The sequence below is a fragment of the Bactrocera neohumeralis genome, chromosome 4 (assembly GCF_024586455.1).
Source record: "Bactrocera neohumeralis isolate Rockhampton chromosome 4, APGP_CSIRO_Bneo_wtdbg2-racon-allhic-juicebox.fasta_v2, whole genome shotgun sequence".
NCBI lineage: Eukaryota > Metazoa > Arthropoda > Insecta > Diptera > Tephritidae > Bactrocera > Bactrocera neohumeralis.
The window spans coordinates 32,094,056-32,166,144 of record NC_065921.1 but is presented as its reverse complement, the minus strand read 5'-3'; the positions used below and the strand labels follow the sequence as shown (position 1 = coordinate 32,166,144).

Here is a 72,089-nt window from a genome sequence, read left to right as displayed (position 1 = left end):
CTTTATACCACATATATTGGCAAATATGTGAGTTATTTTAATGAAATTGAGAGAGTTTGTTATTCTTATAACACTGTATATTTGTGTTTAGAATAACTAACAGGCCTTATGTACCTGCCCTTAACTACAAGAAGGAACTGAGCTAACTAGAGGACAAGCTCCACCTAGACTTGATCTGGGTTCTTGGCCACAGGAACATTTTCGGCAACGAAAAAGCAGACGAGTTTGCAAAGGCAGGAGCTTTTCTAAACGAATACGAGACAGAGTTAACACCAAGCCCGCTAGGATCGATCAGGAGAGAGCTCAATATACAATTTCAACAACTAGCAAATAAGAGATATACAACAAAATGCAATATAACTAAATAGATATGGCCAAAATATGACAAGACAAGAACTAACGACTTATTAAATTGGTTCAGGATAAGAATCTTCAGACTAACTGCTAGCATAACAGGGCATTGGCCATTTGAAGAACATGCGTCCAAAATGGGTATGCCCTACAATAACATCTGACGAGGCTGCGAACTAGTAGGAAATAAAGAAACAATTTTCCACTTTCTCTGGAAATGCCCAGCCCTATCACAGATCCGACACAGAAAACTTAGATTCCATCAAGCATCAAACTTGATCTTAGCTCTTCCTTACTTGTTTTAACATGATTTTGTAAAAAAAATCATGCTGACATTTTGTTTTGGTATAAGGTTTGTTCCCAAAGTTCATTTGTTATCTTCTTGATATTGTCGAATATAATTTTTTTGGACGACCGTTAGTCTTTTGTTGGGCTAAATAGTTACATTGTTAATTTTTTTTTGATGTTCACATTTGTGTAACTTAAGAGATATTTTTGAATACTCCTGAAACTATATTCCTCCCATTGTAGGTTTATACAATGATTCCTCCTTAATGTTGGACTCAAGCGTATCAAAACAACGTAGTAAGCAACTTCAGCAAGCCTATAATTTGTAGGTAGTATATTTGAAGACATCAAAAAAATTGCTTATAATATATAAAGAAAAGAAAATTGAATATAATAATTCCTAGCGGCAGTTTCACGACGTCATGTGCGAGAACTACAAATTATGTCTACAGCCTGCAGAGAAGATCTCGAATAGACCATTTACACGCCTACTTTTGGACTGTTGGCAACGAGAATATGACAAACGCCCTTATCGGAATTTCCGCTTCAATCTTCTTGAATTTGAAGAACGCTTGCGTCGAAAATTCCATTCAGTGTATGATTTTTTGGTAATTGTTAGCTTTCTAAAAAAGAGAGCCCTCTGCACAGTGCGACTTACAGGAATTCATTTGCTACCTTATGAACACGATGTACTGCAGAGTTTTATCGAAAGCCTCGTAACGGTTCGTCACATTGAATTGCGTCTAATGCAGTTACCGACAAGATTTTTTGAGCTGTTGGGAGATAGAGCTGTACATATGAATGTCAGAGAACTAATTTTAGAAGGTTTGTTAAGACAAAGTCTTTATGATGTTTTTACATACATTTTACATATACTATATATATACGAAAAAAAGGTACAATTTTGACTGATCCAGATATAGAGGCTCTTCATAAATTCATTATTGAATCGAAAATTCTTCGACATTTGAACGTTTCCAATTGCAGTGTCACCCAATATAACTTTCCTTTACTAGCTGATGCCATTCATAAGTCCAATTCTATGCGAAGTTTCGTATGTAATCGGCTAATCGGCAAACGAATTACTTTGGACACATTTAAGATTGCACATATAGTATCCTCATTAATCTGGCAGAACAAGTTGAATGAACTGGAAATGCAAAATTGTGAATTTCAATCTCGCGATATGGAAGTAATAAGCGAGTACTTGGAAACGTCAAAGAGCTCAATGCAAAAACTAAATTTCGCTTACAATTGCATTGGATGTGATGGAACTGAATATATTTTTCGTGCCATAGTCCTTAGCAATACTTTAACCCATTTAAATATTGGTGGTAATAAGTTGGGAACTAATGGAGGTCGGACGGTGGCTAAGTATCTTAGCTCTTGTTATTTGCTTATCTATCTTAACATTACATGGAATCAAATTTCTTCGGATGCTATGAATTTAATTTTAACAACAATTAAAAAACCTATTAAACTACATAGGATTGAAATTATTGGAAATCAATTTGATGGCAAATCCGCTAGCATTTTACGGCGCCTGCTCGATGCGGGTGTTTTACCTCAAGAGGGAATCGATGTAGTACCTGTTTATGACGATAGTATAGCTGACTATCGTGTCACGCGATACGATTAAACATTGCGTATACATACTTACCATATACAAATGTGTGTGCATAAATTAAACATTTAACTGATATAAAAACATACTGAGCGAAATTGTAGTATAATAAATGTGTTTTGATTTTTTTACTAGATTTCTTAATCAGCACATTGGCTGGCCGATTATCGGTTTTGCAATGCATTTTTCGCCATATGTTGGTTAGACTAATTCGAAGAGGTACAAACGATAATATTGATCAGACTACATATCGTCACCTCAAATGCAAAATAACGTATTATACAAAAATTCAAAATTGAGTTTTTTACTGATTACGATTCACCACATCATATTACATATGTATGTGTCGCAAATTTTAAGCTTCTGCGATCAAAAATACCCAAGCTATATTAAAAAACGTATCATCAAGTCTTGATTTCGTTAAACAAAATAACGTATCATCACTCAAGTATGTAAATATCACAAAGTGTTTCTTTTATATCGAAGTTTGCATTCATTTATTGTTTATGTTTATTTTTAGTGATTAAGTTCAATGTACTTTGGTTAGTTTAGGCTACATCGTTGATCGAACGTGGACTACTATATACATATATGTAGTGATTAATAACTCCTGTGTTCGAACTTATAAATTCCAAAACGCTTCCCGACAGCCAAGAAGGATGTCTGAAGGTGTTGAGTTGTTTCCAGCTAATCTTTTTCCTTACAGCTTCTGCAGATGCCGTCTGGTAAGATTCCCAGCCTTTCTGCGTGGAAGCCAATAGGGCAATGGCGTGTTACAAGCCCCAAAAATAGGGAAAGGCTGCCTTACTGAGGGCAAAGAGATCACTAGCTCTCATGCGAACGATCTTGGGACAAAAGACTTTTTCAACAGCGTGTGTAAAAAGATTAGCAGTAAAAGATTAGGATACGGTGCCTCGGGGCCTAGGGTGCCTCTTCTTGCTAGCTCATGTTTTCTGCGATTCCGCTGTGGTCTGGCACTCATATCATTCTTATCACAAAGGCACTCGATGCTATTGATAGCGAGGTTAGGTCCTGGATCAGCTCTGAATTCTCTCATTGTTAATGAATTCAAGGCTGGAATCGCCGCTCTGCTATCTGAGTCGATGGTCACTCCTCTGAAGGAGGCTGCACTCCGGAGTAGTAAATCTACTGCTACCTTAATGGCTCCAATCTCGGCCTGGAAGACACTGCAATACCTAGGAAGTTGGAGAAACTGGAGTTGATAGAGAGCTCCTGACAATAGACCCCTCCACCTTTGACCCATTCGTGAAGAAGCTCACTGTCCCTTTTCTCCAACGGCTTCTTCCCACCCACAACTCCCTCGGTAAATGGGTAGAGAAGGAGCCGTCAGAGTTCTGTTTAGCGACTCCATGTTCCAAGTGATTAGACCCGTGCTTTTTTAGGAATTCAGCAGCCTATTCTTTTGCAAAGTTTAACAATAACTAAGAAGAAATGGCAACATCTGCAGGACCTAGAAGCTTTAATTCCAGTAGACTGTTATTACTTTTATGATAATATACCTTTTGAATAATTAGTTATTTAATAAATAATAATTAAACATTATCCTCATTTTTTAGCTTGAAATCTTTAAATTTTTCTAGTACTTATGTACATATTAATAATAAAAATAACATGAAATATCAAAAACTTGCAACTGTTTTTATTTAAAATTAAAAAAAATTATTAATATTCAAATTTTTAATTTTTATACAAATTTAGATTGATCATACGTTATTTTGTTTCAGAATTGAAAATTCAAAATAACGTCAGACACCTACTATAAAATTTGCTTAATTTTTTCATTATTTTTTTTCTAAAATATACTTATAGGTTCATGCTAATTCAGATTTGAAAATTTTGTTTCAATATCTCAAGTGGTTTTCTTTTTATACGGTTTTTTGCTTCTCCTGTAAACCTACGAAAAGTGATGTTAGGTTATTTTGCATTTCAGGTGACGATATACAGTTGAACTTCCCTAACTCGAATTACCCACAAAAAAAATTCGGTTAGAGAGAATTCGAGTTATGGAAATTTTCATTTAAATATTAAATTTTTCAAAAAGCTGATACTAGGGCTCTTAAAAATATTCAAATAGCCTGAAACCGATTATTATTATACATTAGAATAACTGATTTATAACTGTTTGTATGAATATTAATACTACATATTCGAATAGTCGTAACATTACGACTGCTCTGCTACGAGTGTTTGAATAAATGAAAATTGTTTGAAATCTAAGCAAACTTTAATTTTTGCTGCAAAGTGTCTATAAACTTATATACGTACGCAGAAAAAATTTGTAGAAGTTGAACGCTTACTACTCGATTTAAGGAATTTAGGCGGTCAAAAATAGTGGATCTGAGCTCAATAATATTCTCATGTAAATATCCACATGGCATAATTTTCTCGATGTAATCGAAAATGCTTATTTCTTGCCTCGGCCGCCACCTTCGACAACTATCCTATTGGCAATAATGCATTTTCAATAATTTCGGCGCCATGTATTAATATTTTATAATACGCATACTCATCTTTTGGTGTCTATTTTATGTCCACTTGAGATAGTTTCCAATATAACTTTTAATCTATAGATGTGATTAATGTCAACTTTTATTATATCAGCAGCGGGTTTTAAAAATATCTCCTAATTGTACTGCCATCAATAGTATTACCGAAATTAGATTTCGGCATGTCTACCAACAATCCAGTTTCTATGCGGAATCTTTCTTGAATATTTCTTTTTGTTTGTGCTTTTATGTACCTCTTTTTCTTCTTTCGATCACTTTTGTCTATACTTTTTTACGGGTAACTTGTATGCAAGATGTAAAATGCTTTCGAAAAATCGAATACTGGCGTGCAGTACACATAGTCCAAATTCGAAAGCTTTGGAACTGGTCTGTAAATTCTGAGTCTGATTATTAAAATCTTTACATGTGGCTCCACAAATACAACACATGCTTGTTGATTTGGTATCAGTTTCAGCATTGCACACTTTGGCATCGACCATTGTCATTTTAAATACAAGGTCTGTCGCAAAAGAAACAGGACTGTTAAAAAAAAAAACAACAAAAAATTAATATTTTTCAAAAGTTATATTTTTTTATTTAAAGTAGTTTCCTTGTGCTTCGATACAGCGTTTAGCCCGGTCAATTAGCATTTCAAATGAGTGTTTAAGGTCATTTTTCGGAATGCTCTTGAGAATATCGGTCGTCGCCTTTGGATAGCTGAAATGTCCTGAAACTAGTGTCCTTTCATGGGCAAATGAAGTTTTCCAAATAGGTAAAAATCACAGGGTGCCAGATCAGCTGAGTAGGGTGAGTGATTAATGGTTAATATGGAGTTTTTTTTCAACAAGCGTCGACCGATGACACGGCGCATTATCGTGCAACAGGCGCCAGGACCCTGCCTCACGGTATTGTGGTCGAGCACGACGAATGCGTGACAAAAGACGCTTCATAACACCAAGGTAAAACACAGCATTAATCATTTGGCCAGGTGGGACGAACTCTCGGTGTACAATACCCTCGGAATCGTAAAAACAAATCAGCATTGTCTTTATTTTTGACTTCTGAAGACGACCGACCTTCTTGGAATCGCTTAAACCACTCATGCACATTACTACGGGATAGGCCCTGATCACCATAAACTTTTTTCATCATTTGAAATGTTTCAGTTAACGTTTTCCCAAGTTTAAAACAAAATTTAATATTTGCTCTTTGCATTTTACGACCGATGACCAAAAGCTGCTGTCACTTTTTGATCGATAACATCGATTTTAGTTATCCAATTGTCTTAAAATTTTTACGAAATGTCAACAAGAGATCAAACTTTTTATTTCATATACCCACCAAGAGGTGGCGCCACCAGAAACAGTTATATTTAAAAAGTTCTGTTTCTTTTGCGACAGACCTTGTATATGTAGGTATTCAAAGAAAAATTTGTTCTCATCTTCAACATAACTTATTTCCTGTAGGGTTTTGCCATATAATTTTTTTTCCTTCCTTTCCACAACTTATTCTAAGAGGAACAAACGAGCTTAGAAATATATTGGAGTCTGTGTCTGCGGCATCTTCCAAACTTAACTTATAGTTAGCCTGTTGCGATCCGTCGCAACCCTATTTACAAATTATTTTAAGGAATTCCTTCATTATCGTTAAGCGAACTGGGGATTCCTTCATTCGCTATAGAGAAGCGCGTAATTGTGTTATCAATTAGGCTTTGTAAACTGCTTTCCGCACAGGTGCTTATGATCTAAATACAATCCTTGGGTGGGTAACACTGTTTATTTGCCTTGATTAACAGATCATAGCACGGTTAAAGTGATTTATTTGTGTTTTTAATGATTTCATATTGTCGCTTTTTTTTAAATCGGCTTCAACAAACACTGATAGGGATTGTAGTGATGTAAAACAAAAAACTTCTGTTCGATTTAATTTTGCTATTTTGAAAGCTCTTCTGTATTTCCCTGCACGTGTTTGAGAATTTTTAATGTCTCGAAGTATTTTCGAAGCGTTTCTTTTTCTTTGACCCTGTAGTATGGTGTATGCTGCGTGAACTATTCCGCCCTCTTCTTGGAGGATGAAGTCATGTGTATAAGTTGGAGGATGGAGTCATGTGTAGAAGTTCACGCAAGTGATTCTCTGATCCCATCACTAAAAATATATCTAATTTTTTCCGTTCTTCTGCGTTTGGTGCTTTCACTACAATTGCTGATGGTCGACCCCGCTCGATTTCCAACATTTGTCGGAAGTTCCATCGTTCCGTCTAACCAACACTCATTCGTTTTAGGGACACAGCTTTTTTTCTGTGTGGATGTTTTGAAATACCAAAATGTTTATTTCAAATTTTTTATATTATATGGTGTGTCATCATAACAGGCCAAAAGGTAGTTTTCAAAATAATCTAGTTTTTCATCCAAATTAGGCAAATTTTGCTGTTGTATTTTATCGTAAAGATAATGTCGGGTCACTATTTTTACGCTAGAAGTACTTAAAGCCAAAAAATAAGCAATTGATAAAATTTTAAAGAAATGTTTTATCTTATTTCTTTAAGACTCTCAATCTTAAAAAACCTTTAAGTCGCACATCCGCAGCTAAAGATCAAGTTTCGAAGTGCGGGCGCAAGCACACAGCATGTTTAGTGGGTGGAGGTGGTAAATGTTTATTACTGGGCTATTTCTCTTTCTATTGTAGGTACTATTTCTTGATAACCTTTTATTAAAAAAATGGACTTTTGGCCCGTTAATTTTGAAAAATCGTCCTACACTCGTGGCCACGCAAAGCTTACCACTATACTTTCTTGAATATTTGTTATGTCTTTTTGGTTCATTCGGGATTTTCTTAAATTCGTTTTTTGTTAAGTATTTAGTAAGCGGAAGTAAACTAAATTATAATGGGTTGTCAAAAAAGTCTTGCGGTATTTTTATTGAATTTTAGTTTTTTTTATTGAAATTGAAATGAATTTTTGATGACTCATGCCCAGCTCTTGACCGATGCTTAACTATTCTCTTTCGATTAAGCGATTTTATCACAATTTTTTTCGAAGGCCTTCCGTGACGTTTAAACCATCGTTGTGCGGTGGAAATGGAAACTGTAATAAACTGCACAAATTTTATTGGCGGCTTGAGATGCATTTTTGCCTTTATCGTAGTAAAAAATATGCTTTTCCTTTATTTTGCTCCAAGTTTGCGACGCTATAACTCACGAACGACTTAAAAGAAACGACAATGAATCAAACACGTGTTAGCGCATGAAATGAGCTTTCCAAAAAGGTATAACATGACCCGATGCGACGAATGAAACTAGAACTACACGGTTTCAGCGCCAACTAGCGAAAATACCGGAAGACTTTTTTGACAAACAATATTATCTAATTGTAATTATAATCTTTAATTTGTTACGTTTAATGAGCAAAACATAAATACCACGACTAAACTTCGTGTTTCATTAAAAAAAAAGATTAAATAAAGTATTAGTTTCAATTATAAAGTAAATGAAATTAAATTAAAACAATAAAAATATATCAGTTTTTCAGCTCATTTTGTAAAGCTCACTAACTTTCAAATGATTTGTCTATAGCTGAATGTGTTTTGTTTTTAATTTTTAATATTTTTGATAAATAACATGTCATTAACTTATTTCTAAATAAAAAATTTCTATACCGCAAAAAGTGCCGCTATAAAGTGTTGCCAAATATGACAACATTTGAAAATTTTGAGTGGCAAGCTTTGCGTGGCACGAGTGTATGGGCGACGACTTACGACTCTCCGGATACTGCCACAGTTTTATTTATTTAATTCTCATAAAGTCTTATGCTTATGTACATAAAACATGTATTCTAAAATTTTTGGCTGAAAATATATTGATTGCTTGTTTGTTTCAGTGAAAAGAGATTCTTAACTGATTAACGATTCATAGTTATCGTCAGTTGTATTAATACTATTCTTATTTGAATAAGAATTTAAAATTGCAGGGATTGCGTTACGACATTTTTAGATGGCGGTTGAATAATTCCTTCATTAGAATGTTCATCGCTTTCCATGGCGCTGGAAGTCATATTCATGGGGTCTGAAATATTCGGTACAACGATAGCATCTGTTATAAATCCGGCTGAGCAATTATAGTTAATAACATTTGAAGGCAACTTCTACAAACTTCGACTTCTACAAAGTGCGATTTTCCCGAAAGATGCGACTTAGAGAATCACGAGCTAATTTAAAAGTTCGAGTTATGGAAGTTTAACTGTAATACAGTATATAATATAACCATCTTTTTGTAGCTGTGTACATATGTATATAAAACCATGATATTGATATCCTCAACACCCGCGCCTTTAGTTCTGCTTTCTCCAGACTGGACAAGGAAGCAAAGCAAAGGGGTCTGGCAGTGAACGAGGGCAAGACGAAATATCTCCGGATATCAAACAAACAGTCGTCGCACTCGCGTCTTGGCTCTCACGTCACTGTTGACTCTCATAACTTTGAAGTTGTAGATAGTTTCGTATATTTAGGAACCAACATAAACACCACCAACAATGTCAGCCAGGAAATCCAACGCAGGATTGCTCTTGCCAACAGGTGCTACTTCGGACTCAGTAGGCAATTGAGAAGTAAAGTCCTCTCTCGACGAACAAAAATCCAAACTCTATAAGTCACTCATAATTCCCGTCCTGCTATATGGTGCAGAGTCTTGGGCGATGACAACAACCGATGAGTCGACGTTGCGAGTTTCGAGAGAAAGCAGTTATGCGAAAGATTTATGATCCTTCGCGCGTTGGAGAAGGACCACTACGGCGAATATCCAATTGGCGATGGAAAAGAACAAACGATGAGCTGTTGATATATCGGCTATAATCGACGACATTGACATAAAGAGTTCAGAAGTAATGAAACCACATGCGGCTACGCTGCAATACATGTGTGTGCGAATGGACGAAACTGTTTATGCTGTGTGGAAAGATATTCGACGAAGTGCATTGCCTGGGTAATCTTATCAATAGGTTATCGTATGTATACATCTTAACCTCAGTAAATGTATTTGTATTATTGTAGAAGGACCTGGCTACAGCTTGGAATATCCAATTGGCGTGTGTTGTACGTAGCGAAAAGAAGAAAATGATGTGGCGTTCTATATTAACTCGATATAATCGCGTTAGCGGTGTATACGCCAATAAAGAAGAAGAAGTATGGACTTTGCACACCACATGGGGTTGTTTTTAACTATACAATGCAATACATGTGTGTGCGTGTGTTATCGCATTGTTTATGCTGTGTGGTTTAAGATTACTTTTAAGTGCATTGCCTGAATGTACATACATATATCTTATCAATAGCTATTTAGTCCAGTCATTATAGTAAGTTCACCTAGGGTATACCTATGTACCATATGTAGGTTTTGAGACAATTTAAGGTGTCAATATACACTAGAGACATATTATATCAAAGTGTTACCTAATTTAAGTATGACTGTTATGTTGTAAAATGCACATTTTTATGTGTTGATTTATGTACATATGTATGTACGTATGTTCAATACCATTTTCCAAATAGATATTTAATATTACATGGACTTTCACCTAACGTAATATTATAATGGTAAAATGGTACCCTTTGACACCAACGCTCATGTTCATTTTTGAACATTTATGTTAGGTACATACAGGGGGCTAAGGGAAGTATTTGTTCGATTCAACCGATACCATTTTAAAAGAAGGATCATAACTGAATTTCTATTATGTAGGGTTTTCAAGGTAAAAAAAATACTTTTTTTGTGAATTTATTTCTCAAATCTGGATTGAGTAATTTTATTCGGACCTTTTGTACATTATAGAGCACACTTTTGACAATGTAAGGTAATTTTTTCATGCAGAAATATTGAGGCATAAGCCGGTAACAGTGCTTTCCCCAGAACGTCTTGAGAAAAAAAGAATTTGCGGTGTTCACTATAACTCGGCCGGAAATTATCTGAAAATAAAAAAATAAAGAAAAACTTCCCCCCAACGTTCTCTGATAATTTTTTTTTTGCATTCAAAAATTTTGGCGGCCATCTAAAGTGTAAACTGTTATTTTCCACTAAAAATTCCTCCATTTTGTGGGTAGAAAACACCCTTAATGAAAAAAAAAAATTATTTAATAAACGTTGGGGGGCGGTATTTTTTTGTATGTGTTAAAAATGTGTTCAAAGTTTGAAATGAATCGATCAAGTAGTTTTGAAATGACAGTGAACACGGACTTTGAAAAAGTAGTTTTGAGAAAAACGCGTCTAAAGTTTATGCACTTCTATCCCCACCGCCCTCAGCTGTTAGAGTTAGAGCGTTAAAGGCCAGGAGACTAATAAGATGATAACTCTAAGAATATTACTTCTATCGACCTAAAATTTTAGGGACATAAGATAAGACAAAAAAAAAATCGATTTTTCAAAAGTGAAAGTGTGAAAGTAAATAAAGATATTAAAGTGAAATTTGGCACAAAGGATCGCATTAAGAAGGGGCATATTTGGACGTAATTTTTTTGGAAAAGTGGGCTTGGTCCCGCCCCCTACTAAGTTTTTTGTACATATCTCGGAAATTACTATAGCTATGTCAACCAAACTCTATAGAGTCGTTTCCTTCAGGTATTTGCATATACAGTTCAAAAATGGAAGAAATCGGATAATAACCACGCCCATCTCCCATACAAAGGTTATGTTGAAAATCACTAAAAGTGCGTTAACCGACTAACAAAAACGTCAGAAACACTAAATTTTACGGAAGAAATGGCAAAAGGAAGCTGCACCCAGGCTTTTTTAAAAATTGAAAATGGAATTCGGGATATAATATTTCCTTAACACCCTGATGACATGTATGAAATATGGATGAAATCGGTTCACAACCACGCCTTCTTCCAATATAACGCTATTTTAAATTCCATCTGATGCCTTCTCTGTATAATATAAAACTTTACACAAATACCGCATTTGAAAAATATGTAAATGACGGATAATGAAATCTCGATTATCACTTTATCATGCGAGAGTATAAAATGTTCGGTGACACCCGAACTTAGCCCTTCCTTACTTGTTTTTTACTGAGATTGATATGTTGATTTGTTTTATTTTTAACAGGAAAAATATAAATGAGTGAATCTTTATTTCTTATTTAATATGTATATACACCGACTGTTCTGTGTGAGTCCAAGTGGAAATGATTTTGTAGTTCCGTCGCCATTTGTAAACTCGTATTACCATAAGATTTTCTAAAAGGAACCTGTATTTACGTATGGAATTTTGATTTTATTGCAGAAAAATAAATGATTAAAATTAAAAACACGTGCAAAAATAAGATAAAAACGTATAAAAGATGAACAGAAGAGGTGTACAAAAAAATTAATTTTTCACTCAAACATATACAAAAAAACTTCCAGAAATTAGAATCACTTTAAAAACAATATAATTCTAATATGTGAGCGTCGACTGTATTGTATATTTAAGCGTGTGATATATATGGATATATATTCATGCATCGAAGTCAAGCTCCCAAACTTTGTTTTCTACCTTGATTTCATAAAAATACTGCTGCGCTCGAAAGCTTTGCGCAGCTTATGTGTTACGAAAGTTTTCCGCTTGAATCAAAATTTTAGTATATCAACGAATAAATTAGTATATGTTTGTATGCAATATATAAATGTGCGAACAAGTAATACACAATAAATAACTTTAATCAGAGGAAATATCTTTGTGAGAAACTGCCAATTTTCCCTGATTTTAAAGTTTTTCTATTTATCATAAAATAATTTTATAAATATGTATATGAAAGATAATAACACAGCCCCATTTTAGTAGCGTTTAATAATACTCTAACCATAGCTACCACTCTATATGATACATTATAAGGAGAGTGGGTTCGAATTTGGGTTTGAAAATTGTATTTACAAAAACGTCTTTAGGATATAGCTAAACTAATAAGTCTGGCAACTTAGGTCGAATATGAGAGTTGTTTTCTAGAGCCGAGAGAAAAGCGTTTGCATACTTGCTGACCAGCTGTTAAGAAAGAGCGTAGAGAATTTTGGATGCAAACTCCGAGAAGGACGATGGTGTTATGCTGGCGTATAACGTTTACCATTATAGCATAGCAAGCAAGCAGTTACTACTCGGCCGTGCAACGTTTAAGATGCCAAATTGTTCCCAACACCGCAATTGTCTCACATAACAAAAACAACTACTGGAAATTTTTGAACTTGACAGTAAATAACGTTGCAATAAATGTACATTATATATAATCAAATAATTACGTTTTTTATTGTATTATGTAAAAACCAAAGACAAGTGTTATTTACTCGAGCAACTGAATAATTTCAGAGTGGTTAATAAGGTAAAGGAGTAACAAAAAATCAATCAATTGCTACTTGTGTACAAAACGGGAGCACGTATAATTGAACGCAGAGTGAAACGAAACTTCACTTAACTAATGTTCAAGAGCTCTATTATTATGTAGAAAAGGAAGAGACCTTCAAATATCATACAATCCGACAGTGAAATTGACAACACATAAAACCGCACATACGAAAAGGGCAACTCGCAAAGCACAGACGCCCTTCCAAGTAACACAGAACACTCGTGGGAGTCAGGCACTTGAAATTCGTTATTTGTGATTCGCATTTACACAATCACTTCTCGCCCGTCTACATACCACCGCCACCTTGCTTCAAGCCATCAACACATCCACTCTCAAAAACAGCAATACACAAACCCGACCGATTGTGACATCTGTTTCGTTGTCGTAGGTTGGCGAATAAGTGAAACACTAAAACAAACAAATAAGCTATACCCTCAACGTAATGAGAGGGAAATTAACACACCATATTTGGTACTATTCCCACTGAAAAGCCTCCACGTGCATCATTAAAACAGAGTAACCTAGAATATTGCCACATAAAAATATATACAAAATTAGGCTAACTAAACTGAAACAACTTAGTTTCAATACATAAATGTTAGTAAGAGTTAACAACTACATAAATTGTGGATTTTACTGTTTATTCCTCGCTTCCTCAAAGATTTGGAGGTCAAATTTATGTTCATCACTGCAGTATATTCCAATTCTAGTTAAATATATTGGAAATCATCCCGGTTCAATTCTCGCTAAAGATCATAAACAGAATGAGTGACAGTCGCCGCAATACTGCAACAGAATTCAGTTACATTCTCCAAAGACAGGTAAGACGATCAATATATCAATACTATGGTATTATGATTAGGATCAATACTTACAAGGAAAACATTTGACGATTTTGAGTTTGTAATATAAACTGGAACACGGATGTATATAGAACAATGTTTTGTTATGTATGTTAGAACAATGTTACTTTTCCCCCACTGTAATTTCCCGCTTTAATATGCGAACCGGTTTATTTTGCGGTTCGATGTATCACCATGTGGAGCGTGGTGGCTATTTCTATGCTACTAAGTGTTGTGAAGACGATGTTAAGTCCCATCCCATACCAACATGACTTTATTAGAAGCATACCTGGCATTGCCTTGTCTATATTTCAATACTCATTATATTTTCCATACCTTTCAGCAGGAAAGACCTTAGACCTAAGCTCACATGATTTGGTCAGCGAAAAATTATCCTTTTCCGCTTTCGATTACTTGTGCAATTCTCTTCTTACATGCGGGTATGTCAAAATTAGACCAGCTCTTATCAACCTTACTGCGAAGAGCAAAATGGAAAAAATCAAAAATCTTTGTCTTTCCAAGGATATTCGTTGAAGCAATCACCAAGAGGCAAAAATGTGCTACATACGGATTTTTGAATATCTTTCATTTTGCCCCAACCAGTAAGGAGGAGCTCGAACTATGGATGTATACATAGTATGTATAGGTATAGGTCTATAAACAAGAACGACGTGATGTTAAACTTTGGTAAAAAATAGAACCCACGTTTTTCTGTTATGCAGATAATGTTTAGCTATTAACGATTTCATCCAAATGACCACCACGGCTCCGTTTACACATACTGTAAACTGTTAGATTACGCCAATTTTCGATGGCCGGTGCAGATTTTCGATTATAGTGGGCTGAATGTTGTCTTCGAGCTTCACGAGCTTTGCTGGTTGATTATCGTAAACCTATGTGTTAACATACCCCATAGAAAATGATCTAGAGGCGGCTCATCGTCTTGCTGGAAATGGAGATTGTTCTCGGCGATTTCATTAAATTTCGAAAAAAAAGTCGGTCAAAATTCTGTTATAACGCCAATAGCGAGCACAAAACGGTCAATTTTGGGGGATCATAAGGATTTGACTCACCCCAACAGCGACAAATTTGTTTGGTGACGAAGCCATGAAGTCAGAAATGGACTAAATGGGCCTTATATGATGAGATGATTTTTCGATGATAGTGGATTTGTGTACTAATCTTGGACAATGTTCAAGCGTTGTAGCAAAGCGGAACGTAACATGATGAAAAGGCAAACTGAACACACTGACAAAATTTTACGTAAATCCCTAGCAAGACATCACGACATCCCTATTGGTAGACACCGTATGGCTATTTCCATGCTAATAATGTTATTAAAAAATAGATACAATATTACCACTAGTCCCTATATACCTACCTATTAGTCATATTGCCGATTGGAAAAATTTCGAGTTTTTCATTGATCGTAATAACGCATTGAAATGTAAAATTTATCTAAATTTTCCAAGGATAAAAACTAAATACAAAGAACTTTTTGTGGTTTCATTTCTCAAATATATTTTTAAGATCTAGATTAGTGTAATTTTTATTTTTAATCATCAGATCAAAATAATTTTTGTGGATTTCTAGCAAATAAAGTGTGTGATGCATTCGCGTTATGGAAGAATAGTTCTCTCTGCTTCTAATTCAAATCGAATGCTTAAATAAATGTATGAGTACATTCTCAAAGAATGAATTATCTAATAACATCTCGTGAAACCCAATTGCAAGCCAAGCCAATCCATAATTGTTTAATTTCATTGTTAAAAAAACCTCGCTCGAAAGAGTTCTGCCTTTTAGACGGCACATACATACTAAGTATTGTATATCAACAAAGCAACAAATAATTTAATCTTTCCTAATCATTAACGCTACACTTTTAGGGCCATAATATGATGAGGATGACAAATTACTTATTGTGAATAGACGATTTAATTTGGTACTGGGCATTCATGGTGGTATTCTGTAGTTAAAAAAATGTATTTAAACAAGTAAGGAAGTGCGAAGTTCCGGTAATGTGCAGTTACATTTCATACTCTTACAACTTGTAAGGATTAGAGCCAGGGAGTACCTTCAGGTACATACATAAGGCTTGTGATCTAAGGCGAGTTTTTACTCATTTTAAGAAAGACGCACAGTTATAAAAAAAAAACGCTCTCTCAATTTTATTAAGGTAGCTCACATATCGGTCGATTTTATATCTCACACATTGACTGATATTTTCGGTACAAAATCAACTATAAGAACTGCAAAATTAATACGCATTAAGCAACGCTAATGCGCATTGAAATTTTATGGTGACGGACGGCAGACTTGTGCATTTAGACAGCTGATTGTGAAATTTGTTTATTTATTTGAAAAAAAAGGTGAAATGAAAATGAATAAGAGAAATTATTAATGGTATTTTTTGATATTCTTGGAAAATCAATATAAATTTAATGAAAAAAGACCTTTGTTATTAACTACGTTCAAAGATAATAGAGTGAAATTAAAAGCAATAATTGATTGTAATGCGGAAAAAGTGCGCGAAAAAGTTAAGAATATTGGCAAAATGGATAGCAAACTGCGAGTTGTTTATTTTCTGCCATCTAAATATATTAAAATTTGTTTTTGTTAATATTCTTGCACATAATTTAATTAGCTATATACAACTGCTTACATTTGATGCTACAAACGCAAAGAAGGCGGCAGACTTCAAACGACATCTGTCAAAAAATAGCAAAAATCGGCCATTTTTGAGCAATGTTGTTTACTCAAATTTAGTAAATTCAGCTAAATGCACGAAATTCGTGTACATTACAAACTTGCATTAACATGGGTCAATGCATATTAGCGCTGTCGTCAGTCAGGGCTATAACCCAAGAAAGTGTACTGTTGATAAATCGCAATTTTACAATATTTATTGTTTTTTTTTATATGTACATATGTAACTATATCGGGTTAAGGGATTATCTGACCGATAGTTTAAGTAAGATACGAGTATGTTCAGTCATAGTTTAGTCGAAAAACAAATTTTAGATTCCTTTAGATTTTAGTCGTAGACTTGCAAACATTTATAAATAATAAATTAATGAGAAAACGAAAGAATAATTTATTTTCCCAATTAGTAAGGGCTTACATGAGCAAACGGCATCTATTGAAATCGGCCTTAAATCTTAGCGGCGTACCAGAAACAAATTTCAAGTGAGGTTTCTGTCAGTTAGTGCTACAACATGTAGTTTTTTATTGTTTAATGTAATGCACTACGTCAATTATTTATTAAATTATATTTTCAACTGAACAAAATTTTTCGCAAATGCAGAAAGTGCTAATGAAAGATATCCAGTATTATTTGCTGTGAAGCTATGATGTTCCAAATATCTTTGCTCGAAACATCAGGACTTCTATAGATATTGAGAAGAGCAAGGTTGTTCAAGCTGTCTTCGACCTTTCACTGGGAGCAGCTGATACTGGTAGAGTTGCAGCGATCTGCAGATATCGATACACAGTTGGGTAGAACTGCATACTTAACTTGTACAATGGTCGAGGGCCAAGGGCCAATGGTCGAAGCTCGAGACTCGCGACTCGCGACGTTAGCGTAGGAACGAAAGGAAAGCAAAGAAGGTAAGATAGCGTTCATAACATTCGTTATCTCACCATTCGAATGACGATCCGAAGTAAGAACAGCGATCTCACTGTAGTACAATCAAAGTACGGTTCGAGTCAAAAAGAGATCGTTAATTACTTTATTCTTTGGTTACATGGCTTAGCTACAGTTGCCTATCAGCGCAAGCACGCACGGCAATTCGTTCGACACGAGTCAGAAATTTGATGCGAGACACGCTTTTTAATATACATATGTACATATGTACGTACACACGAGTTGCACGATTTTTCGATTATCCTTAGTGACGCTGAAGGGCTCTGAGCACGACCACGAATTTCTCCCTTCCCTCATATATGCAATATCAGCGAAAGCGATTCATCGCTAATGTAGAATAACTGCGACTGAAATGAAACTAAAATAGAAACTTTTCATTATTGTATAATCTATGTATGTATACGTAAATATTCAAATATTTCTTGCACAGATAATGAAACTTCAACTATACTTAAATATTTTAAGCTCGATATTAGCGAAAAAGAATATTGTTTGGGGTAAAATAATTAAGAATTGTTACAACAACTCTCACTTTGAGTACGTCTCTGTTAAATCTGCTAAAAATGCATAAATAATATAAATATATATAATATAAATTCAATCTCATTTAATTCGGTATGACAATCAACCTCTAATTTTCTACACTTTATGTCAGATTATTAAAATGGTTTCTCATTTTATACATAATGTCTGTTTTTTAGGGAAGCGATGTTTCGGGAAGTGAAACTCATGCGTTTGATGACATCAATAATCTCATGGAGGTAAATATATAAATCAATGCACTTTAAGTTAATGGGTGTGCCAAAATTATGGCAGAATTTCACTGCGTAAAATAATGAACAGGTATTCAAATTGATATATAAATTTATTTGAAACCATGTATTTGCTAAAACGATATTCATTTATCGTCTGAAAAATATAAAAATAATTGTGTACAGTAAATATGTATATTAAAAGACTTATAAGTTAAATATATTGGGTAGTCGAAAAAGTCTTTTCGTATTTTGTCAATAGATGTCGATGCAGTCGTACATCTCCAGTGCTAACAAGCATTGAAACAAAATTAACTAAATGAAAATTTATGTGCTTGCAACTGTAACATATGCATACACACACATACATGTACACATATGTACATATGTATATATGTGCTTTATAATTGAAAAAAAAACTATTTTTATATTATTTTTAGTATTTTTTATTTTTTTATTTATTTTTTATTTAAATTACTTTTACTCTTGCTCTGTGAAATAGTGATTTAATATGGGATCCACTCTTTCACCCAAATTGAACTATGAGAGTTTGCTTTTCAAAGCGTTAACATCTTTTAAACCAAACGCTTATGTGACAATAAACAAATTGGTAACTTTCATTATCAGTATGCTTATGAAGTGATTCAGATTAATTACAAAAAATCAGGGGTGCTCACGCCATAGCTCACTTGGCTCCGTTTGGACACAGACCGTGCGACGTTGTTTCATTCATCATATTAGTGTATTAAGAAGGTACATATAAATATCCAACATTTTTACTGAGACCTTTCCTCTATCGCCAACAATTCCAATATAGCGATTTTCGATTTTCCGATTAACTTTATATAATGATATCAAGCATGAATCTAACGAATTTTTCAATAAGAGCGCTACAAAAGATTTTTAAATAACACAAAAAGGGTTTGGGATATCAATGAAATTCTTTATTCCTGTGAAAGTACATTCGATGCCATTATGTTTGGAACTCGATTTCTTTTGCATGATCACCACGGACACGCTTGCAGACGTAAGGACGTTGAACCCAGTTTTCGGCGGTTTTCAAACATAAATCGGCCGATATTCTTACGAAGTTCATCAATCGTCGTGGGCTTGTTGGCATATACCATATACTTGCCGTAGCGCCACAGTAAATAGTCTAACGTCGTCAAATCGCACGACCGAGGCGGCTAATTGTTTGGGCCATTTCGTGAGATAACACGTTCATCAAACTTGATTTTCAATAAATAGATTGTGACATTCGTTGTGTGGCTTGTGGCGCCGTCCTGTTGGAACCACATATTGTGCAAGTCCATATCATCCAATTCGGGCCAAAAATATTCGGTTATCATTGAGCGGTAGCGATTCCCATTCACAGTAACGTGCCGGTATTGATCATCACGGAAGAAGTACGGCACACGGAGCCAGTTCTGGTGCATACGGTGGTTTGATCAATGGTATTCACTGCGTTTTTGGCTTTACATTTAGTCACAATCATGGCTCGATGCGATAGTGCATTATTATCGTGTAAAATCTATAAATAGAATTCCTTATTGAACGCCCGTCCCTCCAGAATAAATTCATGATGCACCAAACCACGAATATCGAAAAAAACAAAGAGCATCGCCTTGATTCTTGAGCGGCTTTGGCGTGTTTTTTTTTTTTTTTTTTTTTTTGGTTTCGATTCGTTTTTGTCCCTCCATTCCGATGACGGTGCACTTGTTTACTTGTAAAACTCATAAACCTCCTCAACTTCATCGGAACAAGTCGAGGAAGAACGCGTTTTATACTCAAAATATCCACCAAAATCATTCGAACGGACTCGCGAGAGATGTCGAGCTCTCTTTCCATCTCTCTAAAACTTGCCTGATAATTTTCAAGCACCACATATTTTCATATTTTCATCAGTTGAAAAAGTTTGTCCAGAACGAAGCATGTCTTCAACGATCTCTCGACCGTCTTTTATGGCTTTGTACCACTTGTAGGCTTGTGGTTTTTAATCACCACAATTATTCCGCACACAAAATTTGGTTATAAATACGCAATTTTAGACAAATTCTTTTTTCGATATTCTAACCCATTTTAAAATTCGCGAAGCACTACTGAGGTGTACCGACTTAAGCAGCTGCTGTAAATAAACTGGTTGACATTATTATACCCTGAACAGGGTATATTAAGTTTGTCACGAAGTTTGTAACACCCAGAAGGAATCGTCGGAGACCCTATAAAGTATATACATATATAAATGATCAGTATGTCAAGCTGAGTCGATTTAGCCATGTCCGTCTGTCCGTCTGTCTGTCCGTCTGTCCGTCTGTCTGTCTGTCTGTCTGTATATATATACGAACTAGTCCCTCAGTTTTTAAGATATCCTTTTGAAATTTTGTAAACGTCATTTTCTCTTCAAGAAGCTGCTCATTTGTCGGAACGGCCGATATCAGACCACTATAACATATAGCTGCCATACAAACTGAACGATCGGAATCAAGTTCTTGTATGGACAACTTTCACATTTGACAAGATATATTCACAAAATTTGGTATATATTATTTCCTAAAGCAACAATGTAATCTCCGAAGAAAATGTTCAGATCGGTTGACTATAGCATATAGCTTCCATACAAACTGAACACATAGTTACCAACAGAAATGCACCTGTGAAGGGTGTTTAGCTTCGGTGCAACCGAAGTTAACGTTTTTTCTTGTTTTTTTATTTTCTGTAGCTACCACGGTCTACGTGTTAAAGATGTTGATGGCTGAATAGTTGAAATATTTCACTTTTATTTTAGATAATAACTAATATGTTTACTGAAATGCCCTTTAGTAATTTTAATCAAACATTCTAATGTAATGTAATGTGAGCTGATACGAGCTCTTTATAGGTATTTTGCTGGGAATGAAAAATGTTATAATGAAAATTCAAATACATACATACATGCATATGTATGTATGTATGTAGATATATGTATGTGTGTACCTTCCACTAAAAAATGCTTACGCTTTCATCACACTTACCAACAGGCAAAGCACCCAACCATACGCCAACAGCGACCAAATTCCGATGCAGAAGGACAACATAATGAGTCGTCGACGACATTAGGGGGAGACGCACTGTCCTCACTTCCTCAAGCGTCATTCAACTATATAAATTCCATTGTCGGCAGCGGCGTCATTGGCATTCCATATGCACTGCATCGCGCTGGCTTTGTGCTGGGTTTGATTCTGCTGATATTGATTGCTTACATCACGGATTACTCACTCATTTTAATGGTAAGTAAATCTAGAATACTCTAAGTTATAAATGTATTAAATTATCATCAAAATAAACCGCATATATGTACATACATATGTATGTATGTATCTTATGTATATAAATATTTCATACTCTCGCAATTTTCAAGGAATAATGGCGGGGAAATACTTCTAGGCGTTGCAAATATATTATATTTTATATTATATTTTTTTAAATTGAATTCTTACGCAACATTTATTATTCGACGAATAATATTGGTCATGGCATCACTGAGTACCGTCACTACATTTTGCTTCGTGTCCAAAATACAGTGGGGAGCAAAACCTGTCAACATTTTTACAGAATGCGATTAAATGTTCTGCTAACATTTTTTTACTGGCAGTATCGATAACATTGATACATCAAAATAAAGATAATACTTCAATTTATTAAAAATATAAAACAAAGCAACTTTATTTTATTTATAGATGAAAGTATAAGAAAAATCCTAATTACATGTCTTTTTGACAGTTTTGCACTTATACATTTGGACCTAAATTCTTTACAAGATTTAATACTTTGCCAATAGACCTTAAGGGGGTATTCTAGTCTAGAAATCAAATTTTGGGCAATTTTTTGAATTTTAATAAAAAATAAAACCAAAAAATATTTTTCCTATCCATTTTTTTTATGGTGTTTTCATAGATATCTTAAGAATACAGAAAAAAAATTGTACAAAAAAATATTAAAAATTAAAATAATTAGAGGGGGGAAGAGACAGCTGTAAAAAAAATGGCGCATCCTGGTGACATTGATCCTGACTCTCCTGGTGGTCTGAAAAAAAAAATCAAAAGAAATTTTTAATCAGTAAGGATGCTGTTATAGTCCCTACCTCAGGGGACACGAAACATTTTTTTTTGAAAAATGGCGACTGCATGAAAATAAAAATAATTTTTTACGCGTTTTTTTGAAATTCCTGAATTTTTTTAAAATATTAAAAACAAAAATTTTGACGCGATGCTGGTAGAAACGATAAAGGGTTATATAAAGAAGGGTCACACAAAATTTCAAGTACATGAATAGGTTGTATAGAACTTGAGATAATGCCGATACCGTGTGGAAAAAAGTAGTTTCGAGAAAAACGCGTTTAAAAAAAAAGTCACATTTGTGAGTCACATTTGAGTGAGTCAAAAATGCGAACTGCGTCACTAAAGTAACTGTAGCTCTTAAACTAATTTTAATTTTTAAAAATCCTTTGGAGGATATGTTCTTAAAGGTCTAAACTTTAAATATATGAAAAAAAATCGAATTTTTCAAAATTCTAGAGTAGAATACCCCCTTAATTTTTTATTACGCGTTTTATACATTTGGACATACTTTCAACCCGGGTTTCGGTAATTAAGTGTGGTATATTTCTCCACTCCGTCTGTACCCGGCTCCACAGTTCGTTCGGGGTTTTGTGCTGACCATTTCAACTTTGATTTTTTAGCCATTCTTGAACGTTTTTCGCCGTATGTTTCGGATCTCCGTCTTGTTTGAAAATTATTTCCTTAGCTGGAAATCAGGCAGCTGTGATTTTAGAATATGCAAATACATCTCTTTATTCATTATTCCACATATTCTAAACAAAAGACCAATATGCCACCACGTAAAGCAACTCTAAATCATCAAACCTGTCCACGCTGAAGGATTTTTGCGGACGAAGCCAAAAATATGCCTTAACATCTGATTGGTACCTATTAATCTTCGTCTCATCCGACCATATAAAACTTTTCCAGTCCTCCTTCCATTCTCGGCAAAATTTAAGCTTAGCTTTCACATTTCGCTCAGATAAAGAGTCTTTCTTTTGTTTAAGGGGGTATTCTGATCTAGAAGCATGAATTTCAGGTAATTTTTAAAGTGTCGTAAAAAAAGGCAATTAATATTTTTACCATCCATTTTTTTACTAGTTATTTGTTAATTTTAGAAGAGTACAGAAAAAAATTAAAAACTAAAAAAAGTAAAAAATTTCAAAAATTATGAGCTGACGAAGTGGGGGGTCTCTAAAAATTTCCACGTGACCATACCTATGATTTCAACCCTCCTAGTTATCTGAAACCAAAAAAAAAAAGATTATTAATCCAGAATAATGTCGCAATGGCCGAAACTACGGAAAAGTGGGGGAAAAACTTTTTTTCACAAAATGGCGACTGCCTGAAAAAAGAAGTTTTTCTGGATCACTTTTTCTGACTATTTCGAATTTTTTAAAAATAATAAAAATAAAAATTTGGGTATGGGGCTAGTTCCAACCATAGACAAGCCTATAAAGAAGACTCTATAAAATTTTCAAGTAAATCGATCCAGTAGAACCTGAGAAATCATGGGTATCGTTCCGAAAAAGTCAGTTTTGAGAAAAACGCGTTTAAAGTTTCGCGTAAAGTCTTTTGTTCGATTAGTTCCGGCCGAACCAATTTGGATGCCGGGTCAGAAAAATGCCTATATCTCCGAAAATAATTTGAATTTTGAAAAATCCTCTTGTACACATATTCTTGAATAGTTAAACTTTGAAAATATAAAAAAAAAATTCGATTTGGAAGGTCGAAACCATACCTATTTTATTTAAAGAAAATGTCCATGTATTGTGTACACTATTTTTAGAAATAAAATCACCATCACCATCGATGTTATCAGAAAAATGTGTTTTCTTCAAATTTATTTGTCGGTTAACAACTTTTCCGCAATTTTTCTAGCCGATTTTAATTTACACTTTTCGACGTGATTTCCCTTTTAAAAATGTTTAGTAATCGCGACACAGTCAAAATGTTAATAATATCAATTGTTAATTATATATCCATCCGGTGGTCATCAAAGAGAGGAAAATATTCTTGGAGAAAAAATGTTAACTGAAAAGTTTAATGGTGAAATGATTCTCTTGCAACGTACATCATTGTATATCAAGGACACCGTCAGAATATACATACATACATATGTATATATTTACGTTACGTTTAGAAACGCTACAATTTCCATTGGTTTTACTTTAGGAAAGAGAAAACTGTGCAATATTGTTGGGGTCTTCACAAAGATTTAACCCCTAACATGCGTGGAGGATGATAAGACCCTAGAGCATTACCTTGGTGAATGCCCAGCTTTAAGCAGGTTGAAACGGGAAATCTTTCACCGCTTGCAATGTTCCAATAGAAAAGCTATTGTTATTCCACACAGTTGTTAAGTGGTGATTAATTTGTTATCACAATGCGAAGCAGAGATAAAGAGATGTCCAACTCCTCTCTCACTGGAAATGAGAGAACAATTGATAAACGTCAAAACCTCCTGAACTTTGACAGTTGATCGAGTTCAGGAGGTTTTGACGTTTAGCAATTGGAAACGAGCGATGGCCAGATTGAAATCTTACCAAAAAAATATGTAAACGGAGGGATTTATTGCATCGTTCAAGACCACTTTTAAAAAATGTAAAACAATGAAAATTAAATAAATTTGTGAAATTTAAAGGTATTTGATGAAACGTTTTGTAATATAAAGCATCATAGTATTATTTTCAATGGAAAATGATTAAAAACATTTAATGATTGAGAGCTAACAAGCTTAAATCCTTTTATTGGGTATTGATAGGTCAAAAGTCAGTTGTTCTAATATACTTTAGAAGGATTTAAATAGTTCTCCATATAATAAATAACCACTATATAGAAATTTTTATTCGTACTAAATGTTGGGTGTTTCAATTTAAATGCCCACAAATTATTATTTTGTTCAATCTGGCCATAATGGAAAATGTTATAAAAAACGCTAATTTTGAAGCGCTCTCACACTGGAATAAGTTGAACATCCCTTTATTCCTGATGCGAAGAATGATGAATTAAGCGCGGTTAGTTGGTTAACTAACCAACCATCACTGCCTGCTTTGTGGAAACATGAATGTTGTTATATACATACATACATATGTAGATATGCAGACATGTTAAAATATTTCACTCACATTTAATTCCTATAAATTGTGAGAGTAATTATGGTAATGTTCGGCCAATTTAGACCCTACTTGCAGTTTGTAAGACCACAACATTCACTTATTATTTTTATTTATATTTCAGGTAAGATGCGGGCATATATGCGGAAGGTTTAGTTACCCAGGCATTATGGAAGCGGCTTACGGTAAATATGGATACTACCTACTATCGATATTACAATTTATGTATCCATTTCTGGGTAAGTTTTGAAATACGCCAAAGTATGATTGTAATTTTTTTATTAATACATACACAATATATGTATATAAGTACTTATGTATGTACAAATATAAATAGTATACATGAGTATCATATTGCATTATATTTTTATATTTGCAGCTATGATTTCCTACAATGTTGTCGTGGGTGATACTCTGTCTAAAGTGTTAGTACGGTTTTTTCCGTCTTGGGGTACGTCGATGCGTGCTGTACGGCTGGGAGTTGTATTCTTCGTTACAATTGGCGTTGTAGTACCGTTATGTCTATACAAAAACGTTTCTCGATTAGCCCGTGCCAGTTTTATTAGTTTGGCGTGCGTGGTGTTCATTTTGTTTGCCGTAATTGTAAAGTTGTTGTCGGGTGATTACACTGTGTGAGTATATTATGAATATTATATGTATGTACATAAATAGAGACAGTTGCGGCCAAAATAGTAATACGGAGGCTGCTATATAAGTACATATATTTCTGGCCTAGGCAACACTAAGTGTTGCCAGGTGCAATCTGACATTTACATTGGAAAGTTTGACATTTTTTAGCATAACATCACTCAGAACGTTTTGTCATTTAATCGTGAATTTTTTTATTTACAAGGAATTAAAAAATTCATCTCGGCCAAAAAATGGAATAACTCGTGAACATTTTCGTGCGATCATTTTTCACAACTTTCGACGTGGATTATCACGACAAGAGTGCATCGATGAACTAAAATCTTTGTATGGCTATGAAGCACCATCCTATAGCACTGTGAAAAACTGGTACAACGAATTCAATCGTGGCCGACGCTCGCTCAAAGACGAATTCCGTGAAGGTCGTCGAAAAACAGCCGTTGTGCCAGAAAACATCGATGCCGTACGTGAACTGATAATGCAAGACCGTCATGTAACATACCTTCAGATAGAGGCACGCCTATGCATTTCTCCCAACAGCACACATTCGATATTGCATTAACACCTTGCCGTAAAAAAGGTTTGTTCTTGTTGGATCCCGTACAATTTGGCAATCGCTAAAACAAAGGCTCGTGTGGATTGGTGTAAAGAAATGCTGAAAAAATACGATCGCGGTGCTTCAAAAGACGTTTATAAGATCGTCACAGGTGACGAATCATGGATCTTCCAAGACGAGCCAAATCCAACGAAAGTTGTTCGTGGAAGAAGCACTTCGAAGCAAATGGTCGCCTGTTTCTTCGGCAAAACTGGTCATGTAGCGACTGTTCCGCTTGAGCAACGTAGGATGGTCAATTCTGAGTGGTACACCACCATTTGTTTGCCTGAAGTCTTCGGAGAAATTCGAAAAACGAAGAAGAGTAGACGAATCATTGTGCACCATGACAATGCGAGCTCTCACACATCTGCTCAAACCAGCGCCTTTTTGACCGGCCAAAACGTCGAATTGATGGGTCATCCGCCGTACAGCCCTGACTTGGCACCCAATGACTTCTTTTTATTCCCACACATCAAGAAAATAATGCGTGGTCAACGATTTTTGTCGCCAGAAGATGCTGTTGAAGCATTCAAAAACCATGTTTTGGAGGTGTCTCAATCAGAGTGGAAAAAGTGCTTCGAAAATTGGTTTGAGCGCATGCAAAAGTGTATAAATCTTGATTTAGAATATTTTGAAAAACAATAAAACCATTTTCGTTGATAAATATTCCTATTTTCATTATTAGGCCAGAAATATATATAGCAGCCCTCGTAATAGTGCGAAAAGTGACGAAAAAAAAAATTGTGTAAACGCAGGTTGGTTACCTGTTCAATATTTATTTTGGTTTTCATATTAACGAATTATTTTATTTACAAGTAATTCATTAAAGAAATTTTTAGGAAATTATTAAATACAAAATTATAAAAATTCGATTTCGGAAGCATATGTGTATGTATAAATAGGCGGTCAATAAGACAAGTCTATAAAATTGAGATTTTCAATTAGAGACAGTTTTTGTGACTTGAGACGATTTTGCAATTCAGTGCGTGACAGTCACAAAAATCTCTCAATTGAAAACGAACAGGTCTAATCAGCTCTTACATTTCACTTGAATGAAAATAAATATGTCGATATTGATCAAAAAGCATAATTACCAATACAAATAAAAATATATGTTGACTTCGTTTCAGAATATTTACGAAATATATTTGAAATTGACTTATTTTTAACTTTTTCGTGTTCGAGTTGCTTACAAAATATGGAAAAACGACAATCGATTAAAATCTATGATTTGTATATTCAAAATGGCAAACAAAAGTTCTTTTTAGTTTCGTTACCTGCTAACTATCAGGTCACATATTTGAAACAATATTTTGTGACTAAAGACTAGACTGTGTTGTGAATACTAACTAGTCACAATTTGAGACTTTGCCTCAAAAATTCTCAAATAGTGGCTAGAGACTGCTTACAGAATTGCGCTATACAGTCATGGAATGATAAATAGCATGCCTTAAGAATGTAATAAAAAGACGTATGTATATTTTTCAATAAAAACAGAAAACAAATTTTATGATTAGCATCACATGAAAGAGAAATAAGTGAGTTATTTATAAAAAATTACAAAGCTTTATTCAATAGTTCTTCAAAAAAACAAATTTATTGAGTTTCTCATTGGCCATAGAAATAGCACGGTACACCGGTTCTGCGGAAATTTAATACATTCATTAGAAATCCAAGAAGTATTATAGCGTTTAAGTACTTACAACGTTAGTATTTCCTTGTGTGCCCACAATTTTTCAAAATTGCTTGGAATCGTCAGGGCAAGCTCTCCACTAATATCGGGTTTTTCACTAAGAACGCTACAAAACTTTTTTAAATAAAACATAAACGGTTTGTGATATCAATGAAATTCTTTACACGAATCATGGCTTCCACGGGCACGATTGCAGAAGTCCAGGCGCTGAACCCAATTGTCAGGCATAAATCGGCCGATAGTGCTGCAATTTCACGTTCGATATTCTTACGAAGTACGAACTTGACGTATTCTCACAAGAAATAGTCTAATGGCGTCAAAACGCACGACCGTGGCGGCCAATTGACTGGACCATTTCGCGAGATAACACGTTCACCAAACTTGGTTTTCAATAAATCGATTGTGACTTGTGCCGCCGTCCTGTTCGAACCACATATTATCCAAGTCCATATCATCCAACTCGGGCCAAAAATATTCGTTTATCATTGAGCGGTAGCGATTCGCATTCACAGTAACGAGCCGGTCTTGATCATCCCGGAAGAAGTACGGCCCAATGATGTCGTCTGCACATAAAACGCACCAAACCGTATTTTTTTCAGGATGCAATAGTTACTCATGGAGTACGTATGAATGTACTTTCACAGGAATAAATAATTTCATTGATATCGCAAGCAGTTTTTATTTTATTTAAAAAAAAAAAAACTTTTGTATTGCTCTTATTGAAAAACGCTCTTAAAGTTGAGGCCACTGACTCCGAATTTCGGCAGTAAATTTTAATAATCTCGTTGTTAGATCGTATATCTTTCTATAATGAAATAGCAAACCTTACTGAAGAGAAATGTCGAAAGAGCGGGAAAAAATATGGCGTGGTTTGCTATTCCTATTGGTCTACTTTTGTAGCGTAGCTATTGAAACACACTTTATCTGACACCTTCTTTGCGAAATTGCGTACCATGCCTCCTTGATTCCAGCCCAAAGCTTTTCCGCATTTTTGAATTTTGTCTTGGCACTCTGTATTCTTTCCATAAATTTTCAATCGATTTTGCTTCGGAGTTTTGGACTGGCCAGCTCAGGACTTCAATACTTTCTGCAGTGAGCCAGTTCTTCACACTTTTAGTTGCGTGCTTTGGATCATTGTCATGGATAAAAATCCAATTCACTGCATCGATTCGAACGCCAGTGATACTACCAGGAAAACTTCCCCAAGACCGTTACGCTGCCTCCGCCGTGCTTAACAGTTTTTGTAGTGTATCTGGAGTTATACGTTTGACACCTGGGACGATGGACAAATGGTTTTCCATTCGATCCGATACGGTTCACCTTAGTTTCATCGTTCCACAGAAAGCTTTTCCAAAATTTGACGTCCTTTTCCAAATGTTCTTTAGCTGTTTGTTATGTTTATTTTTTGTCAGTTCAACTCATTCGCCCAAACAACTGATCATCTTTTAGACGCCTTCGCATAGCCTATTGGATGTGTTAAGCCCAAGTTCGTTGCTTATTTTCGCCATAATCTCTCGGCATGATTTAAAATGATTAGCTTTGCTTTTTCTGAAGATGATTCCACCAGCAAATTCCGTTATTTTACGCCCAGGAGCTTTGCGATTTTTTTATTTTTGAGCAGATTTGGATCACTTTTAACAAAATTGATGGCGCTGTACACCATTTTCCTCGAACCACTTGTAAATTCAGTAATCTGAGTTAAATTTTTTCCAAAGTATGATACAATCCAATTTTGTTCAAGTTGGACTAAAACTGTTCAGCCCCCATAAACCGAATATGTGGATCCCAGTTCTTATTGCGAATTTTTCATCGAAAATATCGGTCAATCTGGGAGATACTTATGTGAGATAATCCTTTCCTGATTAATATGCCTGTATGACTAAATGGGTTTGGTTTTTTTTTATATATTTTAACTTCATAGAAAAATTCTAACTATTTTAATAATTAATAGCGCAAACTGTATACATATGATTAAGTATTTTTTCCAATATTGTAAGCCTTACATATTTCGCCAACAAAGCGCTTTTCACTATTCTGCTGGAATCCAATTAGAATTATTGAAATTGAGATGGGGATCCAAAAAGTTAAAAATGTTTCCTGTAGCGCAATTTATTGAAGGTTTTTAAAACGGTTTTAAAAGCATGCAACAATTTCAATTCTGTTTATTCATATATGTACACGTTGTTAGCAATGTGACTCATCGTGGATGAGTGCGACATGATCTGTAAATTTAAAGCACAGCACTCGCGCTTTGGAAATAAACTTCCACAATTTTAATTTGTTATATCAGACATTTTTCCCTGTGTTTACTTGGACACCATTTCATTCTAGAAAATTTTATACCTCTAAAAAAATGCTGAGAAAATGTAAGATCTGTTTTCATATAACGATCGATTGTATTAACAAAAATAAAGAGTTGGGATTTGCATCCTTTTCTGATCAAATTAAACAGATATGAAATGAAATCCTAATTAAATTAACTATATGGTCCCTTAAGAAGCAAGTAGACTGTCGTCCCGCGAAAGTACAGTGATAATTGAATGATAAAAATACAAACATTTTTTATGAAAACTATCTCACTTCGAAAATGTATCTCATTAGATATGAGAGAGAAAGTTTTTATCGTTTTAATGAATATTCTACTTTTGTTACCTAATAAATATGAAAACTAGAGCTATTTATTCACATACATACATATTCACATGTGTACGCACATACATATGTGTCTAAGTCTACATACATACTTAAATACACGTAAACATCAGAAACATCTTTTTTCAATTTCAGCGCCGATTCCGCAGAATCTTGGAGATTTGCCAACATTGATTTAATTCCAGCAACGGGCATTATGGTTTTTGGTGAGTTTCTAGCATAATTAAATAAACCTTTTTTTCGTCGCTAGAGAGGAGGGGTGATGAGAATATAATATAATATTGTTTATTGCAATTTTTATTGCTTGATAGTACTTACATATACATACATATATAATTAAGTGAAACCAAATCCGCAACCACAATTACTATCTAGTTTGAGTGTTTGTGATTTTTTCTTTTACGGATATATGGTATCATTGCAGCATTTATGTGCCACCATAATACGTTTTTGGTTTATCAGTCCATGAGAAATGCCACACTTGAGCGATGGGAGAAAGTCACGCACATTTCAATTGGATTTGCTTTAGCAGTAGCAGCTCTGTTCGGTATTGCTGGATATTCTACATTCCGTGCGCTATCGCAAGGTATTTATATTTTACATGTGAACATTTTGTAGTAATAAATGATATAACGAAAAATACTTTTCGCACTTTACTTAAATCCCTGGACTTTGACGGCGATAATTGTTCGTAACTAACAGATCGGACGACTTTAGGAATTAGGTTAGACAATTGACGAAGGGTGACACAGAGTGAACGCTTAAAGCCGAGCGCATTTTCTCGTTTACGCAACACGCGCACTTACGATCGCCTCGGCTTTGGGCGTCCACTCTATGGGCGCCATAACGCACTTGGTATTGGTGGAAATTTGCCAAAAAAAAAGGCTACGCTCAGAACCCTTAGTGACAACTTACATGTAAAAAGGAAAAAACATATTAGGGGGACTCTCTTGCTCTTGCAAGATTAAACGATTACACAAAATGCAAAATTCCTATGATTATTGTTTATGAATATTGTGAATTGGCGCACCTTCTGCAATTCATTCTTATCAAAAAAAATGTAACAAATCTTTATAATTTAAATAGATATTAAAGTTTTAACCTTCCTCAACAATTTAACGGCGAAATATGTCTTTATGTAAAATGACAGCTAAAACAGGGTTGCTATTATATTTGTACGTGTCATTGCACGAAAAAAACATGGGTTTTGGTCTGACATATTTTACAGCCATTGCAAATAATTTTCTGTGTGTGTTTGTTGTTGCGCCGTTGCACCAAGTGGAAAATTCTGCAATTCGTGCACCGTGCAAGGGCTTTGCAAGAGCAAGAGAATATCCCTATTGAGGAAATTATTTACCATATAACAACAAAAATGGATGTAATAGACGTTAAATGTACAAATGTGGTTAAATATTAGAGATTAAATGATAATAGAAATTTTTAAGGGGGTATTATGGTTTAGAAGCATGAATTTCATTTAATTTTTAAAGTGTCGTAAAAAAAGGCAATTAATAATTTTATCATCCATTTTTTTATTAAAAAATAAAAAAAGTAAAAAATTTCAAAAATTATGAGCTGACGAAGTGGGGGGTCTCTAAAAATTTCCACGTGACCATACCCATGATTTCAACCCTCCTAGTTATCTCAACCCAAAAAAAAAAGATTATTAATCTAGAATAATGTAGCAATGGCCGGAACTACGGAAAAGTGGGAAAAATTTTTTTTCACAAAATGGCGACTGCCTGAAAAAAGGGTTTTTTGGATCACTTTTTCTGACTCTTTCGAATTTTTTAAAAATAATAAAAATAAAAATTTGGGTATGGGGCTAGTTCCAACCATAGACAAGCTTATAAAGAAGACTCTATAAAAATTTCAAATAAATCGGTCCAGTAGAACCTGAGAAATCGTGGGTATCGTTCCGAAAGACAATTCTAGTGAACACGGACGCCAAGTCACAAAATCGGCTGTATCTCCGAAAATAAGTCGAATTTTGAAAAATCCTTCCAAGGTCATATTTTTGAAAGTCTAAACTTTCAAGATATGCAAAAAAAAATCGTTTTTTTCAAAATCCTTGACAAGAATACCCCCTTAAGGAAACGAGAAGGGTTAAATGTTAACTGTTCTAAAACTTTTCTTTCAGCTGAAATCAATTGGGAAAATATAAATACATACATTTTTACATATATAGCATATATCTATATGAATATATTCTTACTATTTTATTAAACTTCTATCTCTTATTTTAGGCGATTTATTGGAGAACTACTGTTGGAATGATGATCTGATGAATTTTTCACGGGTGCTTTTCTCTATTTCAATTTTATTGACTTTTCCAATAGAGTGTTTTGTTTCTCGAGAGGTTAGATGATCTTATTGAAAAGAATGTCTGAGGACATACATACATATGTAAATTAGTTGTATTGTATGTATTGCTTTATTGTTACAATATTTCAGATTGTACGCGCTTTTGTGCACCGCTTTGTATTGAAGGAACCTATTAGTGAGCTGACATTAGACAAAGATCCCAATCTTGAGAAGGGTGCTGATATTGATGAATATGGAAAAACCATTACGTTGGCTATAGTTTTCAGCGCTTTCATCATTTCCCCATTAACTGATTGTTTAGGATCGGTACTGGAGTTAAATGTAAGTAAAGCGACTAGTGTTGTTAAATTACAAATACTTATCGCATTATTATTCGTAGGGACTTTTGGCAGCGATTCCTTTGGCATACATTCTCCCTGGTCTAGCTTACATACAAATGGAATCTCACTCTCTCTTCAGCCGCGAAAAATTACCGGCACTCGGTCTGGTCGTCTTTGGAACCATTGTAACAATAATGGGTGTGGCCGTACTCCTACCTGGACTTATGGGAGATTGTCGTGCTGATGTTGTCATGGATTACTGTAAGCAAGAATTTACGGAGAATGGGAAAACAAATTCTTCCACTGGTCACAAATAAAATAGTAAATCAGGCCGTATTCCAGTGATCCACTTGTTAAAACATACATACATATTAGAAATCGTTTTAAATTACAATTAAAACAGACGTATGCACCTGTTAAATATGTGTTTACAGTTGATTAGTATGTACATACACACACGCGCTACCATAATGCGAATATGTTGTCGAAGTTGACGTGCATAAAATATTTTTTAGGGAAAATATTAAATTTAAGAGATCAAATTTAAAAACAGTTTGTTCAAAAGTCCAATCGAGATACTAGCGATTCAAAATATGGCGCAAAGATAAATAGATCTTGCAAGTTCGCTAATTGTGATTTCTGTTTAAGTAGATTCACAAAAAAAAACACTGTTAAGGTGTATATATGGCTAACAATATTTCACTGTCAAATTCCCATTTATAGATTTAAGAAATTTTTCGGTATTATAAATATTTTTGTTGAATATGATGCTCTAACTTATACACAATGTAGTTTATAGTATATACATATAATATATAATTTTGTCTGTTACTCCATATTGTTACCATTACTACTTTTATAACCACATAATGATATTTCTTTATTATTTATTATTTGGAAATTTAATTCCTAAAACTTGGCTATGGTTAGCGATTAATGTGCATCCTATCCTAAGATGAACTTAATTCGGGCTTTCATTGGCAGAATTATATACATATATACATACACACATACATGCATGGCCACACCGCAAGCATGTCCACGCGGAATTATCCTAAATTGCTCAGAGCTTTGTGAAAAAATTACAAATTTGACACTTTAACACTCTCGGCAAGGAAACAAATACATCAACTACTGATAACTTACAGAGTTTAACAGTTAAGGCCTATTTACACTGACTACACAGATAGTCTTACAGAGTTTGTACATTTATTGCAAGATACCTGTTGAAGCTATGATCATTTCAAAATAAAACAGGAAGTGCAAAAGTAACTATTTTATCCAGAAATTAACATTAGTTTTGATATTATATACGATATATACATACATACATACATACATACAAAAACTAACATCGAGTACATATAGCACTTATGGCAATTACATACGAATTCACGAAGAAATCTTGTTACATATTTGTAGATGAATAATATTACACTAAAGTTGGCTATTAGAGTCAAAAGCAGCTAAACTCTAAATCATTAAATCTAGCATTAAGAATATTTGTTTGCACACACGTATATACATACTACATACATTTGTATGTACATGGTAATGTATGCATTCTTGAATATATACTTACACATAGCGGAGGGTGGCAGCTTTCCGCTTTTACGGAGGCGTATGTCGAAGTGAAACTTAAATAATAAATTTTGGAATTCATTTGCGTACTTTTTAAGTTGAGATGAACGTTTCACAGTTAAAGTCTTTGGCGCTTAGAAGTACAATATCGTCACTTGAAATGCAAAATAACGTATCATCAAAAAATTCGAAATTGAGTGTCTTATTGATTACGCTTCACTACTTCAAATTACATACGTAATATTACATATGCTCAACATTTACAGGTTCTGCACTCTGATATAAACCAGCTTTAACCAATATTAAAATTTTTTATCACTCATGTTCCATTTTATTCCGTGTTTCATTCATGCCACTGTAACTTTCCGAAAATGTTGTTACGTTATTTTGCATTTCAGGTGATTATATGTATGTACTAATGTACTTATTTCTAAAAAAAATGACAGCATACTTTTTTATACCCTGGGCAGGGTATATTAAGTTTGTCGCGAAGTTTGTAACACACAGAAGGAAGCGTCAGAGACCCTATAAAGTATATATATAAATGATCAGTATGTTGAGCTGAGTCGATTTAGCCATGTCTGTCTGTATATATACTAGTCCCTGTCCGTCAAACGTCATTTTCTCTTCAAGAAGCTGCTTATTTGTCGGAACGGCCGATATCGGACCATTATAACATATAGCTGCCATACAAACTGAGTCCCTCAGTTTTTTCACATTTGAGATATATTCACTTTTGAAATTTTGCAAACGTCATCTTTCTCTTCAACTAAGCATATAGCTCCATATTTGAACGGAACGGCTTGTCGATATCCGACCACTATAACATATAGCTGATAATACAAACTGAAAAAAAGAAAATGATCGGAATCAATGCTGGTATGGAAAACTTTCACATTTGACAATGTTTCTTCACCAAATTTGGTATAGATTATTTTCTAAGGCAACAATGTAATATCCGAAGAAATTGTTCAGATCGGTTAACTATAGCATATAGCTGCCATACAAACTGAACATACCTATAGTTACTAAAAGAAATGCACCTGTGAAGGGTATATTAGCTTCGGTCGAAGCCGAAGTTAACGTTTTTTTTTTGTATTGTATTGTATGCATATTCCAGGGGAGTAACAAAAGTTCGCTTATTTAAGCAAGTATAAACATACTCTGCAGTTTCATTCGCCGTATTATATGTATATATTGCTTAACAAACGCCATTGATTTTAACAAGTGATGATATTATTATGGATGATATTTATTCAATAAGAGATAGCCCAAACTTTATTTCTATTTTAGCAGAATTTTCTGTCCCTTTTACATGATGAAAGTAGCGCCCAAATTCTACTCTCTTCCATAAAATTTTTCATAATTTTTGTATATTTGAGTAAAATAAATTTTTACTTTATTTCATTGGTTGGTTCACATTTGTGGGACGGCAAAATTAAAACTAAGGACAAAAATTGCTGTTTTTCCCTACGGAGATTTCTAAAATGATATTTGCTGCCAATTTTAGCAATTTTAAAATGTGAAATGAATTTCTTCCAGAAGGCATTATTGCAAAGCTAATTGACTCAAGTTAAGAGTAGTAAAGCAGTGACATTTATGCTGCCAGGGTACACATTGTATTGAAAATAAATTCCTATCTTTGTTATTTCTAACTAGTTGCACTCATACCATAAATGTGCTGACCAATAATTCTCCTGGCTGTCAACATTTTCGTAAGCTTAGAGAATAAAAAACAAACACTGTACAAAACCCTTCAATCCAATTATTTGTGCGTTTTTGAATTTTGGTTAATTTAAGTTAAAAAAAAATCATTTATTTATTCATAAAATATTGCAATTTTGTGTACAGTTAAAATACATACATATATTTACAGTATAAAGCCATTTGCATGTAACGTAATATATCAGTATGCTTTTGTTTTATACAAAAAAAATACAAAAAAAAAATTGTGCAATAAACTTTTGGTTACATTTTCGCTCGGCATCAACAATTATACTGTAACATGAAGAAAGACCACCCCAGTGTATATGTACATATAGGTTATATGTACTGTATGCAGATAATACAAGTAGTTACATATGAATTATGTGTACATATGTATGAAGTATACTACTCGAATATATGTACATATGTTTAAGTACATATTTATGTCTGTAAATGCTAAGCAAAGATAACTAAAAGTTTCAAGCTGAGAAAATTTATTTTTATGGAGCATTGTTAAAGTTCCTAGACGTAAGGGGAGTACTCTTTTGATAAAATATTTTAAAGTAAAATGTTACCTGTATGCCAAAGATTTACAAAGGACAACAAAATATGAAAGGACCATACATAAACGGAATTAAAATAAAATATTAAAATTGTTATCAGCCTATTTACATATACATACAACTGATTTACCTATGTATAATGCTACTTTCGCAAACGCAGTATTTTCTCTGTATCCTTATATTTTAAATCAAAAGTTATATACTATTATATGTATGTATATAGGGCTACTACATTTACGTGAAAAAAATATATAAGCACAATATTTATATATGTATGTCTGTATACCACAATAATCTTTAGTTGACTCCGTAAACAACTGGTATGAACCACAAACTTAACAAGCCATCCGACTATAATTTTGGAAATTGGAATGAAAAATATGAAAAATAAAATGGAATTTGCCAGACTTTTAGCAGGAATATGTCTGTCTCATACTAGTTAAAACCAGCTAAAATATATGAAGAATGTATGTACAATTGAAAACAATTGTTATTTAAATAAATTACACTTACAGGCATGTTTCCGAGTCACTTGAGGCTCTGCTTTGTGATGCAGCATTACTCTATTAAGTATGTTTATTTAGATTTTGTGAATTAAAACGAGATGTTTTTTCTATTGATAATGAACTAATTGTTGATGAAAGTAGTAAGTTCGCTTATTTTCGGACTTTTTTGGATCCTAAAATCAGTCATTCGGGTTTACTAAAGTCTTAAGTACTTCCATTCAAAAAAAGCAGTATTTTGGAATATTGAGCGTACAAACACATAGAGTGGCAAACAAAAATTTTAAAAATGTATAATTGAGCATATAATTATGATACACATATACCCTCCGAAATATCACTGATTTTCGTGTTTTTTTTATAGTGTTGAAATAAGCTAATCGATCCAATTTTTATACCCTGAAAGGGTATATTAAGTTTGTCACGATGTTTGTAACACCCAGAAAGAAGCGTCGGAGACCCTATAAATTATATATATAAATGATCAGTATGTTGAGCTGAGTCGATTGAACCATGTCCGTCCGTCCGTCTGTATATATACGAACTAATCCCTCAGTTTTTAAGATATCCTTTTGGAATTATGCAAACGTCATTTTCTCTTCAAGAAGCTGCTCATTTGTCGAAACGCCCGATATCGGACCACTATAGCATGCCATATAAACTGAACGATCAGAATCAAGTTCTTGTATGGAAAACTTTCACATTTGACAATGTATCTTCACCAAATTTGGTATATATTATTTTCTAAGGGAACAATGTAATCTCCGAGGAAATTGTTCAGATCGGTTAACTATAGCATATAGCTACCATACAAACTGAACACATAGTTACTAAAAGAAATGCACCTGTGAAGGGTGTATTAGCTTCGGTGCAGCCGAAGTTAACGTTTTTTCTTGTTTGTTGTAAATAAATGCATTCATGACGAATACGAAATGATTTTTCTATGTTTATTTTTTGGGTGTATAATATTGACTAAATTGTTGAAATGACACGTAAAAAGAAAGGTTCTGTACGATGTCCACGATTGCGGCCGCAATTTTGGTCTAAAACAAAAATTTCAAAAAGATTATTAATCTGTAGAAAAGCCGCTATCGCGCTATGGAAGCTTTTTTGTTTTGTTGAAATTTGACAAAATGGCGACGGTTTGAACAAAAAGTATCGAATTTGGCGAATGACGTTAAAAATGTTCTCTCCAAATTAGAACTAGATATCTTTAAAACTCTTCTATTGAGAGAGGAAACCGTTTTGAAAAACACCATTCTGTGAAAAACGCGCTTAAAGATTGCAGTCGCTATGTTCCCCCCTCTATACACTTTCTACAAGAAACACTGTAATGACCGTAATAATATGAATTTCGATTTCAAAATTTGAGGGAATTTATTTATTTTATTACATTATTATATTTTATTACAGTGTATAATCCGTTAATGCAACAACAAAAACCGATTTCTCGAAAATTCCACACTGAGACGATCCCTTAATATACAACTTTATAGTGAATATATATTATTTCACACTTACTGGTACTTGCATACATACATACATATATAAATATTTGATATACTATACATATAACAATTTTATGTTAATTTGTTAATACACCTTCCTGTCTGTTCTAAAGAGCTTAAACTATACATATCAGAACTTTTTATACAAACTTCTATGCTCAAATGAAGCCGGTACATACTTTATAGTGCATTTAATAAAAAAAAAAACAAACGATGTACATTTTCTAGCTTTAAATTGTAGCGTATATTTTAAGTTTTTGCAATATACGAATATAACAAATAAGAGACCTATGAAGCTTTTTGAAGTTATTGATTTTATCCATTTACACAATATGTTATGCATAAATATTTACATACAAGTACCAACATACACATGTATGCGGGAGTAGAATAGAGTTTGTTAGAATATTATATAGAGCATGTTTAGGGAAATGCACAAAAATGCATAAACTACTTTTTTGTCTTGTTGTACTAAAATACTTGCATGTACGTGTAGAAAAATATCCATAGAAGAAGGAATTAAATTTATTAATGATGGAAATTAATCAAAAATAATTATGCACACAGGTGAAATCAAAATATTAATATAAAAGGGAAAATGTACATATATTTACATATTTACTTTTTGTGTAAGTTCTAAGTAGCTCAAACACAAATTAATATTAAATAGATCTGAAAGATGTACATTTAAATACGTATGTATATATTGTTATATATAGGTCAAATATATTATTAGTGGAAAAATAAATTTATTGACATCATTCAACTGCAAATCGGTTTACTGTGTGTGACTTAATGCGTACTCCATTAAATACTTGGTTCCTACATATCGCTACATTTGATAAAATAATATATTTTATTGGCTGTGCACCAGTTGAAGTTTTTCCCATTTTTAACCACATTTACAAATGTGTACTGTGTAGACGATATTATCGGCACTCATATGTTCTAAAGGTATTTTAGAAACCACAATAAAATGTAACCACCAAGACAAGATAATAATTTCTTACTTGTAAATTGCCACTCTCTGATATGTGAATTTGTATAAAAGGCTGACATTCATTTTGGAATTCATCAGTTTCGCGCTGGAACTACAGTTGTACATTGCGCATATTCGTCAGATCTCCGATTTCGGTCAATAATTGTTTGTAGAGCAGAAGGTTACTTACAGACATCGTTAAAAATGGCCGATAAAAAGAATCTTTTATTGCTCTTCGATCGTCCCAATGAACCCATTTTTATGGAGAAGGGAAAGGCTGCCGTTTTCGATGTTCCCGACAAGTTTCTCACCGATCGTTACCGTCCCATCGGTAATGAGGTGCAGAGCCGTTTTGGTGAAAAGGCTGAACAACGTATTCCAGTTAGAGACATAGCTGTCCCAGATCTTCGTCTACCAATGTCGCTGCCAAGAGATGCACAATTTTCGCTTTTTATTCCGGCTCATCGACGTATTGCCGGTCGTTTAATTGACATTTTCATGGGATTGCGCTCTGTTGATGATCTTCAGAGTGTAGCTGTATATGCCCGAGATCGGGTGAATCCGTATTTGTTCAATTATGCACTATCTGTGGCGCTACTTCATCGACCGGACACCAAAGGACTTGATTTACCATCCTTTGCACAAAATTTTCCCGACAAATTTGTAGACTCCCAAGTTTTTCGACAAGTACGTGAAGAAGCTACCGTAGTTCCCGAGGGATCGCGTATGCCAATTACCATTCCGCGGGATTATACCGCTTCCGATCTAGAGCCCGAACATCGATTATGGTATTTCCGGGAAGACCTTGGAATTAATCTCCATCATTGGCATTGGCATTTGATATACCCTTTTGAAGCTGGTGATCGAGCTATTGTGAATAAGGATCGTCGCGGTGAGCTCTTCTACTACATGCATCAACAAGTAGTGGCCCGCTACAATTTAGAGCGTTTCAGTAATAATCTCGCACGAGTAGTGCGCTTTAACAATTTACGAGAACCAATCGCAGAGGGTTACTTCCCAAAGATGGATTCTTTGGTTTCTAGTCGCGCTTGGCCACCACGATTCGAAGACACAAGGTTGTCGGACCTAAACCGAGAGTTGGATCAAATTAATTTAGATGTAAGTGATTTGGAGCGCTGGAGGGATCGTATTTTTGAAGCTATATCCCAAGGTTTTGCCACTGATGTAAGTACTCATAAACTATATTGCAAGTGCACTCAAAGTATCCGTGTTGACAATTTTATTAATTTCAGGAAAGTGGCAATCGTGTGCCATTGGACGAAGTGCGCGGAATTGATGTTTTGGGCAACATGATGGAGTCATCTATTGTATCACCCAATCGTAGTTTGTATGGTGATTTCCATAATATGGGGCATGTGTTTATTTCCTATTCCCACGATCCCGATCATCGTCATTTGGAATCCTTTGGTGTAATGGGAGATTCTGCCACTGCTATGCGTGATCCTGTGTTTTACAGATGGCACGCGTACATCGATGACATTTTCCAAGAACACAAGACTCGCCTTTCTCCATACACCCTAAATGAACTCGGCTATGATGGTATTTCTGTTACGGGTGTACAGGTGAGTCCCGAAGGCGGTCGACCAAATGTACTTCAAACATTTTGGCAACAATCTGACATCGATTTGTCCCGAGGAATGGACTTTGTGCCACGTGGTAATGTATTTGCCCGTTTCACTCATCTTCAACATACACCATTCACCTACACCATTAACGTCAACAACAATAGCGGTGCACAGCGATTTGGTACAGTACGTATCTTTCTGGGACCGAAAGTAGATGAACGCGGACAAGGAATGCTCTTCAAGGATCAACGTTTACTCATGATTGAATTAGATAAATTCATTGTAACCTGTAAGTAATAAGCTTCTGTTAAATTGAAATTAACTTGAATACTTATTAATCTACAGTAAATCCTGGCCAAAACACCATTCGTCGCCGATCGACTGAGTCCAGCGTCACCATTCCCTTCGAGCGCACATTCCGCAATTTAGATGTAAGTCGCCCAGCAGCAGGTAGTGCAGAGGAACTAGAATTCAACTTCTGTGGCTGTGGATGGCCCAATCACATGCTTATTCCGAAAGGTTTGCCCGAAGGTCTACGCTGTGAGCTGTTTGTAATGGTGTCCAACTACGATCAAGATAGGGTAAAGAAAATCGTATTTTTGTAAACCATATTTATGTACTTTGGTAACTTCGAACACAATTTATAGATCGAGCAACAATTGGTGGGCACATGCAGCGACGCAGCCTCCTATTGTGGTGTGCGAGATCGTCTCTATCCGGATCGGCGACCTATGGGATATCCTTTTGACCGCCTGTCACGCGCTGGGGCGGACCGTCTGGTCAATTTCTTGACACCAAATATGAGCATTGTCGACGTTGTTGTTCGCCACGAAAACCGTGTTGTACTTCGTAACACTTAATTCAGCTACACAATGGCAAATTGCGAGAAACTTACAAACATATTCTAGCATATGAATGCATCTTTATTGGAAATAATAATCCTACAATTTTTTATATACATTATATCAGTACACTAAATAAAGAATAATTTTGCATATGAATTATACTGTTAACATATTTTATAGATGTATACATTGTGACAGAAAAGCATCCGGAAGTTGTAATTAAATTCTGCAGGTAAATGATATTTCAAAGAAATGTATTTTGATAAGTGGGTAGAACGATCTTTAATTACTATGCCAAATATGAGCGCGATCTGTAATCCAGTTTGTCTACAGCAGCTGCTTCAGTCGGTGCATCTCAGTAGTGCGTTGCGATTTTTACAACGGATACAAATACATATCTAACAAAGAATTTGTCTCAAATTTTGAAAACATGCCTCGTTCTGGACAACCTTCGACCTCTTCTTCTTCTTCTTTACTGGCGTAGACACCGTTTACGCGATTATAGCCGAGTTAACAACAGCGTGCCAGTCGTTTCTTCTTTTCGCTACGTGGCGCCAATTTTATATTCCAAGCAAAGTCAGGTCCTTCTCCACTTGGTCCTTCTAACGGAGTGGAGGTCTTCCTCTTCCTCTGCTTCCCCCGGCGGGTACTGCGTCGAATACTCTCAGAGTTGGAGTGTTTTCGTCCATTCGGACAACATGACCCAGCCAGCTGTCTTCTCTGAACTATGTCAATGTCGTCATATATCTCATACAGCTCATCGTTCCATCGAATGCGATATTCGCCGTGGCCAAAGCGCAAAGAACCATAAATCTTTCGCAGAACTTTTCTCTCGAAAACTCGCAACGTCGACTCATTAGGTGTTGTCATCGTCTAGGCATCTGCACCATATAGCAGGACGGGAATTATGAGTGACTTATTGTTAGTTTGGTTTTTGTTTGTCGAGAGAGGACTTTGCTTCTCAATTGCCTACTCAGTCCGAAGTAGCACCTGTTGGCAAGAGCAATCCTGCGTTGGATTTCCAGATAGACGAAATTATCTGACATTGTTGGTGATGTTTACGCTGGTTCCAAGATAGACGAAATTATCTACTTCTTCAAAGTTATGACTGTCATGCGTATCAGCCAGTATAAAATCAGCAGTGCAATCTGCGCCAAAGAGTACAATTTTGTTGCCAATATTGACTGCTTTTCCGAAAAAAAAGCCCATACTCTGCATTGCATTGAGTTTTGAAATGCATCAATCCGGCATTCAATACACCGTGACAGAGAAAACCCACCCACATTAAAAAAATTTGCACTGTAACATAGCGATATTATAAAAATGTTATACACTGAATTTGGTTGAGATTGGTCGAGTAGGTCCCGATATATAGATTTTCACTTAAATGTGGGTGATGCCATAATCATCATGCAATTAGACACATGCTCCAAAAAGCCTTCTCGAATCATCACTGATGTACAATTTTATGTCTCTGATGTATGTAGCTAATGATTTATCGCACTCTTTTTTACAGTACCATTATATGGGGAGTGGACAGGGTTATCTTCCGTTTTCAACCATTTTTACAATGCCAGTAGGTATGTTTAAGAGACTTATCCTGAGCTTGGTAGTTGTAGCTTCAGTGGCTTAGGAGATATTTACCTTAACCCAGTTAGAGGGCGGGCCACTCCCATTTTTTCAAAATTGTTAGCTCATAGGTGCCCTTGTTACTGCAATCCCCTGTGCCAAATTACAGTCTTTTATCTTAATTTGGTGCTTAGTTATAGCACTTTATAGCTTTTCGCTTAATGACGTTTTGTGGGCGTGGCAGTGGTCTGATTACGTTACCTGCAATATCAACCGTCTTACGATGCCAAGAAACGTGTTTCACTAAGGTATCTCAAGTTTTGCTGAAGTTACAGCTTGCACAGACGGACAGACGGATAGACAGTCACCCGGAATTGAACTCTTTTCTTCAGACAAATCATTTATAAATAACATTTATGTACATATATAATATGTACAAGTATATAACACAGTAATAGTATTAACCTCGATTAGTTTTAAGTGATATAAGCAACTTTTAGCTGAGAAAAAGATGTTGCAGAAGAGTAAAAAATAGGCACACTCAAGTGCTGAACACAACGTTCTTATGGATACAGTTATGTAGTTGTGCAGCTGCCTCAATAACTGTGTCCCTAAGAACTTGTGTATTTTAATATTTGACAGATGTCGCTTGCAGTCTGTCGCGCTCATTGTGTTCAGCCCTTCAATGTACGAGGTATAATAGGAAATTTAAATGGTATTTCCACTTCTTAAGTTAGGAAGCGATGCTTATATATTGCATACTTATGTATATTAGATTAATATGAGCTTTTTAACAGATCTGCACATCCACATAAAAATTTTTGTATTTGTTTAATAACAAACAAACATCATCATGCTTATAGATAAGGTGGTTTCAATAAAGCTCATCTTATTTTGATTGAATCTACATTTAGGTCGAATATAATGAATAGCGTTGAAATGTGAACACGCAGTACGTTTCCGAGCGCAGTGATTGACATTATTCTTATTCTGTTTAACTATCGGAAGCACGCAAAATGCGTCGGCCTTTATTTGGCGTTGTGATATTTTCAGTCATCGCTTGGATCAACGTAAGTACACGCGCCGTCTGTAGTTTAAGTTCGTATCAGTGATATGAATATGAATAAATTTTTAAAATTTTTAGGATGTCAACGCTGCAGCAACTAAGCAATCGGATGCGAGTAAATTCATTTCCGATGCCAGTACTCGTTATTATAAGCTTTATAATAAGATTGCAGAGGAAACATATTCATCCACAGATGACGAAGACTTTGATACAATATTTTCGAAACTGACCACTGTCAAAAGAGTAGCTGCAGAACTGGTTACAATTTCCGAAGAGGCTAGTGATTATGATTTGGAGAATATCCATGATATGCAAGTGAAAACGGCCTTGCGGAATCTTCGAAGAGTTGGCGAGCTATTTGTCTTGGGAGAAGATTACTTTTCATCGGTGCTGATAAACTTCGCTGCTCTTAAAGAACTTTCAACAGATAAAGACATCGAACCTTATTTGGGTGGCGCGTATATGCCAGATCAAGACGATAGCTCGCTAGCGTACTATCCGGATATACAGAAAATATTTCAGCGCAGCAATGATTCTGATGAACTGAAATACTATTGGGAGACTTGGCGCGAGAAAAATTTGGTTTGGTCTTCAGTTAATTTCTACACCATTATTGAAGCCTTTCAAAAGGCTGCTAAGATTCTAGGTAATATGTTCTTTCCCATTTCAAGTGCATAAAATGTATTAGAAACGGCGTAGAATATTTTTGAACTCTTTTTAAATGATACAAGTATATGGTACATACGAGTATGTATGTAAGTGTACTATATATATCATACTCACTTTTAAATAATATTTTTTGTAGACATACCGGTACTTGAATTTTGGTTTCGCTGCTACAATAATAAAGATTTTTTGCGGGAAATGGAACGAGTGATGGAAGACATTAAGCCCGCTTATAAAGAACTTCACGCATTCATTAGAAAGGAACTCCATGAGAAGTATGGTGGAAGTGTTGTTAACCCTAGAGGTCCTATTCCAGATCATTTGTTCCAACAAGTTCGAGAACAGGCTTGGCAGGCCAATAGCGTTATCGAACCATATTTTCCCAAGGCAAACCTGCCGCCATATGACAGTTTTGTGGCGCATTATGATGCAAAGGACATGATAGATGCAGCAGAAAATTTCTATCAATCTCTCGGGCTCGATGGATTAGACAAGGAATTCTATGAGAAGCAGTTGAAGGAGCAAGACGAGAGTGCTGAAAATGGAGATTGTAGAGCCGATATTTTCGATCTCACACCGCATGTATACATGAAATATTGTAAGAAGGTGGAGTTTAGAAAGTTTTTGCAAGCTCATGGCTATCTCGGACGGTTGCATTACGCCAAAGAAAAGCAAAATCTTCCATCGTACTTCTTCAATTCTTATGATTTAGAATATCCAGTAGGGGAAGCCGTAATTTTGTCAGCATCTACACCAAAACATTTACAAGCCATTGGACTTTCTAAGAATTTCGAATTTTCGGATCAAATTTTAATGAATCGATTGTTTAGAATGGTAACAATTAGTATGTTGCTAATGTATATTCCTTCACACATTTCTTATTTGTCTTAGGGTATTCATACAATGCTCAACATACCACTGTACTTCGTCCACACCAAGGTAATGACTGATCTGTTGAATGGTACAGTGGAAATCGAGAGAATTAACAAACATTACTGGGAACTTATGGTAAAATACGCTGGGGTGGAACCCCCCTCAGATCGTCCGGAAAGTGCTATTGATTTCCCCTATAATTTTTATTTGGATATGGAGGAAAACCATCAGACCAAGTACGTATCGAAGTTTTAACATATGTGACCTGGTCTACGAAAAGGGGGCCTGTCAAAAAAAGGAGAACATTTAATGAGATAACGAGAAACTGACGATTATTTTTAACAGCTTTTCCCAGAAAACTAGTTTTCGCACGTTAGCCCCCTTTTCGTAGACCAGGTCACATATCCTGAAATTTTGCATGCGCGCACTTATAAGTACAAATACATACATATGTTTTACTTTTATACAGAAAGTTCGTATCTGAAGTTCTTGGCTACCATTTTTACCGCTCGTTTTGTGAAGCGACTCATCATAAGGGATACCTACATAACTGCGACTTTTACGGTAATATGGAAATCGGCAATTCTCTAAAGTAAAAACGAACAAATTCAAGCTAAAGTTATTGAGATCTTTAAAATGGGTTATTACCACTTCTCAGATCAATGATGTCTTTGGGTTCTTCAAAGCCTTGGCATGACACTCTGGTGAGAGTTTTAGGCACCAATTCAAGTCTAAGTGGGGACGCTTTGCTTGCTTATTATACGCCTATGTTGGATTGGTTAAAGGCGAAAAACCGTGAATCAAAAGTCAAAATAGGCTGGAATTCCAGTCAAAAAAGTAAGTTCTTCAAGAAAACTTATAAATATATTATACACATATTTTTTTATAGAAATCCTTTAAGTTTGAGGAAGAAATGGCACTTCTGGTTTACATAATGTGCGAACCTTATTATATACAAATATATACTTATATTAATAAATATACACACGTACATATGTATGTGCGATTATTTTTAAATACTTTGCATATTAAATATATAAATATTTCGGCAACAAATAAATAAATGTTATAGTTGTCTGATTTTCTTAATTTTCGCTGTCTTTGTTAAGTATATTTTAGAAAACTGTATTACGTGCTTTTAGCTTTTTAATTAATGGATACCGGAAAACAAAAAATCCGAACAATCGGTTGTATGGTAGATATGTGATATAGTGGACTGATCTGACCGAATGTTACAGTAAATAGACTTTTTTGTTATAGCTGCAATTAAATTATATATGCCATTCAATTATATCCTGACACCTTTGATCACAACTTGTAACTAAATACACAGAAAGCGATTGCCAGATATATTGGAGTAATCGAATGCAATAATTTGTTGCCATTAAATGCTTTCTTGAAATTTTGGCTTCTATTAAAGTCCAAACAAACTCTATTGGATTGGCGTCTGGTGACTGTGATGGGCAATCCAAGAAATTTTTTTTTTTCTTTCAAAACCGAGCCGAGCGAAAAGTTAATTTCGATTTTACGTACCGTTGAGTGGATGCGAGATTCAAAGCCGAAATCCGCGCATTTTGCTATTATTCTGGTACATATTTGCTTGTTAATTTGAATTCCGCAGATAAATTATATGTTTCTTCACCCAAACCGGTTTTTTGTAGGCGAGAAGACGACGAAAAATGAAGAATTGACGCTTTGGGCGTAAAAAATAAAGGTATTTAATACTTCCCAATAGATTAGGAAATTCCCGCTATAAATTGGGCCTTGAAAATATTAATAGCGGCTATTCTAAATATTGCTCTACCATATTCATGGTAATTCATTGTAAGCAAAATATGAGATCACCATACCAATATACAAATGAAATATGAAATAGGCGCGTCGGGGCGGTCAACTTCCACTCTGCAGTGCCTGCACGATTTCGTAGGAAAATGTACGCGCACAGTTTTGAAGCTGATTTATCAGCTTTGCGCTCGGCTCGGCTTTGAGCCACTCTGCAGCCAATCATCAATCATATGGAGTAAAGTCAGCCGGATGTTCGAAAATCACCTAAAAGGGGGGTGGTGACACGCCCAACGGCCAGATTTGATACCGGCTCCTATAAAGTCTTTATGTCTCTGATGCATTTAGTTATTGATTTATCACACTTTTAAGAAAACCGTTATTTGAGGAGTGGACAAGGTTATCCTATTTTCACAATATCCTAAGGAGAGTTAAATAATTTGTTCGTGATTCGTTGTGCCAAATTTGAATTGTTTATGTTAATTTACGGCTACACTTTGCCACTGCTTTGCCTGCAAACAGGAGCTGACAGATCGAGAAGAATGCAGGGAATGTCAAAAGCAAAACACCAGTGAAATAATGGTGCATATCTTGTCTCGTATAAGGCAACGCTTCAAATATTTGGGTGTCTTATGATATGGGACACTGTAAGAGGGATCGATAGCGAGGCCGCATAACTTATTGAAATTCGCGTCAAACGCTAGCATTCTGAAGGATGACTACTCTTCACGAACTACGTAACGACACTCCATCTGGCATCTCAAAGGACCAAAACTGGTCTATGTGCGGCTTATGAGCTAACCAAACTACCCTAACCTGTTATGGCACTTACACCCATTTGCAATCTCAGCCTCACTTGATTGCTACGGAACATATACATACATATAGAATATGTTCCAAGTTTCATTATTCTTCGTCTTTACTGGGGTAGACACCACTTACGTGGTTATAGCCGGGTTAACAACAGCGCGCCAGTCGTTTCTTCTTTTTGCAATTTGGCGCCAATTGGAGATTCCAAGTGAAGCCAGGTCCTTCTCCACCTGGTCTTTCCTAGACGAAGTTATCTACGACGTGGGAGCCTAGCCGACAAGTGCTTCTTTATCCATTCTGGAGAAAGCAGAACTAACGGCGCGATTGTTGAGTCCAATGATATCGATATCATCGGCGTACGCCAACAGCTGTACACTCGTATAGAAGATGGTACTTTTTCTATTTAGTTCTGCAGCAAGAATTATTTTCTCCAGCAGCCGATTGAAGAAGTCGCACGATAGTGAGTCACCTTGTTTGAAATCTCGTTTGGCATCAAACGGTTCGTAGAGGTGCTTCCCGATTCTGACTGAGCTTTTGGTATCGCTCGATGTCAGTTTAGACAGCCGTATTAGTTTTGCGGGGATACCAAATTCAGACATCGCGGCATAAAGACAGCTCCTTTTGGTGCTGTCAAAAGCAGCTTTAAAATCGACAAAGAGGTGGTGTGTGTTGATCCTCTTTACACGGGTCTTTTCCAACATTTGGCGCATGGTGAATATCTGGTCGGTTATTGATTTTCCAGGCCTAAAGCCACACTGATAACACCCAATCAGTTTGTTGATGGTGAGCTTTAATCTTTCAAACATTACACTCGATAGAACCTTATACGTATACTCGTACGATGGTGAGGAGGCTTAGGCACAGTAGTTAGCGCAGATTGTGGGGTCTCTCTTTTTGTGGATTGGGGAGAGCACACTTAAATGTGCGGGCATGCTTTCGTCCGACAATATTCTACAAAGAAGCGGATGCATGCTCCCTATCAGTTCTTCGCCGCTGTGTTTGAATAGCTCGGCCGGCAATCCATCGGCCCACACCGCTTTGTTGTTCTTCAGGCGAGTAATTGCTATCCGAACTTCTTCATGGCCGGGTAATGGAACGTCTGATCCATCGTCATCGGTTGGGGAGTCGGGTTCGCTTCCTCCTGGCGTTATGCTTTCACTGTCTTTCAGCAGGCTGAAGAAGTGTTGCCTCCATAATTTTAGTATGCTCTGGGCATAAGTCATTAGATAACGTCTGGGGGTTCTACAAAAGTATGCTTCGGGTTTGAAACCTTCTGTTAGTCGCCGCATATTTTCGTAGAATTTTCGAGCATTACCCCTGTCGCTTATCAAGCTCTTCGTACTCACGCATTTCGGCCTCTTTCCTTTTTAGTCTGCAAATGGATTTCGCTTTTCTCTTTAACTCTCGGAATCTATCCCAGTCCACACTGGTTGTGGTCGAACCAGAGAACTTAAAACATTGCGAAGGTGCAAACTGAATTCTGTATGATGGTTCCATTGGACGGCTAACAGAGCTGATAGAATTGTAGTAAGGAATTCACCATTCTCGCTGCTATTTAGCAGAAATGAGCACGTTCTCTGGCAGAAATATGTATGTACTTATATGTAATGTAAAACGACTGAATTCATGCGACAAAAAATAAAGAGAAATGCTTTGAAGAAAAATATACAAGGTCACACAGAGAATGTAAAAAAGCATTCTCTGAGTCAAATATGCGTGATTATTTTGTATCATATGAACCATTTCTTCCGAAAAATGGTAAACATTTTAATTTTTTTTACAAAATTGGGAAAAATTAGGTAGAAATAATTTTAATTTTATTTCTCTTTAAATTTATTTTTTAATTTTTAAATAAATAAATATTTCAAATAAATTATATTTATTTCGACTATTACAAAGAGAATATGTGCCAAATGAACTTCATTTCTTCAAAGAAAATTGGTGACCTTCATGAAATATTCATATTCGCATTATTTCGTTATCATTTCCATATTTGTACCAATAGAATTTCTATGGCATATATGTACATATGTACATATGTATGTATATTATTTCTTGGGCACATTTGTCTGTATGTTTGCGAAAGCAAATGCGAGCTACATACATACCTTTGTAGTATGTACTGAGAACGTTTATCATAGAGAAGGTTCACGGCGCGGAGAACGTAAAAATATTTTTGGCTAACTCGATCGAGATGAGGGATGTATGGATGTATACATATGTATATTTATGTCTCTTCATATTCTTGAATATGTGAGAGAGCTGTAAAAATGGAATATCAAAGACCTTATTTTCCTTCAATATTCCCTGATTGCGCATACATGCTATGGAATCATATGCCGTACATATATTATGGTCTTGCATATTTGCACCAGATTGTGAATTACCCTATTATTGCTCTTCATATTCACTGGTTGAGTACATATGTGAGAGAACTGTAAACAATGTTAACATTTCACAGCGTGAATTCTGTGGTTGTGAGGTGAATTTCTTACTATAATTTGAACAAATGAGGTAAATTCCTTACTAAAATTCTAACAAATGTTCGCTGTCAAACCTGCACTTTCTCAATGCTTTAAGGGGCTATACCAGTGTGACACTTTCAAATTTTTTTTTTTTTTTTTTTGCTTTTTCGATAGTTTATATATTCAAAAATATCCTGTGAAATCGGCGAGGTCGTATCTTAAATAGTTTTTGAATGGCAGCGTTCTAAACAGCGACCGCTCAGAGGTGCAAACATACATATATACATACATAAGTGAAACTTTAAACGCGTTTTTCTCGAAACGACATTTTTCAAAATTGCTGACATTATAACTCAACGAGAAATTGACCGATCGACTTCAAATTAAAACTGGATATAGTTGAATACATTTGCTATACAATAGACTACGATCTTTTTGATTGGTTGATAATTGTCAATTTGACATTAAAAAAAATACCATTTTTTTCGTAAAAAAACGATTTTTTTTTTTTCAAAATTACGCCATTTTCTTAATTTGTGATATTTTTCAAAGATCGTAGTTCATTGTATAGAAAATATATTTAAGTTTAATAAACATTTTGAATTTTTTTGTTCCAGCTACTCAATCGACCGGAATCATGCCAGCAGTTGAGGCACTTTTTTTTTCGGCACTTCCGCAGACAGCACATAACTCCGTTATTTTTCAATATTTTTGTAAAAAAAAAATTTTAATATAGTTAAAAATATACTTTAATACTTCCATAGAACGTCGAAACATTCAATCTAGTACTTTCTTTTAAAAAAAATTCACGAGAATCGCCTAATTTTTCATGCGTCACACTGGTATAGCCCCTTAAGTTCTCTGCTTTAGTTTCTCTGCTTGAATAAACGTTCTCTGCTCTGGTTCGCTGCTCGGGTATGGATAGGCTGAAGCGCCCTCTGACGGTGGTTAGCAAGGGAACTAAAAGAGCTCAATATTTAAGCAATTCAGTTATGGCACTTTTCGAAATTTATGTCAGTGTAGACTTCTATGAATTCAAGCAGCTCTCCAATCTGTTTTATTCTACTGGAAGAGAATTAATTTTCCATAACTCACTACAAACAACCACCCAGAATCGGAGACATCGATTTTATAGGATGTGAAATTATTTTTCGCATGCTAAGCATTAAGTTTCATGCGAGAGAAAGTCCATCACATTTATTTCTGTCGTCTCATATACAAACAAACATACATACGTATGTATATCCATACATACATGTGTATTTAAAAATGCCGTGTATCGAATGCCGATCTGATTTCATTTTATTTTTCAATTAACTACCGCTAGTTTAAGTTTTTTCTTAACATACATTAATTTTTATTTAGATGTGGTAATTCCATTATACAGAGTTCGTTACATTTTTCAATATCAATTCAAATATTCACATTCACACACATATGTTTGTATATTGAGTACTGATATACAGATGTACATACATACATACACATGTACATACATATATACATTATGTACTTAAATATTATCTAGAAAAATCTCTGCGCGGGTCGTAATTAGTTGGTCCATGGATAAAGTAAAACACGTTTAAGTCCAGATGCGAATCGGAGACCGCGATTGCTTCAACTGGCCGAAGCGCGATCAGCCAGTCTACGATGGCGCATATAACAATCAGAAGCAACAAAGCCCGCGGTCTCAACACTTGAACATCTATTCGAACAAAATATCGCATTTTTCGTTAGCGTCGTTTTGGTGATTTGTCTTGAAAATTTGATATTGGAACTAATTGAAATTCAACGCTTCTGGCTTTTATATTGCGAATGTCGGCGGTTGTATCTATGTATGTAAGTATGTATGTATGTATCTAAGATGATGTGAGTACTGGTAGAACGTGTCAGATATCTTTATGTACATACATACATACATACATATGTACATATGTGCTAAGAAAAGTCGTTATAATGAATGCTTTATATTTTTCATGAAAATATAATATATTTTGTACGATCAATAATTTACACACTAGCGTATAGTTTCTATAGAATATATATTACTATTCCAAATAAAATTACAAACAAAATTCTTCTTTAAAGTGACAAACAACTTCATGGACGAGAACGTTTACCAAAAATGCCGTTACTTCTTGAAAAAAAAAATTCAACATATCAAATACAACAACAGCATATATCAAATACAGTACAAGCATACAATTTGCTGAAATCGTAAGCGGCTTAGTAGCGAGGTTGAACTAAATTTATAAACCGTTTCTTCATAGCCAATAAGTACTTTCAAAACTAATGAAATATAGAAGTACTTTTTCCAAGTTCCACTGGGTAGTATACTGACTATAGGTAAGTCTATAATTGTCCAACCCTAGTTTGTCGACCTTACTAATAGGTAAAAAATTGAATCTTTGTGATTATATTCGTAATTTAAGTCTATAAATTGAGAATATTATATCATAAAATCGTTAAATTATATTTTTTATATGATAGAAATAAAGTTTACGGAAAAAATTTTTTTTCCATTTTTGAAAATTTGACAATTTTTTTTAAATAAATAAATAAAAACGGCCCACTCTGGGATTAGCAGAGATAGTTGTCAAATTAATTGAAGTTTTTTTTGAGGAAAAAAAATGGCGAACTTCCAAAAAAAAAATGACGATTTTACTTAAAAAACCGATTATTTTATATAATTGATCGTGTTAAATTTTTTTCGTGTATTTTTTCGAAAAGTTCATTCAAAAACAAAAATTTAAAAAAAAAGGTCCCCAAAAGTCAATTTCTACAAAAGTTATGGCTATTTGAAAATAAAAAAGCCATTTTTTTTTGAAAAATTCATAACTTTTTTGAAGTTGGACAAAAAATTTTGAAAAAATTCTCGATAATGTTTTTCAAAGGGTAGAAAAGGCTGGATAAGTTTCAGCAAAATCTAAAGGGGTCGGGTTCAAAAGTGGTCGATTTGGTATGGAATACCCCATACATACATACTATATATACATATATATATACATACATGTAACTGTAAAGGTATTAGCTATTTCATTAGACTTGGGGCATCCCTAGTACTATATGTATGTATGTATGTATGTACATATGTAGGGAATCTATGATATCTTATGTAGGTAAAACAATCAGTGTTTGTGCGTTATATTTTCATATGATAATGGCATAAGATAGATTGCTAGGAATTTTCCTCTACAAGTGAACCGGCTTGTGTTTTGCTAAGCTAGTCCAAAAGTATCTCACTCCATTTGATCACCTGCGTTGACAAGAGCAATATCCCCTTCTCTTTTTTTGTACGGTATCTTTTTACACGGATTAGAAGTTACACGGTTGAAAAAAAAATTTTTTTTTTGTGAAAAATTTTTAATCTAGTACGGTTACAAAATCACTGTCTTGTAATTATGTTTGTTTTTACCACACTTAGCACCATTGCTAAAATCAACATATGTACATACATATGTGCACTCGTGGCCAGGCAAAACTTACCACTATAATTTCTTCAATTTTTTCGAACTTTTTCGTTCGTTCGGGATTTTCTTCAATTTTCTTCAATTTTGTTTTTTTTTTAAGTTTTTAGTAAGCTACATTATATTATCTAATTATATTTATAGCTTTTAATTTATTACGTTTAATGAGTAAAAGAAAAATTAGCTTTTCTGTGCTTATACAAAAGCGGCCGACTTTACTGTTTTTAAAGTGATACACCTACTAAACTTCGTTTTTCAATTAAAAAAAAAAATTAAATAAAATATTAATTAAAAATATAGTGTAAATTAAATTAAATTAAAAAAAAATAAAAAATATCATTTTTTCATCGCATGTCAGTCTCTTACATTTCGAGCTCATTTTGTAAAGCTCACTATCTTTCAATTGATTTATCTGTAGGTGAATGTGTTTTGTTTTTAGTTTTTAATGTTTTTGAATAATAACATGTCATTAACTTATTTCTAAATAAAAAATTTCTATACCGCAAAAAGTACCGCTATAAAATGTAGTCAAGTATGCACAATACTTGAAAATTTTGAGTGGTAAGGTTTGCGTGGCCACTAGTGTATGTACATATGTATATACATATGTAGTAGTAACTGGGAAATTCCCTTATTCGATAACTCTTATCTACAAATTTTGTTCGCATGATATTTACATTGCTGAAATGGATATCCCCAGCAATGATACCGACTTTAGTCCAGTTCAACGCAAACAATTGCGCTTGTTATCAAGTAGCGACGAATAATTATGTAGCTATGAAAATATTGTTTCCTTATTTCTATTCTAATTTTTCTGTTCTTAATTCTGGATTAACAGATTTCTTTTGTTTTTTGCTTAATCTACCAATTTTTCACCTGTATGAATTATGTATTTTAAGTTTTAATGCTCAATAAAATGCCATATGAACATACAATTTGTATGCATATCTGAATTTTTATACTTTTCAACATTTTTTACACGGTTTTTCGAAGTAAATATACATAAGTATATAGTTCTTTATTTGATCTTACACGGTTTTCAGATGACATGGAACGCATCCCCCATTTTACTATAGGAAACGCTTCTTTTTTACACGGTTTTTTACACGGATTTCTGAGAAACGTATCTACCATGTAAAAAAAGAGTTGGGTGTTTTAAGAAGGCGTGGTCCTTGCTCATGTGCACTAGAGATTTAGAGCAGTTCCACAGAAGAAACTCCTCATTACAAAATCTAGAGCATAGCAAGCAAGTTTGTTTTGAAGCCTAATCAATAGTAAAAACGTAAAATTTATATTTATCCGAAGATGAGGGTCTCTTGGTTGTTTTCTTCAAGAGTGGGAAGTAATTTTAATAAGGTACTGTATTGGTGCTTAGTCGCCTATCGTCTAAAGGGAGTTGCTTTTATTTCCTGCGCCTTAACTTGTAGCCCACATATTTTCGATGACAAACTTCCTTGCACACCACATGTACGTATGTATGTACTTTTTCTTATTCCTCTCGTTGCCATTTGTGAGTTGGAGCACAAAACATTGGTAAGTTGTTTCCATGAGTTGTTGGCTACAACTTTTTGGGGAAATGTAAGGGTTAAATCAATGACAACATACATACATACATATGTACATATCAAATGAGCGTAAAGAAAAATTTAATGTCATATAAATAATTATTTCACTTTGTTGAATACAGTTTGTGTATAAATAGATGTATGTATGTATATATTAATATTTAAGCGCATATAACCATACCATAATGAAACAAATGTGAATGACAGTGTTACTTATTAATCCAGTGACAAGAGAAATCCGCAATCAATATACAATTACCTATACTTACATGTACGTTTGCGGCAAGCCGTGGTTTCAATTTGTATTTGCCTCTGCTGAGAATGTCCACACGGCTTTCGAACACACACAACTTCACTGAAAGCATCCGTAACTTTGGGATTGCTAACACAATTTAGAAAACAGTCACGTACTAATGATAAACAAATAATTTTTCGTTTCTGCGACTTTTTGCAGGCGCTTTGCGTCAACGTTGTTTTTACATTTTGGCATTCTGCTTCAATTCTTCCAACTGATTTCAAATGCATACATACATACATATACATAAGTATGTACATGTACAGAATTGTGTTAATGTGCCATTGTGTGTACTATATTTAACGAAAATTTATTGTTTACTGATTTCTGATCCGATGACTTGTCAATCTATTATAGATACTCTACAATTCATCATTATTTTCAAGCAAAGTGACTCTGTAAAAGTTTCAATATTTATAGTTTAGATTTTGAAAAATTTAACAAAATATAGATTTCATAAAAATTTAACTAAGTAGCCTGACATAAAAGTTATGGTGATCAAAATATAGTAAAACTAAAAGTTCTTGTATGGAAAACTTTTGCATTTGACAAGATATATTCACGAAATTTGGTATAGATGATTTTCTAAGCCAACAATGTAATCTCCGCAAAAATTGTTCAGATCGGATTACTATAGCATATAGCTGCCATACAAACTGAACACATAGTTACTAAAAGAAATGCACCTGTGAAGGGTGTATTAGCTTCGGTGCAGCCGAAGTTAACATTTTTTCTTGTTTTATTAACATTCAATGCGCATAGCGATTCACGTATGATGTCTTTAATTGACTCAAAACGGTTTCCCCGGAGCGGTCAAAAATACTTGCTCGCGACAAACAATTATCACCGAAAGCCTTTTCCAACATTCTGAATGTTTCGGTACTAGAAATTTAATTCCGCACATAAAATTTAATAGAACTTTTTTTGAATAATTTCACTTATCGTAAAATCGCCTAATGCACTTTACGTACTTCAGAAAGACAAGCGTATATATGTAGTACTATTGATATTATTCCTTGGCACAAAGCTTATTGCAAGGAAAAAGTTCTGAGATAATCCCCAGAGTTAAAAATCATTACTAGATAATAGCATTAGAACTAAAAATGAACTTTGCAGTATCAAAAATGTTGATATATTTATATTTGTATTTAAAACATTTAGTTTAAAACTACATATTTTAAGATGATACAAAATGTTTTAAGAGTATCAACATATAAGCATATATGGTATATATATTTAGGATTGATCGGTTGCCCTCAACTAAAACTCTATAAGAATTACATTGACTAAATCATACAGAGATACATGTGTTCACATATTTTAGTTGTTAGCCAGTTAAAAATTCCGTACGGTAATGATCAAGCACCTAAAGGATTTTTTATTTGGGGTGATAACTTTGGGAAAAATTCACGGGATATCACGGGAAATCACGGGAAAAATTAATTATATTATTCATAATAGAAAATAAGTGTAAGCAAATGCTGCATAAGCCCTTCTCAAATATCGAGCCAAACTATTTATTTTGCTCTTTATAGCGGAATTTATTTCAAATAACATCTTAAATTATTAAAGAGCAAAAAAAGATGTTTAACTTGATCTTAATCGGTCAGTTTAAACATGGCAATTATGTGAAGATAGTTTTTTAATTAAAGGAGTTCTTCATATAAGAACTCGATGTAGTGGTCCGATATCGGCGGTTCGGACGCGTGCAAAGTTTCGGATCGATTTCTTAAAAACTGAAAGATTAGCTTAAGGGGGGAGCCTGCTTTAAGGCTTCAAAAATCGATTTTTTTGAGAACTTTTTTGGGAGGGAAAGACATAATTGATTAAAGTGAAATTTTTAGGGTAGCTATATATTTAAACATCATTCACAAATTGTTTTGGTACGAAATCTTTGATATTCTGCCTTTGGGAAGCAACTGCCCGAAGCATCTCGCATGTGCATTTGTCGGACGGCGGGCAGGATGCAGGTCCCAATTTATATCAGAAACAAAAAAATCAAAGAGATTCCTTTTTTTAATAATTTATCTTCTAGTTAAACTAAAAAAATTCCAAAAAAAAGTGTAAAATTTTAGAAATTTTTTAAAAATTGAAAAAAGTGGTTTTTGACCAAAAAAATTTTACTTTATGTTGTTTAAAAATATGTTCAAACTTGACTTTTCTAAGTTTTTTTTAGTTTAAATAGAAGATAATTTAATGCCAAAGATAATAAACTTTGCCCCAATTCCATACGACGTTTAGTTTTTTTCTATCCTGCCCGCCAATTAAGAAAAATCGTAAAGATTAAAAACCGAGAAATCGCAAGTCAAAGTTTTCGCTTTCTGCCCAAGCGCTAATATATTTGCTAAACGCTCGGTCACTATTTCCCTTCTAGCTTTGAAAATATTTCGAAATCCCATCTATAACTTCGGGGACATATTCTTAAATTATTCTTAAGCAGATTGAAGCTTCTAAAGCAGGCTCGCCCCTTAAGCAAATTTAATTTATTCCCATACGATTGCAAAAAACTTCATCCACTCACTGTATATACATACATATCATACATACTACTACATACCATACATTTGTTTACATATTTAGTAGTTGGGCGAATATTAAAATTTTAAGCCGGAAATTGAGGCACACCCCTTCTGATGGCGTTTAATTTCCTGGATGAGTCGCTGGACTGTATGCTCAAGAGGACAAATTTTTGGGATATGGGATGTATATATGTATGTACATATGTAAATGTAAAATTAAATTAATATGGATTTCCTATTAAACCTTCGAAAAATGTTTTATTTTTTACATGACAAAATAACAAACAAACACTTGGTAATTGAACGATTCACAATAATTAGGAGAAAAACTTGGTTACAAAAATAACTATCAAAAACGATGAATAAAACTCCGCTGTGCACCTCCTACCCTTACGTATTGAGGATTCTCGTTAGACGGCAACATGTTAAAAAACAAAAAAACAAACGAATCTGAAAAAAATATTGAGAAAAGACTTCACTCAAATTTAATAACTCGAACATAGAACAGAATAAATGCAAAATTTTTGTGAGAAAAGAAAACTCTATAAAGCTTTTATTACTGTTTATAACTCAGTTTGCTATTATCGATATCAACTCAAATTCAGATTAAAATACTGTCAAAGGAAGAGCAGTGTTTTGGGAAGTTCCTTCCTGTCTCATTTAGCAAAAAATAAAATCCTTTCTTACTTTAATGAAAATAACTCATGAATCAGAAACAATCATCATTTATAAGTGGTTTTGTCCATTTTAATAATTATTCACCCTCTCGTAGGCAATAACGGAATTGAGTTGTTTTGATTTTTCGTTTAAAAATGTTCAGTTGTTTTCATTTATTTAGATTAGCAACCTCAGTGAAACTTCGAGTGAAATTAGATGTAGTTCGTAATACCAAAAGAGAATTTGGTTGATCTGAAATTGAATTGCTTTATGGATCACATATCCATTGAAGAGAGTGTTGGAATGAATTCTCAATTACACATTTTAAAACTCTTGAATTTATTTTCCACTTTTTATTCATTTTGTGCATTGGAAATTTGATTAATGGCGAAAGATACATAACCAACATCTGATCAAATCACTTCGTTTAGTTTTTACATTAGATCTAAACATGCAAAATAACATGGCAATTCAGACTCTTTCTGTTAGAACTTCCGCAGTAATATTTAATGAATACCATAATAAACTTATTGTCTAACATACATACGTACAATACGTGTCACTTTCTTTAAGTTCTAAATTCTATAAAAATAAATATTATTGTACTGCAATTTCGTTTATGAACATTCACTATTTCGTCTAGCTTTAGGCTTTTGAAGCAAATTTGTCTCGCTCATACGTGTTTTACACAAGGGCTGATGTGGTTTCTTTATTAAGCGCTTCGATTATATGAGCGATTCTTCTGGCATTCGTTATTTTCCATGTAACAAAAGCAATCGCGTAGATGAAGAAACCAATACCTGCAATCAAAAATTAGAGTTTCGTGTTTTTGGTACGCTTGGAACTTACCCAATAGAAGAATAGCCTCCGATGTTTGATCGTGCAGTGTTTTGGAAACTGCACACAAAATAATTAATCCGCTTAGTAAACAAAATGAACCAACTACCGCTGTTAAAGTGATAACTATTAAAACCGGATCGCTGAGTGCGTAATCACAAGCGGAATGATTTAAGCAACGTTGTGATGTTTCGCTATAAGTATTTATTTCGTAAATATCTATCTACATATGTACATACTGGTATATATATTAAAATTAACACAAAAGCAATAATTATAATGCTCTTATTAAAATAAATATTTGATGAATTTACCGAGAGTGAGAACAATACGATTCCGCTATGCGTCTTATATTCATGATTGCACTATAATAACTGATTGTCTTGACTTCATCTGTATAAATTTGGTACATGGACGGATGCGAGTGTTTATCGAAGGGATATATGTGTGTACATACAAACATACATACATATGTATATGCATTTTTTCAGGCGGGAAACTTTTCGCCGTATTTCCTGTGTTGGACTGACACAACGAAGACGTCTGTAGCTGCCGCCTATTTTTGTAACTGTGAAGTATGGGGTTTGAGCAGATGCTCCGATTTAAATAAGAGGTGTCCAAAAATAGATGACTCCGCTCGTGCCATCGCCCATTGTACGTCATTGATGAGACGACTCCACTCCACTCAACTTGTGTGTGAATGTATGTAAGTGCATTATTTGTTTACTTATACTCGTATACTTGTACATACGAACATAAGCGAATGTACACAAAGTTATCCACACGTTGAAATTCTTTCTAATTTACTCATTAAATGCACTAGTTCACAAAGAGAAATACAGTTATAATTTGTATGTATGCATGTAAAGGTAGATTTTAAACAGGAGTTTTAAAATTACTATTCGCTAAACCAACACAAAGTTTTTATACTGATCCAGAATAAAGATACTCTTTGTTGTTGGAACTACTCATAAAATCTTTTTTATAAATTTTTCTTATATGTTAATTACATACATACATACATACGAGTATATAACAAGCAAAGGCCAAGATCGGGCGCTGACTAAATTATATACTTTCATAATTTGTAAAGATATAGTACATATGAAATATAAATACATGTACATATATTGAAGAGTCTTCAAAATTGTAAAGTAGCAAAGTGGTATGAATCAAAAGTGCATTCTTAACACTAAAACACATTGTGCCAAAAGAAACTTGCGAGCAGATTTTCGAAAGCTCTAGCAAAAGGCAAATAAGTTGATTAAATTAAAATTATATAATTCGGGAGTGGGTGAAATTTCATCTAAAACTTGTGGCTTTCATCCATTGAAGCTAAATTGTTTGCTGTAATTCCCATTTATTATACACACAGGTCACAGGAATCTAACGATTGCTACAAACAATACTTATAAACCGCTCGGTTATAAGTTATACAAATTATATTAACATAGGGGTTTCTGTTGGCATTAGATTCATATACAAATATACAAGGTCTGTCGCAAAAGAAACAGAACTTTTTAAATATAACTGTTTCTGGTGGCGCCACCTATTAGTGGGTATATGAAATAAAAAGTTTGATCTCTTGTTGACATTTCGTAAAAATTTTAAGACAATTGGATAACTACAATCGATGTTATCGATCAAAAAGTGACAGCAGCTTTTGGTCGTCGGTCGTAAAATGCATTTTGAACAAAGAGCAAATATTAAATTTTGTTTTAAACTTGGGAAAACGTTTACTGAAACATTTCAAATGATTAAAAAAGTTTATGGTGATCAGTGCCTATCCCGTAGTAATGTGCATGAGTGGTTTAAGCGATTCCAAGAAGGTCGTGAGGACCTCTGTGACGATCAGTAGTCGGTCGTCTTCAGAAGTCAAAAAAAAAAAAAATCCTGATTTGTTTTTAGATTCCGAGTGTATTGTACACCGAGAGTTCTTCCCACCTGGCCAAACGATTAATGCTGTGTTTTGCCTTGGTGTTATGAAGCGTCTTTTGTCACGCATTCGTCGTGCTCGACCGCGGGGTGCCTTTATGATTTTGTAACTGATTTAAGAAATGTTTAACTTTAAACTATAATTTTTTTTTTATACAAACATATTTCAACATTTAATTTACAGCATAAAATCAATACGGAGTTGAAACGTATGACACATATCTGAATTTTATTTTTTCTGGCACAGGGTGGTACAACTTTCGCATAATGATAAAGTAGATCCGAATTTCGAATAGAATACATTTTCGAATCGAGTTACAGAATAGGCCCCCTGGTCCCCTTCCTAATGAACTGCTCATTTTCGAAAACGGAGATTTTTCGAAATTTTCGTGGACCACTTGACGTGGTTTGACATGTCGGTCTGTGCGCAAGAAATAAATTTTAAAAACTTAAAAATAAGATGAAAATGATTTTGATTTTTTATGACATTTGTGGCTCAGTGGAAATATTGTATAATTTTTAATTTTTGGGAGGATCCGTGGATCCGCCTCTGGCATATACTATATATAACAAGTAAGGAAGGGCTAAGTTCGGGTGTCACCGAACATTTTGTACTCTCGCATGGTAAAGTGATAATCAAGATTTCGCTATCAGTCATTTACATATTTTTCAAATACCGTATTTGTGTAAAGTTTTATTCCGCTATCATCATTGGTTCCTAATGTGTATATTATACAGAGAAGGCATCAGATGGAATTCAAAATAGCGTTATATTGGAAGAAGGCGTGGTTGTGAACCGATTTCACCCATATTTCGTTCATGTCATCAGGGTGTTAAGAAAATATTATATACCGAATTTCATTGAAATCGGTCTAGTAGTTCCTAAGATATGGTTTTTGGTCCATAAGTGGGCGACGCCACACCCATTTTCAATTTTTAAAAAAAGCCTGGGTGCAACTTCCTTCTGCCATTTCTTCGGTAAAATTTAGTGTTTCTGACGTTTTTTGTTTGTCGGTTAACGGACTTTTAGTGATTTTCAACATAACCTTTGTATGGGAGGTGGGCGTGGTTTTTATCCGATTTGTTCCATTTTTGAACTGTATATGGAAATGCCTAAAGGAAACGACTCCATAGAGTTTGGTTGACATAGCTATAGTAGTTTCCGAGATATGTACAAAAAACTTAGTAGGGGGCGGGGCCACGCCCACTTTTCCAAAAACATTACGTCCAAATATGCCCCTCCCTAATGCAATCCTTTGTGCCAAATTTCACTTTAATATGTTTATTTATGGCTTAGTTATGACACTTTATGGGTTTTCGGTTTCCGCCATTTTGTGGGTGTGGCAGTGGGCCGATTTTGCCCATCTTCGAACCTAACCTTCTTATGGAACCAAGGAATACGTGTATCAAGTTTCATCATGATATCTCAATTTTTACTCAAGTTACAGCTTGCACGGACGGACGGACAGACGGACAGACGGACAGACAGACGGACGGACGGACGGACGGACGGACAGACAGACATCCGGATTTCAACTCTACTCGTCACCCTGATCACTTTGGTATATATAACCCTATATCTGACTCTTTTAGTTTTAGGACTTACAAACAACCGTTATGTGAACAAAACTATAATAGTCTCCTTAGCAACTTTGTTGCGAGAGTATAAAAATCATTATTCTAGTAAACTTGTGTGTTGGATTATCTTAATAAAGTTTTGCTTAAAACTATTTCCCAGGCAAACTTTAGTTTTGTGATTGGCGGTAATGAAACTAAGTGAGACTATGACTTAAGTATGTGCTAAGAAGATACTAAATATGATTGTGATCTATTCACAATTTTCCCAATAACCAATATTGAATTTATATCTGTATTGCACAATTTTACATTTTGTTTTGTTGTTTTATTTTATTTTTCAGCGTTTTAAGTTATTTTAAAGCGCAAGTAAAATCTCTCTTTTATATCATTCATTTTACTGCCGAAAATCGGATTCTGATGAAGTTGTGTTAACAGCGATTATAATTCAACGTCAAGGAAATGTGGTGAAGTGTATGTTTTCACTTTTAACAACACATTTGGAACTCTCATGTGCTGAACACATAGAGAGCGACAGACTTCCAGCGGCATCTCCCACATATTAATATTCGCACGTTCTTAGAGCCTTATCACACGAAGCAACTTTTGTTGCGGCAACTCTTAGTTATAGGCGAGGGGGCGACGAGGAGAGGAGAATCGCGCCGAGTTTCCCGTGTTCAGCAACTCGCCTTGTGTTCTTATTCGTAACAGTTCGCTGCGACGTTTTTCGGCATTCGTGTTCTTTCTTTCGTAGTACATAGTTGCATTTGCGTATATTTTTTTGAAATTAATATTTTGAATATATTTAAAAAATTTAATTTCATCTTTTGGTAAGTAATTTGCAAATATGTATACAAATATACATAATATAATATAAATATTTTAAAAAATGGAGTATGACGAAAAAATCGAATTAATTAACGATATTGTGAAATGTATGGATGAAGCCATACAAATTGATTCAGACGATAGTAAGAAGGGTGATATATCTTTGTTTTAATAAATAAAATGTATTTCTTAATTGACAGAGCTGATTAATATATGTATGTGATAGAGTGGCCCAAATACCTATAAGGAAAAAGAAGCGACAATGGGTTAAAGTAAAGAGTAGACAATGGGTTAAAGTAAAGTGAAAGAGAATGAGAAAAAAACTCGAGCAGAGTTGCGCAACACAAGTTGCTCGTGTGAAGGTAATGGGCAACAGCAAAAGAGAATCGCCCGAGAATCAGCAACAAAAGTTGCTTCATGTAATCGTACACTTATGGACAAAGTTACAGTTCCTTGTCTTGCTGTTATGTCGTGTCGCTCTCTATGTGTTCAGCATATCATTGATTAAATAAATATTTTCAAGTTGCCATGTTCTGCAAAGTGATTTGCTCCTTGCTATTTTTACCACTCTAATTAGATGCATGCGTATCTACATTTGTATATACTTATGTACATGTTATACATCTTCCTTGTTATATACAGCCGTTACCTGTGCTTCTGTGAAATTCCCATTCAACGCATTCTTTGAAAGTAATTGTGTACAATGCTCAGCGACCGCAAGGCGCATTGCATGAGATTCAGTAATGAAAAGCTCCGCTCCTTGGAGGTAATAAAAATTCTGATTCTGTTGTTGTTCTCTTAACTGTTTATACTAGAAACAAAAAATATAAAAAATAAATTGCAACATTCTTAAGTTTTACTTACTTTTCCCCAATTGCGCGTCTTAGTTTGCCAGCAAAGACTCTGCTTATACATATGTATGTATGTAGTATGTACATATACATATTATATTACATACATACATATGTAGCCGTTCAGGGGCATGTGGTGCTGCTTAGGAAAATGAAAAGTGGTAAGTTGTTTGATAATTTATAAAAAGACTAAGACGTCCTATTTCGAAGAGTTCGTTAGTAGGTGTTGTGCGCTGTTAAAGTTACCATACCATGCAGGAGAGATCGCCAGATTTTAATTAAAGGGATAATTCGCTGCATTAACTTGTTATTGTCAAATAAAAATGTCTTTTTATTTTTTCGACACGTGGGTTTTATGCTTTCATTTCTGTTTAACACATACTATAAACAGCTAATTTTGCCTTTAACAGGAGCTTTCGCCTTTACTTTAAATCGCTTTCTGCTGAAATAATGTCTGACTTAAAGTAATAATTGATTAAATGATTTCCTTACTTCGGTTTGATTTTAGTCATATGTATGTATTGATTATCATTTATAACACGTATTTCTAAGTTTTATGTTTGCAATGAGTTCTGTAGAGTGATTACTTTAAAGATTTTTCATAATTTTGTTCTATCAAAAATGTTAAAATTTTAGGTAAAACCGCTCAATTTCGGTGCTAGCCTTACTACTGCTACCTTTAGTAATCTATAGTGCTACTTTGTGCAGCTCCAAAATTGAAATTTAAATGTATGATTCTATGATTGTTATGAGTAAAATATATTCTGTAATTTTTATTGCGATACAAGGACCCGATTCAACCCATTCTTTATACACAGAGTAAATATTATCCGAAAAGGAATCTCTCTGAGTTTCAATTTTATATCTCACATATTGACTGATGTATTCGGTATTTTATGATGATTTAATGATTTAAGTTATTGATTTATTGCGCTTTTAGTAGTTTTTTAACCGTTCTGTTATATGGGGAGTGAACCGGGTTATCTACCGATTTCTCCCATTTACACACTGTCGGTAGTTTCTATAATATTTGTGCTGGGTGAATTTGGTTGTTGTATCTACAGTAGTTTAGGGGATATATACATACTTATATTAAACTTAAATAGGGGCGGGGCCATGTCCACTTTCTAAAATTTTTTTGTCCACAGCTGAATACGGTCTCCTGTACCAAATTTGAGTTTTATATCTTAATTAAGTCCTTAGTTATGGCACTTTATAGGTTTTATTCGGTTAATGGCGATTTGTGGGCGTGGCAGTGGTGAACAAAACTATAATACTCTATAGTAACTGGTTGCAAGAGTATAAAAATAAAAAAATCCCTAACTACATATAATAGTGTTTATTTTTACATTTGCGTTGCTGTACTATTGGTCTATAAGAATGAAATAATTTATTTTTATTCGGCAGATAATGTTGCCTTGATTTTAACTAAATTTGGTCAGATGGGATTTTTAATTTCTTGTCATTTTTATTCAAGCAAACGCTATTCAGATAAATGTACTTATGTATGTATGTATATGTGATAAACTCCTGAAGTCTTGCCTGCCAAATTCAGTGGAAACATTCCTCATTTACATTATAATATCATAGGTATTATGGTACTTGTATAAAACTGGAGAAAGCAGAACTAATGGCGCGGTTGTTATGGCCAATGATATCGATGTCATCGGCGTATGCCAGCAGCTGTACACTATTGTAAAAGATTGTACCTTCTCCATCAGCTTTGCAGCTCGAAATCTTTCTCCAGAAGATTGAAGAAGTCGCACGATAGGGAGTCGCTTTGTCTGAAACCTCCTTTGGTATCGTCAGTTTACACAGTTTTGCGGGGATACCAAATTCAGACATACCGACTCTCTTTACACAGGTCTTTTCCAAGATTTGGCAGTTGCTGATTTTTCAGGCTTGAAGCCACACTATTAAGATCCAATCAGTTTGTTTACGGTAGGCTTTAATCTTTTACACAGTACGCTCGATAGAACCTTATATGCGATGATGAGGAGGCTTATCCCACGGTTTTTGGCGCAGAGCACACATAAATTCCAATCGTTGGCCTTGTCTCCAAAGAATGTCTGACCATATTCTCCAAAGAAGCCAATGCATAATCTTTATCAGTTCTTCGCCGCCGTATTAGAATAGCTCGGCCGGCAATCCATCGGCCAACGCCGCTATGTTGTTCTCCAGACGGGTAATTGCTCTTCGAATTTCATCATGGTCGGGCAATAGGGCGTCTGATCCATCGTCATCGTTGGGGGAATCGGGTTCACCATCTTCGAATGTTATGTTTTCACTGTCATTCAGGTGGCTGGAGAAGTGTTCCCTCCATAATTTTAGTTTGCTTTGGGGATCAGTCACTATGCTCCAGTCTTGAAACCTTTTGTTAGTCGTCGCATCTATTTGTAGAATTTTCGAGCATTACCCCTGTCGGGCAGCTTATCGAGCTCTTCGTACTCACGCATTTCGGCCTCTTTCTATTTTAGTCTGCAAATGGCAGGCACGTGGCCCGGGCGCAAATCACCAAAATGTTGAAGAACTTCGCTTTGATGCGGATTGTAGCTAGATGTTCATCCACCGGTGTGAATGCCAGTACTCGGCTATGGAGTCTCTCTCCCACCACGAATCCCATACCGAATTTGTTCTTCTTTATACGGCCACTCTAGTAAATGCCACAAACACCTATTCGTCTCAGTCCTTGTCCCGTCTATCGCACTTCTTGGACGGTGGTGACATCAACCAGCTGGGCAGCGGTGCGATTTGTTACGTGGCGAATGTACCACCCAGTTCTACACATGAACACAATTTTAAATTCCATATGATTCTTTCACTTTTCAGTATAAACATCAAGCACCAATAAAGATATTGGAATAAAACTAGCGCCCAACTAGGCTAGGGGCTTTAGGGTATGCCATCTCCAACTTATTGAAAGAAAATAGCTATTCAAATTCCCGCATATCGAAGAAATTGAACAAGGTACTTATGACTGGCTTTTTACAGAATATGAGATACATATACATAAGTACATATAATTGAAATTCGGAGATAATCTTTTTCTGATAGGCAATGACTCGTAACAATGTATCCTTGGTTCAAAAATGGTTTTAAATCGGGCAAATACTACCCCCAGCCCACATATACCCAGTATAAGGAGTTCAATCTTTCTATGACTTTATGCCGTACGATATATACGTATACATACGTAAACATACATAAATAAATATATATCGGTCGAATATGTGAAGTTTCTTCGAATGAAACTCATAATATATATTTGATTATATGCTAGTCAACTTTAAATGAAATCAAAATTTTAAACGAGATGGACAGCTTTAACTAAAAAAAGTCGGGTCAATGCTAGCACGGAAATATACCTATGAAATATAAGAATTTCTAAGTTCCATATTAAATTATAAATTTAGAACGATGTCTTTTGCACTGTACATATCCTAACCAAAAAAAAAAAAAAAAAAAGTTAAATGAACGTACGGATATAATAATGTACTATGTATGAAACATCACAAAATGGGTGTGATTTTATAGTGGGTTAGCAGGTCACTGGAGAAAGAATGCAAGACCAAACAAAAGCCGAGGGACAAAGTCGGTATTGTAGTGTTAAATCGACATACATACATATGTATGTATGCTCATACTTAATACACAGCAATGCATGAGTATCACCTTGTACCGCAATAATTATTGCTAATCTGTTTTTAGTAGGCAGGGTTTAATGGCAGAGAATACGAGGTATGTTCAAAAAGTATCGCGAATTTCGAATTTTTTGTGGCGTTATGTTGGTACTCATGTCTCTCACTTATGCCGACAAGCTCGGCCATTTGAATGTTCATTTACTTGTTGACAGCTGCTTTGCTTGCACGTGTTTTGGATCGTCTTCGATTTTTACCTATTCAAAAAAATGGATCAAAGAACCTGTATCAAATTTTGTGTGAAAAACGAAATTAAGTGCGCGGATGCATTCCGAATGTTGACTGTGGCATACGGAGAAGCTACCTTGGACCGAAGCAAGGTTTATCGGTGGTTCAAAATGTTCTCAGAAGGCCGAGAAGATGTGAACGACGAAGAGCGTGCCGGACGCCCGAGCACTTCAACAACAGACGAAAAAATTAATGAAGTGGAGAAAATGGTATTGGCCAATCGTCGAATCACCGTTAGAGAAGTGGCTGAGGACCTAAACATATCGATTGGCAAGTTATGCGCAATTTGCGCGAAGCAATCTGCCAGAAACGCCCGGATTTGTGGAAGAACTAAAATTGGCTTTTGCACCACGATAACGCCCCTGCTCACACATCGTTGCTTGTGCGCGACTTTTTGGCCAAAAACAACACACTAATGATGCCGCAGCCACCGTATTCACCAGATCTGGCCCCCTGTGACTTTTTCTTGTTCCCTTAACTGAAGAGGCCCATGAAAGGACGACGTTACGCTTCTCTTGACGAGATAAAGACGGCATCGAAGGAGGAGCTGAAGAAGATAAAAAAATGTTTTTTTGAAAACCGTTGGCACAAGTGTATATATCTCATAAGGATTACTTTGAAGGGGACAAAATAAATATTCATGAATAAATAAATAATTTTTGAAAAGCGCAAAATTCGCGATACTTTTTGAGCACACCTCGTAGATGAGAATAAAGTTATTAAACAGAAAGTGGTAGCAAAATGAATTTCTTGGTACCAGTTGGAGTACATATTGTCTCGATCAACTAATTTATATTATATGTGGATAATTTTAGTCTACGTTTCACGCATAGAATAATCCGGTGCAAACATGAAATTAAGGAGAATTGCAGTCATACCAATTATTTAACTTTAAACTACTTTATAATAAATATCAACTACGAGCCCAACTAGTCGGTCGACTTTTTCCGTTCAAATCACTGATATTTTATACGAGTTCATCTTTTAAGTGATCTCATTTGTCAGATTCCGTTTAGAATCCCATAAGTCCAGAAAATAAAAAATTCTAGTTTTCGGAATTTCGAGTAGTAAACCGGCATATTACTTGACTAGTTTGCCGCTTCACTGTATGTTCACGTACATAACCGACAAATGTACAAGTATAAATCTCATGGTATTGCACAGCAATTTCAAAATAGCAAAGAGTCAAATAATTGATGGCAATAACTACGTACGTACATACATACATATGTATGTACATATACTTATGCCACATATGCAGCAATGGGCTCACGTATCGTTGACAGACAGACGGTGAAAGATTTCATGCAAAGTGCGGCAGCACACAATGAAAGGCG

The 72,089-nt window shown here is 34.7% G+C and overlaps 5 protein-coding genes and 1 long non-coding RNA gene across 8 annotated transcripts; 4 read left to right on the top strand and 2 right to left on the bottom strand.

Annotated features, from left to right (window-relative positions):
- The first annotated feature begins 986 nt into the window (after nt 1–986).
- LOC126756582 (protein NLRC3) lies at nt 987–2,278 on the top strand. The gene is made up of 2 exons (XM_050469772.1): nt 987–1,464; nt 1,536–2,278. Exons 1-2 carry the CDS (start codon nt 1,062–1,064, stop codon nt 2,276–2,278), a joined length of 1,146 nt encoding a protein of 381 aa, XP_050325729.1. The 5' UTR covers nt 987–1,061.
- A 10,575-nt stretch (nt 2,279–12,853) lies between these two features.
- LOC126756568 (putative sodium-coupled neutral amino acid transporter 11) lies at nt 12,854–35,958 on the top strand. 3 transcript variants are annotated; one of them, XM_050469745.1, is made up of 11 exons: nt 12,854–12,980; nt 13,096–13,953; nt 18,319–18,378; nt 21,387–21,635; nt 25,686–25,800; nt 25,941–26,193; nt 31,285–31,355; nt 31,574–31,735; nt 33,396–33,508; nt 33,604–33,795; nt 33,854–35,958. In XM_050469745.1, exons 2-11 carry the CDS (start codon nt 13,897–13,899, stop codon nt 34,109–34,111), a joined length of 1,530 nt encoding a protein of 509 aa, XP_050325702.1. In that variant the 5' UTR covers nt 12,854–12,980; nt 13,096–13,896; the 3' UTR covers nt 34,112–35,958. The 3 variants fall into 3 exon arrangements, with proteins under 3 accessions (XP_050325702.1, XP_050325704.1, XP_050325703.1); XM_050469747.1 differs by having other exon boundaries at nt 12,854–13,108; nt 13,843–13,953; XM_050469746.1 differs by having other exon boundaries at nt 12,854–13,108; nt 13,794–13,953.
- A 4,329-nt stretch (nt 35,959–40,287) lies between these two features.
- LOC126756618 (uncharacterized) lies at nt 40,288–40,747 on the bottom strand. The gene is made up of 2 exons (XR_007666618.1): nt 40,667–40,747; nt 40,288–40,604 (listed from the first exon to the last, which is right to left on the bottom strand). It is a non-coding gene; the product is annotated as an uncharacterized LOC126756618 (long non-coding RNA).
- Nucleotides 40,732–43,222, top strand: LOC126756551 (phenoloxidase 2). The gene is made up of 4 exons (XM_050469695.1): nt 40,732–41,820; nt 41,889–42,510; nt 42,567–42,802; nt 42,869–43,222. Exons 1-4 carry the CDS (start codon nt 40,840–40,842, stop codon nt 43,079–43,081), a joined length of 2,052 nt encoding a protein of 683 aa, XP_050325652.1. The 5' UTR covers nt 40,732–40,839; the 3' UTR covers nt 43,082–43,222.
- A 2,343-nt stretch (nt 43,223–45,565) lies between these two features.
- Nucleotides 45,566–48,257, top strand: LOC126756556 (angiotensin-converting enzyme). Its single transcript, XM_050469710.1, has 7 exons — nt 45,566–45,705; nt 45,780–46,347; nt 46,507–47,201; nt 47,259–47,476; nt 47,710–47,832; nt 47,899–48,077; nt 48,130–48,257. The coding sequence occupies exons 1-7, from the start codon at nt 45,652–45,654 to the stop codon at nt 48,138–48,140; spliced, it is 1,848 nt and encodes a 615-aa protein (XP_050325667.1). The 5' UTR covers nt 45,566–45,651; the 3' UTR covers nt 48,141–48,257.
- A 12,881-nt stretch (nt 48,258–61,138) lies between these two features.
- Nucleotides 61,139–62,100, bottom strand: LOC126756597 (uncharacterized). Its single transcript, XM_050469793.1, has 3 exons — nt 61,952–62,100; nt 61,650–61,831; nt 61,139–61,600 (listed from the first exon to the last, which is right to left on the bottom strand). The coding sequence occupies exons 1-3, from the start codon at nt 62,098–62,100 to the stop codon at nt 61,485–61,487; spliced, it is 447 nt and encodes a 148-aa protein (XP_050325750.1). The 3' UTR covers nt 61,139–61,484.
- Between the last annotated feature and the right edge of the window lie 9,989 nt (nt 62,101–72,089).

Excerpts from the sequence above, each read along its gene's own strand:
- LOC126756556 (XM_050469710.1), top strand. The coding sequence starts at position 45,652 with ATGCGTCGGCCTTTATTTGGCGTTGTGATATTTTCAGTCATCGCTTGG. Across the intron at positions 47,202-47,258 it reads TGAATCGATTGTTTAGAATG|GGTATTCATACAATGCTCAA; the intron begins GTAACAATTAGT and ends TATTTGTCTTAG. Across the intron at positions 47,833-47,898 it reads GAAATCGGCAATTCTCTAAA|ATCAATGATGTCTTTGGGTT; the intron begins GTAAAAACGAAC and ends ACCACTTCTCAG.
- LOC126756568 (XM_050469745.1), top strand. The coding sequence starts at position 13,897 with ATGAGTGACAGTCGCCGCAATACTGCAACAGAATTCAGTTACATTCTC. Across the intron at positions 25,801-25,940 it reads ATTTATGTATCCATTTCTGG|CTATGATTTCCTACAATGTT; the intron begins GTAAGTTTTGAA and ends TTATATTTGCAG. Across the intron at positions 33,796-33,853 it reads GATCGGTACTGGAGTTAAAT|GGACTTTTGGCAGCGATTCC; the intron begins GTAAGTAAAGCG and ends TATTATTCGTAG.
- LOC126756551 (XM_050469695.1), top strand. The coding sequence starts at position 40,840 with ATGGCCGATAAAAAGAATCTTTTATTGCTCTTCGATCGTCCCAATGAA. Across the intron at positions 42,511-42,566 it reads AGATAAATTCATTGTAACCT|TAAATCCTGGCCAAAACACC; the intron begins GTAAGTAATAAG and ends ATTAATCTACAG. Across the intron at positions 42,803-42,868 it reads CCAACTACGATCAAGATAGG|ATCGAGCAACAATTGGTGGG; the intron begins GTAAAGAAAATC and ends CACAATTTATAG.
- LOC126756582 (XM_050469772.1), top strand. The coding sequence starts at position 1,062 with ATGTGCGAGAACTACAAATTATGTCTACAGCCTGCAGAGAAGATCTCG. Across the intron at positions 1,465-1,535 it reads CAGAGAACTAATTTTAGAAG|GTACAATTTTGACTGATCCA; the intron begins GTTTGTTAAGAC and ends TACGAAAAAAAG.
- LOC126756597 (XM_050469793.1), bottom strand. The coding sequence starts at position 62,100 with ATGTTTGTATGTACACACATATATCCCTTCGATAAACACTCGCATCCG. Across the intron at positions 61,832-61,951 it reads TCGTATTGTTCTCACTCTCG|CGAAACATCACAACGTTGCT; the intron begins GTAAATTCATCA and ends AAATACTTATAG. Across the intron at positions 61,601-61,649 it reads GGAGGCTATTCTTCTATTGG|GTATTGGTTTCTTCATCTAC; the intron begins GTAAGTTCCAAG and ends TTTTGATTGCAG.